Source organism: Enoplosus armatus, chromosome 20 (assembly GCF_043641665.1).
Source record: "Enoplosus armatus isolate fEnoArm2 chromosome 20, fEnoArm2.hap1, whole genome shotgun sequence".
In the NCBI taxonomy this organism is placed as follows: domain Eukaryota; kingdom Metazoa; phylum Chordata; class Actinopteri; order Centrarchiformes; family Enoplosidae; genus Enoplosus; species Enoplosus armatus.
The window spans coordinates 16,511,856-16,581,186 of NC_092199.1; the positions used below are offsets into that span (position 1 = coordinate 16,511,856).

The 69,331-nt window shown below is 45.8% G+C and overlaps 4 protein-coding genes and 3 non-coding genes across 10 annotated transcripts; 5 read left to right on the forward strand and 2 right to left on the reverse strand.

The window, feature by feature from the left end:
* The first annotated feature begins 429 nt into the window (after positions 1-429).
* Positions 430-8,344, forward strand: LOC139303538 (cerebellar degeneration-related protein 2-like). 2 transcript variants are annotated; one of them, XM_070927386.1, is made up of 7 exons: positions 430-508; positions 5,596-5,708; positions 6,328-6,476; positions 6,567-6,731; positions 6,840-7,047; positions 7,372-7,563; positions 7,618-8,344. In XM_070927386.1, the coding sequence occupies exons 1-7, from the start codon at positions 430-432 to the stop codon at positions 8,137-8,139; spliced, it is 1,428 nt and encodes a 475-aa protein (XP_070783487.1). In that variant the 3' UTR covers positions 8,140-8,344. The 2 variants fall into 2 exon arrangements, with proteins under 2 accessions (XP_070783487.1, XP_070783486.1); XM_070927385.1 differs by having other exon boundaries at positions 7,372-8,344.
* Positions 8,345-11,553: 3,209 nt separating this feature from the next.
* trnar-ucg (transfer RNA arginine (anticodon UCG)) lies at positions 11,554-11,626 on the forward strand. Its single transcript has one exon. It is a non-coding gene; the product is annotated as a tRNA-Arg (tRNA).
* A 319-nt stretch (positions 11,627-11,945) lies between these two features.
* On the forward strand, positions 11,946-12,017 carry trnam-cau (transfer RNA methionine (anticodon CAU)). The gene has a single exon. It is a non-coding gene; the product is annotated as a tRNA-Met (tRNA).
* A 771-nt stretch (positions 12,018-12,788) lies between these two features.
* Positions 12,789-14,515, reverse strand: mrpl58 (mitochondrial ribosomal protein L58). Its single transcript, XM_070927528.1, has 6 exons — positions 14,354-14,515; positions 13,877-13,901; positions 13,723-13,782; positions 13,539-13,621; positions 13,051-13,220; positions 12,789-12,937 (listed from the first exon to the last, which is right to left on the reverse strand). The coding sequence occupies exons 1-6, from the start codon at positions 14,513-14,515 to the stop codon at positions 12,853-12,855; spliced, it is 585 nt and encodes a 194-aa protein (XP_070783629.1). The 3' UTR covers positions 12,789-12,852.
* A 333-nt stretch (positions 14,516-14,848) lies between these two features.
* trnaq-cug (transfer RNA glutamine (anticodon CUG)) lies at positions 14,849-14,920 on the reverse strand. The gene has a single exon. It is a non-coding gene; the product is annotated as a tRNA-Gln (tRNA).
* Positions 14,921-16,087: 1,167 nt separating this feature from the next.
* On the forward strand, positions 16,088-22,933 carry daglb (diacylglycerol lipase, beta). Its single transcript, XM_070926947.1, has 15 exons — positions 16,088-16,182; positions 16,287-16,438; positions 16,668-16,842; positions 16,936-17,203; positions 17,405-17,527; positions 17,604-17,731; positions 18,364-18,490; positions 18,600-18,683; positions 19,269-19,346; positions 19,481-19,561; positions 19,662-19,789; positions 20,084-20,152; positions 20,547-20,619; positions 20,712-20,965; positions 21,197-22,933. Exons 1-15 carry the CDS (start codon positions 16,088-16,090, stop codon positions 21,390-21,392), a joined length of 2,031 nt encoding a protein of 676 aa, XP_070783048.1. The 3' UTR covers positions 21,393-22,933.
* A 643-nt stretch (positions 22,934-23,576) lies between these two features.
* spag9b (sperm associated antigen 9b) lies at positions 23,577-53,209 on the forward strand. Of its 3 annotated transcripts, none has more exons than XM_070927631.1 (30): positions 23,577-23,943; positions 30,748-30,868; positions 33,207-33,277; positions 34,294-34,397; positions 38,489-38,636; positions 40,113-40,166; positions 40,988-41,474; positions 41,527-41,623; positions 41,890-42,014; positions 42,714-42,771; positions 42,942-43,094; positions 43,203-43,260; positions 43,518-43,648; positions 44,131-44,187; positions 46,588-46,767; positions 47,474-47,603; positions 47,710-47,799; positions 48,080-48,241; positions 48,392-48,563; positions 48,674-48,883; positions 49,152-49,308; positions 49,509-49,637; positions 49,745-49,825; positions 49,904-49,971; positions 50,080-50,228; positions 50,613-50,784; positions 50,889-51,002; positions 51,228-51,407; positions 51,602-51,733; positions 53,091-53,209. In XM_070927631.1, exons 1-30 carry the CDS (start codon positions 23,644-23,646, stop codon positions 53,207-53,209), a joined length of 4,209 nt encoding a protein of 1,402 aa, XP_070783732.1. In that variant the 5' UTR covers positions 23,577-23,643. The 3 variants fall into 3 exon arrangements, with proteins under 3 accessions (XP_070783732.1, XP_070783734.1, XP_070783733.1); XM_070927633.1 differs by lacking the exon at positions 40,113-40,166 and having other exon boundaries at positions 40,982-41,021; positions 41,244-41,426; XM_070927632.1 differs by lacking the exon at positions 40,113-40,166 and having other exon boundaries at positions 40,982-41,418; positions 41,489-41,623.
* The last annotated feature ends 16,122 nt before the right edge of the window (positions 53,210-69,331 follow it).

Sequence of the window (69,331 nt, forward strand, 5' to 3'; positions counted from 1 at the left end):
CTTGAACGAAACCTAGTCGAATGGCAACAAAACTGTACTCCCGCATTTTACGAGCAGCACGTGAAGGCACCGTGAGCGTGCCGCTCGGGACAGGGAGAAAGGAAGTGCTGTTGTTGCAACTTCGCTGCCACGTCTGTAGGAGCGGCGGCGGCGGCGGCGGGTCTGAGGACCGGGATGGGCCGGTGGTGCTGGGCGGTGGGGGGATGAGAGGGAGAGGTGGGAGTGACCGAGGAAGCACAGAGGAGAGGAAGGAAAGAGGAAACACGTAGAGCCACAACACAGCACTCCCTGAGTGTGCGCAGCTCCCGCAAGAAGGAGCGAGCCGCCGCTTTCTGGAGGATCCAGCCCGCTGGAGCGCTATTGTTCAGACAGAAGAAGGGGGGGGCTTGTTATTTCTTCGTTTTTTTGTCTTCCCTCGGGGGGTCACCCATGCTGAGCTCAGGGAGAATGGAGGAATTCGTGACCGAAGAGGAGGAGCCGTGGTACGACCAGCAGGACCTGGAGCAGGGTAAGACCAGACACCGTCCGATGCCTCCCTCCCTGCCCGCAGCATCCCCGGCTGTCAGCCGGTCAGCTGGCCTCCACCTAACAAAGGCTCTCTGTCGGGGAGAAAGACAAGCCTTTCCTAAATTACCAATGCGATCAGTCGAACACCGAAGTGGTTTCGAAGGAGCAGGCTGAGCTGCTTTGACAACAATGCGTTGAAAACATGCCAAGCAGGGCCTTGTGGAGATAGTCAGCATCAGTAGCTTATGGAAGATTTAACATCACTAAGTACATTATATTCCAAAAAAAAGGACGACGTATAAAGCATGTTTTGATATTTTGCGGTGCTGGAACCATTAGTCGATTAATTGAACGGTCGACTTTGACCACCGATGATTTGTTTAAGTCATTTATCAGTCAAAATGCAGAGAGTTTCCTGGCTCCAGCTTCTCAAATGCGAGATTATTTTTTGCTGCTTTTGATCTGTTTTATGTTATTGTACATTGAATATCCTTTGGTTTTGGACGCTGTGGGCTCTGGGGGGGCGCGATGGACATTTCCCTCCTATGTTTTAGAAAGAAGTGTCACAAACTCACAACACGAGAGCCTGATTATTACGCAAGTAGTAGGGCTCTGTGCACTACAACAACAACAACGCATTGGTGTCATTTCCAAGCCGTCTTCCCATCCTTTTAGGCTGACGTGAGGCCTGGATCCCCAAGATAAGCAGTGATATTAAAGCGGTCTGGTGGTATGGTTGCCTTTTGATGACTAAAAAATGGTCAAGGGGTCAAGGTTCATCTGTGGTGCTGATTCTAACTGTGAACTCACTATTGTTTTCATCATTGTCTGACCATGAATATGATGAATATGAAATGGAGCCACAATGTGAAGACGAGCAAAAGCAGCAAATCCATGCCAGAAGCTCGGCGAAGGACAAAACCCTGCAAAAACAAGCCGGCAGGAGGGTTTCGCTCGCTCCCTCTTGGTCTAGTTAACCTAATTCGGAGTCGGCTGATTAAGCCCCAGTCTCTCCATTAAGGCCTCCGTGCTCTACACACAGTCAGGAGTGACTCTTATCTGATACGCGAGAGACTTAAAGGGAGAACCAGTCTACTGAGCGCTCAGCGACCCTTATAAAAAGGTTGCCCGATGTGTTTTTATGAGGGCCGGCTTTTTATGTTCCTGTTCCTGTCCAGTCTGTCGCATGCAGGAAACTACATTTTGGATGAGGCCCCTTTTTATATTGCTATGCCCACTGAACATCTGCAAAAACAATTATGTGAAGATGCATTGTAGGGCTTTGTAGAATCCTCGCCGTTCTCTGCACCACTTATTTCATTTCCTGTCTTTCTCCGTTTCTCAATCAGCTTGTGGCAAGTAGCTATAATGGCAGGCTACATTTCCAGGGTGGCGGGGTGAGATGGTGCTGATGCTGTGATTTCGCTTGGCTAGAGACAAACATGCACACGCAGGCGGACACCCGCCCATCATTTGTTTTAGGCAACTTCTTTCCTGTCGCACAAAGTGTCGCACACACACGAGGGGACCGGAGGATAAAAATAGGCCTTCAGTAGTCTTTGTGCTTTTTTTTTTTTTGGGGAACGCCGAGGAAGAAAGAGCAGCACAGAGGACAAAACATTCAGAAGTCAAAATGGCTGGTGCCTTAAAGTGTGTGTTTGATGGAGCGCAGAGGGCGCCGGACCTCTCAGAGCAGCGGCGTGCGTCAGAGCGCTGACTGCCGGAGCTCGTCTTTTTCAGGCAACATTTCAGGACGCCATGAATCCTTCAGAGAGAGAGAGAGAGAGACACACACACACACACACACACACACACACCACTGTCGTTGTATTACAGTAGCTTGTTGTCATGAGTCTGACCTATAAGTGCTGTGGGAGAAAAGGGTTCTTTTTGCGAGGTTTCATCCAGGGGAAACATTAGGGGGGGGGGAACGAAAAGAGCACGTAACATATTTTAACTCGAAATGATGCAGAGCTGAAACACTCAGTCGATTGCGCGATTAGTCGGTCGACAGAGAAATAATCGGCAGCTATTCTGATCATCGTTTCAAGCAAACATAGTGTACCATTCTCTGTTTCCCGCTTTTTTTGTGTCTTTAAACTTTTGGTCAAACAAAACGAGACATCTGAAGACGCCGTCTCAGGCCCCCGGGAAGTTGTCACGGACGAGACGATGACTGGCAGCTTCAGTCGACAGTGAAAGTAACCGTCAGCGTCTCCCTGCTCCTGCTTTGTGCGGCGTGGAATGCTAAGAGATGTAGCTGCAGCTCACATGTCACAAGTCTTAGAGCAGAAGAACGGGCGCCATGCGGACGTGTCACTGGGATGCGTCTTTGTTTGGGCCTCTTTGTGTGCTGGCCAGAGCCTCCGCTGGCCCAAGTCCAAGAGGACGGAGGCATGCGTGGCTCTACCAGCTGAGGCTGGAGGCTCTGTTGGCTTGACTTACATCTGATTAGAGGCTTCCTCGGCTGTTTAAACGCTCCTGTTACTAGCTTAATGAGTGTTTGTGCCACCTAAATACGGAGCATTCAAGAGCAAAGGGCTCGTTGTGGACCATAAATATCGCGCTAAATGCTGCCGCTTTGGCGTATCGTGCATTAGGGCAGTGTGTGGACAGAAAGGCAGCCTGCTACAGCACTAAATAATTCATTTCTGGCCACCAAATGTTCCCAGGACCTGCTCTGCTGCAGGAAACAGACGAAGAGGAGAAGTCTTGTTTTCCACATTCCAATGAATCTCGCGGGAGACGTGCACCTTCCCAAACAACGCTGCCTGTGGAAGAGATCACCGCGTGCGAGCATATTAATGAATAAGACACATATGCACTGGCAGATTGCGTGGAAAAGCTTTATGGAATTTGAGTCCTGACCTTGCTCTTGTGTTTACTGCGTGGGAAAAGTGCAGGCCAGTTCTTTAGAACGCACAAACACAGCTGGGTTGCAACTGGTTTCCTGGAGCATGTGTGCGGGGGGAAAGGTATCTGTCATACGTGATGTGATTATGCTGGAGTTTCCGGGCCTCGTTGGTGTCTGCGGCGAGCATCGAAACGCTTCTGTTGTTTGCAAGCGCATCGAACGGCTCTCTTCTCCCCCTCTCCCACTTTCACTCTTCCTCCTCCTCCTGTTAATCTCTTGCCGCTGAGGCTCTTGGCTGCGGAGAGCTCACGCCCCCCCTCGTCTGGCAGCCAATGAGACGTCGACATCTGAATGTTTGGGTTTGGGTTTTAGATTTGTCAGATTGGCTCAAGGCTGGATAGGATTTAGTTTATTGATGAGAAGAATGCTGGCCGGGCTGACATCACACTGATCCTGATGTTGGTTAGTCAGAATAAACAAGTTGGTTTATGTTGAAGAGAGTGTAGTTTTTGTGAGATGGGGGTCGAAAGCTCTGGAAACGAGCTAGTAAGTTGACCGTGAGTTAAGATTTAAGATTCTCGTTGGTACCTGAGCTGCTGCTGATGCCAGGGCCCCCGCAGGAATTCATTAAGCTATCAGCACAGAGGGAAGTGTGTGAATTGGTCCACATGGAGCTGTTGGCAACTGCATGTTTAGCTTGCTGCTCATTAGTCTAATTGAAGGAGGTGAGGACAGCACTGCCAGGTAGAGGAAGAGGAGCGCGGTCTCAAAACGTGACTGTAAAAATAGAGCCTGACTGATGTTGGATTTTTAAGGCTAATACCAATTTTGGAATTTGAGGGATGAAAAAAAAATCTCATTACAATATATGGGTCAGTACTGATTTTTAATATAAACTCTTTCTTGCGTTCATTGAACCTGCATTCATTGATTTGGCCACTTCCAGCGAGTCCAATATTCGCCCTGTTCTGGTCTCCACCATCTTATTTTTTTTTTCTTATTTAATTTACAATTATATAATAACTGCGTTAAGTCTTTAACTTTAATGTCAAATACACACACTCATGTCAGAGCCAGGGATCGAACCGGCGACCTTTCCGTCTTTGGTCTTTTACCTCTGGACCATGGTTTGATATATTTGCTTGACACGTGACAATTTACTGATTATCAAGATTGTTTATGATCAGTTCTGTTGTGAAATCCAACAATGACTGGCTTGGTAGAATCACAATCTGAAAATCCCAATTTCTCTGGCTGTGGACCCGCGTTACAATGCGGTAACTACCGCAGTAAATTGCGGGGGGGGGGGGGGTGTTGCAGTGACACAGGTTAGGAGCTGGCATCCGTCCCAGCGATCACTATTCAATAGACGAAGCCAGGGCTGCACAAGAGACGACTTCCTTTGCTGCTCGGCATAGTCCTTAGAGAGGTCGCAAACCACAAATCTTGCTGACTCAGGCCCAACTACGTAGGCCGTCAATACCGCTGAGTCAGAGCGCCGTTTGAATAAAGAACGATGACAGTGACTCACCTTACTTTGGAGGCCCAATAGCAGTCTTGGAGCACAAATGAAACAGTAGAGCGTGGTGCAGTAAAAGTAAAGCAATGGCCGGTGTGTGTTTGACCGAGAGTAGAGATTCCCTGTCGACATTATTGAACACGTAAAATGTAAATGTCCCTGCCTCAGTCGAAGCTGCGTCCCAGCATCTTGAATTTCAGCCCTATTTCTGTCCTAACCTTGGAGGAGAGGTGTCTCTCCAGAATTGTCTTGGCACCAATCTCTGACCTTCATATTCAGTCAGCGGAGAGAGGCAAGGAGCTGCGGGGGTGTGGGGGGGTGGGGGGTGCTATCTCTCTGTCCTCCTGCTCTCCTCTCTCTATAATTGAACTGGTCCGGGGCAGACCGGGACGACACGATGGACCCTTTGATCATTCTGTTCCAGGCCCTGTCATAACCTCGCCTGAAATAGAACAAAGCGCTCCATTAATCGCGACGGCATGTAATCTAAATGGTCCGTCTTCGTGCGTGAGATTAAATTCCCCCCTTCTCCCCTCTCCCCTCTTCCCTCTACCACCATGTCCTTTGGACATGCTCTTCACCCATCCCTGGTCTCCCCCCATCAGCTTCCTCCTCCCCCCTACCCTCTTTGTTTGCTCGCCACTTTCTCCACCTCGCTTTCTGCACTCGCGACTTATTTGTTCAGCTCTCGCTCAATTTCCTGTCCGATTTCCAGACCTCCACCTGGCGGCGGAGCTGGGGAAGACCCTGCTGGAGAGGAACAAGGAGCTGGAGGACTCGCTGCAGCAGATGTACATCACTAATGAGGAGCAAGTGCAGGAGATTGAGGTATGAAAGCAGTTGGAGGTTGGGAAGCACGGAGAAGGGCTTTATTATTATTATTATTTATAATGATTTAGTTTGAGATTTTCTATCTCGATCTCAAACTAATTTCTCCCTCAGTAACATTAACTGAAGGCCCATTAATTGAATTCAGTACAGTTGATAGAAAAGTGACAGTGAGTGAGTGACAGTACTTTATATCCATCATCTGGTGATGTTTTCTATGGAGGAATAAGACGACCGTGCAAATTATTGCTTGATTAAATGGTTCATTTACTAATCTGTGTTTGCTTTGATTATAAATAAGACAAATGAGAACTTTGGAAGGAGGTTTAAAGTCGTTTTTGACATTAGAGACGGCAGCTGACGAAACGGTCTCACCTCAAATCTCCAGTGTCCATTTAGTGGGGGTGCTTACGATCATATGACATGGTCTTGTGAAAGAAAATATTCAGGAAAAACTTCTGCCGATGAAGATCATGGGATATGATCGAAAGCTCCAGAACAAAGTAGATCCGGAGGTGGGATTGTTTTGTCAGAGAGAAGGGTTTAGAAATGACTGAATAATGAATGATGTGCTTGTGCAAACAAGCATGTATTGTATACATATTTGTTTGTCCCGCAGTACCTGTCGAAGCAGCTGGACGTTCTCCGGGACATGAACGAGCAGCACGCCAAAGTGTACGAGCAGCTGGACGGGACAGCCAGAGAGCTGGAGCGCACCAACCACACGCTGGTGATGGACAGCAAGGCCTCGCAGCAGAAGATAGAGAGGTGAGTGGGACTGAAAGCTACCTTTTTCCGTTTTTCCCCATTCCTCCATCTCTTTACCCCCTAAAACATGTTCCCTTCCCCCTGCACCAGGTTAACAGGGACCATCGAGGCTTTGCAGAACCAGGTGGAGTCCCTCTCAGGGCAGGTGGAGCAGCTTCGCTCCATGGAGCAGCTCCGAGTTAGGAGGGAGAAGAGGGAACGGCGCAAGACCATCCACTCCTTCCCCTGCCTGAGGGAGCTTTGCACAGCACCCAGGTATTTTATAATTTTTTTTTAGATTTTCAGATAATCAACCTCATCTGTACTCCTAGTGGGTATAAAAAAAAAAAAGCTGTACCATGCGTTCGTGTGTCATGTTGTCAGGTACGAGGACGAGTTTGTCGTGGGCAGGGCTGAGAGCTTCACCGTGGACGTGAAGCGCCAGCCGTTCGAAGAGGAGAACCAGCATCTGAGGGAGGCGGTGTCGGCCCTGCGGGCGGCGGTCCGGACGGAGCGGGGGCGTAGAGAGGGGGTGGAGAGGGAGTGCAACCTCCTGCTTGCAGAGTTCTCGCGGCTGCAGACGCGGGTCCAGGTAGGGTGCAGAGATTACCACAGCCTGTGGTTCACGTGCTGTTAACATACACCAAAATACTGCAAATTACTGGACGGATACCGCACTAGATACTGATTGGTTAAGACAAAGTAGTCCCTTCTCCCAAGTCAGACTGAATAACAAGGTGAAGCCATTTGTCAAGCAAAATGAATATTATTTGAGTCCAGGTTCTCTCATGTGAGGACTTGCTATATATCAATAGTGAAAATACAGTACATGCAGTGATAGTGATGCTGGACTCTGCATATGGATTCAGATCAGAAGAACCTGTGGATCTCATTGTGAAGCTGTCTTTGCTCCTAGGATGCCGAGAGCTGCCAGGGGCGGGTGCGGGAGTTGGAGGTGGAGCTGCAGGAGCTGCAGCAGCTACGCCGCGCTCGCAATTTCCTGCTGAGCAGCGAGGATGACGGCGTGGCTCTCACCCAGACCGTCCTCAACAGCACCCCGGAGACGGACACCTTCCTGGAGGTGGAGGCCGGGGAGATGGGCGGGGGTGTGAGGGAAGAGAGCGAGGGCGGGGGAGGCGTGGGAGGGCAGGCCCTCCCCGAGTCCAGCCCCGTGAGGAAAAGCTGCAGCGACACGGCGCTCAACGCCATCGTGGCCCGCGACGCGTCCGGTCGCAGGAGGGGCAGCTACGCCCTGCACGCCAACAGCGTGAGGAAGAGGGGCATGTCCATCCTTAGGGAGGTGGACGAGCAGTACCACGCCTTACTGGAGAAATACGAGGAGCTGCTGGGGAAGTGCAGGCGCCACGAGGAGAGCCTGTGTCACGCTGGGGTGCAGACGTCCAGACCGGTCTCCCGAGACCCGTCCATGAAAGACTGCGCCATGGGCCCCACCCCGGCGCCTCCCCCTACCCCCACCCAGTCGCCCTCCACCCCCGAGGCCATTGAGAGCATCAGCAAGCAGGTGGAGGCGGTGGATAAGAGGCTGGGGCAGAACACTCCAGAGTACAAGGCCCTTTTTAAAGAGATCTTCTCTCGCATCCAGAAGACCAAGATGGACATCAAAGCTACCAAAGCTGCCAAGACGAGCAAATCTGGCAAATCTGGCAAGTCTAGTAAACAGTAACGGTGCGCCGATTTGGCTCTAGAGAGGACGATTATGTGCTATTATACATTAGTGTCAAGGGCTGGGGTACACATTCTTACAGAGGGTGCGGCTTCGAAAAGCCCCAGTGTTCCTCCTCAATATCTAGTGGCTTCACTGTCTTGCTACTACTTCAGGCGTATACCACAATAACACCAGAATAGCCACATGCCTCTCATGAGCCTCACGAGTGCACTAAATATTAAAGCTTCACAGTAAAAAAAAAAAGTGGAAATCTAAAAATCTAATATTAACGTGAACGTTTATTATAATGGACTCTGCTAACGTGTGTGTAGTTGCGGTAAGAAAGACAAAGATTGATCTCAGGCCGGGGTGCTGTCCTTCTCAAGAATGACCTCGAGGTGCTAATAACTCTCCTCCCGTCAACATATCTCGCTACACAAATGAACACTGTTACAAATTGAAATAAGCCTTTTAGCCTGGACGTCACGGCAACTCTCTTGCACCGTCCTTTGTGTGTGACCTTACTGCTTTTTTTTTTTTTTTTTTAAAGTTTGCAGTGCCTCGCCCTGTTATCTAGAGATTTCCAGGAGTAGCTTTCTTCCTGACAGTTCGATAAAAAGATTGATGCCACTCTCATGCCCGCACGATAAACAGGAGGCTGTACAGCCAGCAGCAGCCGTTTAGCTTAGCATAAAGGCTGGAAACAGGGGAAACAGCTAGCCTGGCTCTGTTGACAATGACAAGCCTACGTGGCAGAGTATGTCTTCTCAGCTACTATTTCTTGTTCTCAAGCTGTTGTTTTTACACTTTGTTTTTTGAATGGGTTAGCTAAACAAGATATAACGTTAACGTAACGTTAATTAGCGAGCTATAGAGGGGTATTTTGCTAGCTTTGGACGGAACCAGGCTAGCCGTTTGCCCCGTTTTCAGTCTTTAGCTAAGCTAGCTAACTGGCCGCTGGCTGTAGCTTGATATTTAGCACACAGACACGAGAGTGGTACCAACATTCCCACCTGTAGGCAAGAAGAAGTGTGTTTCCTAAAATGTTAAACTTGTGTTTATTACTTTAACTCATGTGCTTATGTTCCCTGGAGATCAAGTGAAAATAAAAAAAGGGATGCTAACTGTTAAACTTCAGGAAAAGAACCCAGACTGGAAACTTAAATGATAAACCTTCTCCCTCCACTGTGCTAAAAGTCACCTCAGCTCTCTTTATGAGGACTAAAGTGTGTCTTCAACTGGACTACATCAGCCCATTGGGGCAAAATGAAAATGGCTCAGAGATACAGGACACACTGTTCCATCTATAGTAATGAGTGGGGTCTACAGTGTGGGCGATAGTTTAGTTAAACCTGTTGTGTGTCGAATGTGTAGGCGTGATGATCCCAGTAAATGCTAAAGAGCTGCTGTCTTGCAAAAGACAATCTCTGCAGATTGTTACTGTCACTATTCCCTCACTATAAATACCTTGAAGGCTGTGTGAAGCTGAGATGTCTAATGGTGGTTTTGCACAGTTAAAGCAGTTTCTGTTTGTTGGGGGAACACTTGTTTCTACATCTGGCAGGCCGGGCAACGACAACATAGTAAAAAGACTGTTGCTGATTCTTGATTCTTGTTGTTGAGATGGTAGAAAAAGGCCATTGAATGAAGACAGCATGAACATTGAAAACATATCCTTTTTAAAGAAACTGGTCCTGTGGTGGAACCTGATATTAAAATGGAGGAGGAGGAGCTTTTTTTTTTACACAAGTGTTGGGACTACTTTCCTTTAATTACAGCTCGACACACTCTATAGCAGAACTGTAACCAATATAAGGCTTCAAACCAGGGCTTTGTCTAACACCTAGCAGTCTTACCAAACTATAAAACTAACCTGCAAACATATTGCACCCTTTTTTTTGACAATATACAATACCTATGCCTTTTTTTCTGGGTAACCTCCTATGTATAAACCTTTGTTATATAATGAATGTTATTGCAGCTCATTTTATATCGGATTCTTCAGCAAGGTTGAAGACACAGCCAAGCCCGAAACCTTTCACGCGTGGCACAGCCGACACCCGTGGGACCCCTACACCGGTGTCGGTGAAATGAGTGAAGGGTTCTAGTGGAGGTTCCTTTACTCTTGCAGCAGGTCAGTTCTGTTGGACTGAACTGTGAAGTGTGTTTGAGGTCAGCGCTCGTGTCCTTCAGAATGATTCAAGCGCATGGATGGAGGAGTATGTGTAAGCATAGACAAAACAATGCCAAACCACAGCCTGTTTTTTTTTTAAAGGCTCATGAGGTTTCTGTACTGTAATGTCTTGCCTATTGCACTTGAAAATGTTTGACGCCTCATCTTTTTGTTTTTGCATATTTAGGATAGCTGATATGAAATTGTATCTGTGTATTTATTTGTGCGTGAATGTTTCTTAATACTTTTTTTTTTTACTTTTTCAGTGCCTATATGTGAATGTCACTAACAAATTGTCCAAATAAACATTTAATTTGCTTTACTGATATTACCCAGTTTAAATGTGTGCATTATTAGTTAATAAGATATTGGCATTAAAGTTTACTCTGCTCTGGTATTAGCTCACATCATTACTGAACTAAGACCCACTTTACCCTGTTAATAAAGCATTGATACAATGCATCCTGTGTTGCTGTTTTTACTGAGTGGGGACATGGAAGAAATTAAAGAACACTGTGCAGGGCAGCAAACACCCCTGTTAACTGGCCATCTCTGTGTGTTTACTTCACTTTCTAGTACAAATAACATTCATACTGTGCCAATGAAATGACAGCACAGTTGGAGACATCCCAGAAATGAGCGCAAAAATAATAATAAATGATACATAATCATATGTAAATACATTTGTAAGAAACAATTAGACCGGATCCAAAGAAACCACCATACAACAATGAATGTTAACGACTTTATAACTGTTTTTGCCCACACCCACAACCGTTTCAGTATTTCTAAGTGACGCTGGAGCAGAAGTGTCTCATGGGAAGAAGGTGGAGGCGTGTGTTGGACTCCGGTATTTTCCAATTGGGCTAGTCTGCATCCTTGAGGCCAAATTCTCTCTTGTAGAAGACATTGCTGCCTGTTTAGGCTTTGTATAACTGCGCAAAGCACGCGAGACAAGGTTGTTCCATCTGTGTTTCAGTCGTGCTTGACTTTGAAAAGAGGGGAGTCTGCAGGGGTAAATCAGCATGTATAGGACTGTCTCGAGCGTGGCTAAGTTAAAGAGCAACTTGGACATGTTGCTAGCTAGTGTTAGCTACTGGGCATTTACGACTTGTATGGAGAGGTTCAGGTTAATGCAAAGTTAGCGCGTCTACCGATGTGCATTAAATGTATCTTGCAGTAACTTGCCTCACTTCATGTAATAATATGATGTATATTGCAATAATTTGTAGATTACATGGCTTCTATCCCGTCAATTCGACCGCGTGGCCTAATGGATAAGGCGTCTGACTTCGGATCAGAAGATTGAGGGTTCGAGTCCCTTCGTGGTCGTGTTTTGCGCTCGATACAGCAGGCAGTTCATATTTTTTTTAATCTGTTTGTATTTGGTCCCTTAGCTAGACGACGTCGAACCACGTTGTACCCATGAATCAATGAAGCTAACGTTAAGTCACAATAATAATAGCCACTCAGTTACAGAAACAGTAGATGCAAGTAACTTCGGCTCATGTAGCGTCATGGTGCGCGTTTAAAGTGTAGAATGTATTTAATATATATATATATGTGTGTATAATTCTAAAATAACACAAAAAAAAAAAGATATAAATAAAAATCATTTTTTTTTTATTTCATTTTTGTATATTCATTCGTAAGCAGAGTGGCGCAGCGGAAGCGTGCTGGGCCCATAACCCAGAGGTCGATGGATCGAAACCATCCTCTGCTATTTTTTTTCCACCCCTCACACACTGCTGTGTACGTGATGCGGTCGTCTCGTCACCTTTTCCATAAGCTACCAAAACCATAACCTAAAAAGTTGTTCATTGACCTTTGCCTTCAGCCCAAGATTAAAACTACAGGGGACGTCATGCCCAATTTTAACTTCAAAAGGAGATTTCAAAAATATATATTTTGTGGTCATCTCCTTGTACTGCTGGTACGGCTTAACTAGACATCCCTGCAGATTTTCAAACGACATTTACCTGACTCTTGATAAATTCCCAAATTGACCATCATAACGTTATACTGGAAAATATGTACAACTAAACAGAGCTGAAATATATTGACATTTAGATGGACTAAGTTATGTCCAACAACATAAATCTACTCAGATAGGGGGGGTCTGTAGTCTCATGTAGTATTATGCAATATCTTCGACCCCAAACAGACTGACAAGGCCTACCATCAATTTCCATGTACATTGGTGAGAGACCAAGTATACGAATGACCTCATATTGTATGTGTGTATTATTGAGCCCATACTTTGCCTCCCATCTGGGTGAAATAGCACATTTTTAGGGAGTCCCACGTTTTTCATTTCTGACATTGCTCATTGCCACAGAATATCGTGTAACACTGGTCAACAGCAGCAGTGGTTAAATTTTAAACATCCTGCACTGGTGTGTATATGTCTGGTATTTAGAAAGAAAAATGTTGCTACTTTTATTTTATTTTATTTTTTTACAAAAACATAAAGACAAAATAATAAACACTGGATATATAAATGATATGCAATTATTGACAATACAATCATGGGAGGTAGAAGCATAACAGTCAGTCAGTTAGTCAAAATCCACTCGTCTGCTCTTCTTGGTATCTGAATGGATCTTCTTCTTTTTGAGTCGCTCCTGGTTCCTCTTCTCTAACCTGCACAACATATTATTTCACATCAAAGAAAATCATAAGACACGTTCACAATCAAGGCGGATAGGAAAAGAATATGTGAAACGACAGGGTGCTCTACTACTGCCTGGTAATACCTGGCTGCCCTTACGGCCACGTCCTCTTCTGTTGGTTCATGTGGCATCTCGCTGGCATCACTTATGATGGCGGAAATCTTCTGTATGCAATCAGAAAGGTTTCTCTGCTGACTCCTGCTCAGCTCTGAGGTCACTATCAGCTCCCCGGCCTTGTTGATGCGGTTTTTGTGCTGTGCCGCGAAGCAGAAAATTAAAAGGATTTTTACACTTTAAAAATCAGCCAATCCAGAGGTCATTCAAATCCTAACTGTATTGCTTTTCTTATATTAACACAATGATCCCTGAGGAGGAAATAATACAAGAGAAACCTTGATGGGAATACAAAGCACATCACTTTTATTTGAGAACTACAGTATTTTCTATGAGCTGTTTTCCATACATGCGCTTCACGTCAAAGGTGATGCAGGAACACAACCATGTACAGGAGTGTTCAATTGTGATCAACAATTCAGCTTTAGTCCTGATTCCCAGCGCATCTGAAAACGCACCTTTTCAAAGATTTTCTTGCGAACATCCTCGGGGATCCAGTCAGCTGTTTTCACATGGAATCGGACCTCTGCTTTTGTGCTGACTGTGGATTGAGATGTGACAGAACAGATTCAAGCTGCCAGGAGTGGCTTGGGCACAACTACTTATTTATTTATTTTTAAATAAAGTTCAACTTTGTTCAACCTTTATTGACATGCTGACCACCAGGACCACTGCTTCTGCTGTAAGATACTGTCAGGCGTTCTAAGAGCCAGGAGGAGAGGAAATATATTGTTAAAAAAAACACACAAAAGGAGAACAATAAATACTGCTTTAGTAAACATAATTGTATATTTACCCACTGGAATGTGCACTGGGGCGTCCTGAAAGAGTAAAAATAAAATGAATCTGTTGCTTTACTGGAGGATATAGGTCCATTGAACTGTTAAAGACATCATTAGACCATGATACAGCACATTTACACTGTTTTATGAATTTTGGTTTGTTGAGTTGTTCGCATCTCAGTTGTCATCTCTTCTCTCTTTCATGGAGGGGGTGCCACAGCAAACTCCACTCACAGGTCTGGCCACATCGCCCCAACAATGACCTCTGGAGGGGAAAGCTGTGTACTGGTGTTCACCCTTGAATTTGTGTTGCCGCTGGGATGTAAAATGTGGCACTGGCAATAAACGGGGTGCTCACTTGGTTTAGTCACAATATTCTAGTGTTGACACCTGGTTGAAATACAGTGTGTAAGTTATGCAATATATCTCAGACAGCCCCACTCATCGGATGGCTCCAAATGGCTGCATTTTGATAGCGTTATTTAACTGACCTGTACGGTGTCTGTCGCTCGGGTCCCGTAACCAACACTAAGCCATAACATGTTGTTAATGTTCCTTGTTAAAGCACTCCGTAGTTTTACATGCTGTGGAGTAACGTTTACTCCTGCACTGCGACAAAGTAAATAAGTGCGTCGCGCTATGTGTGCCGCCATGTTGGAGTGACGTCGTTACGGTGTTATGACAGTTTTCGCTACCCGCTCAGGATGAACCACCTGAAGCTCATTGTTTAGTAGCTACTCAGGTGAGATATGTGTAAGAAGCAGACATACAACCTCTATAAATAGGATTAAAAGTAGGGTAGCGCATTCTGTCAGGTAGGAAATATCCATCAGAATGGACTACTACCTCCAGAAATGGGGTTAACAATAGCGTGTAAATGTAGCCGCTGCAGCTAAGCTACTAAGCGACACTTGCAATTCCGTGTTTGCACTGGAATGTTAATTGCCTTGAGTTCATGGAGGATGATGACAAAAGAAAATAAATTTAGGTTCCACCGAGATTTGAACTCGGATCGCTGGATTCAGAGTCCAGAGTGCTAACCATTACACCATGGAACCACATGTGACGGTCACTGGAAACTACGAATATGAATAAACCTCTGCGGAAACTGATGACAGCAAGGTAACAGAAAACACTCGAAATGTAAACAAACCTGCGATGTAGATTCGTGTCATTTTATGCGCAATACCATGAAGACATTGTTGGCACATGTAATGACAGGTATTTCCTGAATAAAAATGACCATAGTGGTTTCTGGCTAACGTGCAAAGATTGCAACCAGTGCACTACTTATCACGAATATTGCAATATTTCCTGTTCTCACTTATTTTAGTTATTAGCTTTGAGGAATTAGAGGATTGAGTACTCTGGCAATTGTAGCAGAAACAACATATTGATGACTGAGGGGCGAGGATGAGAGGAGCACAGTATAGTACACAAAAGTCGTTTTTAAAACTATTTGGCATAGGGGGTGCAATAATCAAGTGCCAGCGGAAGAAAAAAAAAAGCGGAACTGCTCTACGATGGTCTCTGTATCTGTAGTGCACCACCAGCGGACGGACACTGCTGGATTTCGAGCAAAAGAAAACAAACCAGCCTTGTACATAATGCTAGGCTTTATGTCACTTAACCTTATGAGATAAATGGTTACCGATAGTTGTCAAGCAAGGTGTTGGTATATTAACGTTACTAGCTAAACATTAGTAGTGTTTGTCACACGGGATTAGCTATCATGTTCTCGGAATAGCTATAGAGTATTTTTAGCTAGATAGCTAGCTAATGTTAGAAGCTAGTCGCGCAATGGTATAGATTCTGCTAGCAACCGTTAAACGCATTAGCGACATTATCTAATGTTAGTCAAGCTACGTGTTGACAGGTCGCAAGCTGCAACATTGTTTATGACATCACCTAACTTACGCTATATTAGGTGACGTTAGCGGATACACACGCGTAGGTTAGGTTATCTCCCAGAATACTAACGTTAAGTTAGCTAGCTTAACGTACACTGTCAGACAGAAACCATTTGGGCTAACTGAGCAACGTAGGTAACGTTAAAGTAGAATGTGACAACAATGGGTAAAGGTCGTTGCCAGCTAGTGTAGCTGCTGCTTTGGCAGTGAGGTCATGACTTGAGGCGTCCATTGTTCAAGAGAGTCCTATCCACTGTATAGTGGTGAGAAGGTTAGTTTCCGTCGGTGAGATATTCCGGCTTGTTTACCTGCAAAATGCCTGGAATAGTGGTGTTTGGTCGGCGGTGGGGGATCGCCAGTGACGACCTCGTTTTCCCCGGCTCCTTTGAACTGTTCGTCCGTGTAATTTGGTATGTTGTCTACCTTCATGGATGTCCATGATTCAGCGAGGACTTGTGGCACGCTAGGCGTAATGCTAACATCCATTGACTCTGCTGCTATTTTTCCTCCTTAGGTGGATTGGCACCATGATCCTGTTCACTTACCACAAGGGTCGTTTTGACTGTAATGGGAGAGGGGTTCTTCACAGCTACCTGGTTGGGCTGTTGGTAGTGCTGGCGCTCATCATCCTCTCACTATGTGCCATTGTCTACGTCAGTGCCCGAGGTAAATCAGTTGTGGTTTATCAGGTCTCCTACCTTTTGCTGGGGCTGGAGTTTGCCCACAGCAGCAAACTACTTGAAGTTCACAGTCACTGTAATTTTCATGAGTTATCCCTTTTAAAATGAGTGTTTCAGGGCTTTGCTAAAACGAAACACAGATGGGACAAATTCAGGTGCAAAGATCAGGATTGCATTTTTTTGTTGTTTACACGGATATCTATGTTGTTTCGCAGGTACCATTACAAACCAGGGCCCACGGCGCTCCATCCCTGCACTGGTGTACCTGCGCGCTCTCCTGTACATCCCTGAGCTGGTGTGGGCCTGTCTGGGTGCCGTCTGGGTGTCTGATGACAGCCAAGGCTGCGACCCTGCCACTGTAGGTGCTGTCATCGCAGCAGTGGTTGCCAGGTAGGTTGTTTAGGCCATCGCTTCATCATTTTGTGTAATTTGTCGAAGAGGTGCGCTTTGATCCGGCGTCTTTCTCTCTCTGCGCCACAACAGCTGGATCATCCTGCTGTTCACGGGTCTGGGGGTGGTGTTTGTCTTTGACCCGCTGGGCAACCCCCGCCCTCGGCCCGCTGCCATGGAGCCGCTGGGAGTAAGAGACATGGAGAGCAGCGAGGGCACCCAGTTCCTCTCCACAGCTCGCTCCCTGGCTGTCAAGGTGTGGGAGAGCAGGCTGCGGCTCCTGTGCTGTTGCCTGCCGCAGGATGAAAGCCACCGAGCAGCATTCTCCAGCATCGCGCAGCTCGTCAGCGGATTCTTCTCTGTAAGGGGATCCCCCTCTCTTTTTGTCTGCGTTGTCCTTTACATCTGCACTCAGTCAGATTAGATGATAGAATACGTCAAGGAAGACTGAAAGCAATTTTATAGTGTTAATTCTAAAATGACTGTCTAGTGGTGTGATACTGCCACAAATCTCACTAAGATTCTTTCTGGTATGGTGTGTGTGTGCGTGTGTGTGTTGCAGGACACAGACCTCGTAGCCAGTGACATAGCAGCTGGTTTGGCTCTGCTGCACCAGGAGCAGGATAAGATGGAGCAAAGCCGAGACCCAGACGTCACAGTCTCTCACAGCCCTTCCTCTCCCATTGTAAGTACTGGAGTCTGTCGGCCATGCAGCTACAGTGAGACCTCTGAACAAATTGTGTGTCTTTTGCTGTTCGCAGGGAGAAGATCTGGAGACCGAGTTGGAGAAGGCAGCTCACTGTATGAAGTTTGCTGCAGCAGCTTACGGCTGGCCGATGTACGTTTACTCCAACCCCCTTACTGGGCCCTGCAAACTCAGTGGAGACTGGTAAGTTGATGTTGGGATATTTCCTTCCAATGGGGAACAAAGCATTTCACAGAGTATCCAAAATCATCCTTGTGATGGGAGATTGCTTGGCCTAAAGTTATTATATAAAAAAATATTTTTATTTAACTCTAGGGAACATTCATAATGATTTATTCATTAAAAAATGACACTGAATGTATGTATTGAGAACGCTTGGATGTTTTTGTGCTTTACTAAAAAGGCTGTGTACGTTTACACACGTGTGGTTTTTACAATAATAGAGCAGAACTGAAAAATCCCAGGAAAGGAATTCTAACACGCCATACAAAATCAATTTGTTACAATGATCTACAAGCCATATCTAACTGCAAAACATTTTAAATCTATAATGCAATTTGGTCGCAGGTCCTGCCAGCACTGCCTGCCAAGCCGCATGTTCCCATCTAATCTAGAAAATCAAGTTACACGTATTAAAGAACTGAACTCTCACTCATCCTACATTTAGGATTATTGTTATTAGTATTATTGTTGGCGGCATCGCTGTCTTTGGACTTTGGATATCATGCAGCCACAGATAAATGTTAACAGCTGGTACAGGCTGCGCATATGTTCGGGAAACTCAAATCAAAACCTTGTGTGTTTTTTGTCACCAGCTGCAGGAGTCGCTCGGCCGAGTACGACATCGTTGGGGGAGACCACCTCGGCTGTCACTTTTCGTCCATCCTTCACAGCACCGGTTTGCAGTACCGAGACTTCATCTACGTCAGCTTCCACAACCAGGTAGGGGGGGATGCTCCCGCGCGTGTGTAGTTTCCCCCTCAGTGTCGGGGATTCAAAATGGTTTGTCCATATTCTGTGGAGCATGTAAGCAAAGCCGGGTTTCTTGCAGATCTATGAGATCCCCTTCTTTGTGGCTCTGGATCACAAGAGGGAGGCCGTCCTGGTGGCTGTCAGAGGAACACTGTCACTGAGGGTGAGTCTTTTTTATTTTTATGTATTCTGTGTTGTTTTTGTTGTAAGTGTATTTTTTTTTTTAATTTTTTTTTTTTTTATTCACAAATGTATACACACTTGCAGTGAATCTGACACTTGTTGTCCACATATGTACATGTGATTTCTTTCGTCATCAGTCCCTCTGTACTGTGCCTTTTGTAATGCTTGCTGCTGTCCTCCTATTTCCTCTTAATGTTCAGAATCACTTCCCCATTTGTGTGGCTGCCATGGTAACTGATAGAAGAGTGTTGAAGGAGCCTGATAAATATAGGTGCTGGCTGGTGTACATCTGCCACTCCTCAAAAGAGATTAAAGTAGCGCCCGTATATATAAAAAGAAATGGGAAGTGAGAGTGTGCCGAGTAAGTGAGGGGTGTGTGTGAGAGTGTCAACGCATGTCTGCACACATACAAACAGTGAAGGTGAAAGAAAGGTGGCTGAAAATTATTGTCTTTCTGCTTCTGTTTATCCACCCCCCCCCCCAAATACTCTTTAACTTATGCCTTTGACATGGGGTAATCAGTCTCCCAGTTTATTGTGTATTTCACACAGTGTCTGTCCCGCAGGATGTCCTGACAGACCTGTCTGCCGAATGCGAGAACCTGCCTATAGAAGGAGTGTCTGGGGCCTGCTACGCTCACAAGGTGACTGTCCCATTTTAACCCCAGTCTTTGCAGATGTTCACACCGGTCTCGGGCAAGAAGGTTTTTTTTTTTTTTTTTTGTATCTAAGGTGTGTGTTTTCCAAGAGATGAGTGCATCTGTGTCTCCGACTGCAGGGAATGTGCCAGGCGGCGGGTTATATCTACAAGAAGCTGGTCAATGATGGCATCCTGAACCAGGCTTTCTCCATCGCACCGGTAAGAAGCCCTGAACCACCAGATATCGTCGCACACAGGTGTTAGATCATGAATAGTTCTCTTGAGTATGCAGTGTGTTTCCATGTCCCTCTGTTTGTAGGAGTATAAACTGGTCATCACTGGTCACAGTCTGGGTGCTGGCACAGCTTCACTGCTGGCTATCCTCTTGCGCAATTCTTACCCTACCCTGCAGTGCTACTCCTTCTCTCCACCAGGGGGACTCCTGAGGTAAGACAGGAACACTTGTGCAAGTGCAAACAGCTGATGGTGTGTTTACAAGTGTTGCCGCAAATGCAAAATGCTGCTGAGCCGCCGAATCATTATGTACAGTTAAAAAAAGAAAAAAGGAATAGATCATACAAATTCAAATGTTTGAGTTATTGCATCCAAAACCAAAGTGTTACTTTGAGACATAATGTATTTGGACTTATGAGAACATGTAACGTTCTCATACCGACTGTCCTGTGTCAATTATTGGACACAGCTTCCATTGTAACAGTGTATTTTTTTTTCCATACACAGTAAATCTTTAGCTGATTACTCCAAGGACTTTGTGGTCTCGGTTGTGCTGGGAAAGGATCTAGTTCCCAGGTAAGGTTTTACTGTGTATTCTTCACAGCCATTAGAACATATTGTTTAGCTAACAAGTCATAATAAATAAATATTGTTATGTGGACGCTGGTTAGGTCATTGTTGCAGTTTGGTTAATTGGTGACATTATTCACTGTGGATCACTGAGGGTCAATATATGTGTGTGTGTGTTAGCTGCACTGCAGACTCTTCAGAGGGCCAATATGAATGTGCTGTGGTGCAAAGACTATTATAGCCTCCTGTGTGATGGAGTCTATATTTGGCTCTGCCCTGTTATTACCGGCACAGAGGAGGAGAAAATGAGTGCAACTCACACGCTCCTTTCGCCTCTGTTCTTTTTAAGTTGTGCTTTCCCTTTGCAGTATTCCCACTCCACATCATTCTCTCTGTACAGATTAAGCATTCCCAATATGGAGGATCTGAAGAGAAGGATCCTTAAAATAGTTTCCAACTGCAATAAGCCCAAGGTAAGAGCCATTCAGTTTTACACCATGACGCCATCTTTCAGCATCTTGAGTCGTGCAAACGGTAATTTCAGACCCTTTTCTGTGTGCTCCAGTACCGCATCCTGCTGCAGGGATGCTGGTACGAGCTCTTCGGGGGAGACCCCGATGACTTCCCCACCGAGATGGACGACAGGAGGGAGGAGGAGCTCAGCCAGCCGCTGCTGGGGGAGGAGTCGCTGATGATTCGCCACTCGTCGTCCTATCAGAGCCTGGCGTCGGATGACTCGCCTGCCCACACAGCTGCACACTTGCCTCTCTTCCTGCCGGGGCGCATTCTGCATATCACGGAAGATGGGCCGTCACGGAGGTCTGTCTGTCCTGCCGCTATTCATTGTCTTTACACATATAAGTATTGCAGTACATTACAATCTTGACGGTTTCTGGCAGCTGGTGTGTGTAGATCTACATGTTGCACACCCTGAATACCAGATGTGAGTCAGTGCCAGGTGGAAGAAAAAAATAAAGGCCTCAGGTTTTTTGAAATGACAATTGTGAGCTGGATTTGACCCAAACTACTTCTTTCCGTCTTCGTCCTCAGATCCTGTTTTTCCCAGGTCCGGTACCGCGCAGACTGGTCTAACGAAATGGCGTTCAGGAGTGTTTTGATCAGTCCCAGGATGCTTGCGGATCACATGCCGGATGCTGTGCTCCGCGCACTCAACAGCCTGACCAGTGACAGGCCCTTCTCCCTCTGCCCGTCGTCCCTGAACAGCAGCCAGCACAATACTATCTGAAATGCACCATAGAGACTGACTCCTTATGTCTGTGCTCCCAGACTCGACAGTATTTTAAGCCTACTCCTGTTTGTACGTAAGCCATGTGATTCTCCCCACGCTTGATCCAGGACTGTTTCAAATACTTCACGCTCTTCATTTACACCTGAAGCCCGTTTTCTAATGCAGACTTTTGGAAACTGGATTGTAATGGTAATGGGAGACCATAGGGATTGGCCTGTTGTGATCTCCACGATTCGTTAACATGCTGGAGCACAAGTACTTTGTTTAATTGCACTTTTTAATTATTTAATTCAAACAGTTTCCACTTTGAGTTATGAGCAACTTCAATGCCATGATCTTTGAATGTGCGTTGTGTACGATATTTGACAGTGCTACTGTTAATGACAGTGTTCGACGTTTTTTGTTTGTGCGAGTGCTGCACGGCTGGTAGAGACCGAATTTGTGCCGATGTTGTCTTCCTTCTGTGTGGGGAGGACTGAACGGCAGTCTGATCCAGAATGTGAGGATACAGGGGTAACTTTTACCCCAAAATGTGGACTGAAGCATTGCGTCTTCATTGTGTAGCAACTGTGGTTAGTCCGTCTTGTGTTTCGTGTCTTAAGACATCAGGGTGAACAGTGCCTATGCATTACAGAAAAACAAACAAAAAAAAAAAAACAAGTCAACAGAATTGCTTTACAGGAAAAAGACAGTGAATGAGTGCAGTGTGTTTACAGTAAGTTTTGTTCTGCATTTTCTACAATGCAGGTTGAATAGCGCATGGTGTTCAGCAAAAAAAAAAAAAGATAAGAGGTAGAAAGAGTGTACTCATACATTTTGTGGGAACCTGTTTACTTGCCATGGATATTACTTTTTTTTCTCCAGGTAATGTATAATAAAGTTTGAATCAACTGATGCCTGCATAACTATTTCACATCCTCAATAGAATGCATTGGACTTGATGCAAATAAAAGCTTTTGTGAAGCACACTGTTCATCCTTTGATTATTATTTTTTTTTTTTCCAAACAGAAGGAATACAAGCAGTTCCTAACATCAGCAACAGCAACCTGTTGAACTGAATGAACCATAACTAAACTTTATGATCTATATATGGAAATTGTATGAGGAAAATTTGATTAATCCCTTCACTACAGCCATATGAGTCAATGGGAGGGGGGTGTAAATAATTGTGAAATGTGCCCAATGAAAAGATCACTGAGGATTGGTTACTGTTTTTACTCCCCATCCCTCATCAGCCCTGTTTAGCATGTGACGTAAGCGCGACGTCCCGTCACCGACACATGACATCTTCAAGTGATCCTCGTAAGCTCCCGTTTCTGAGCTCGGGCATGGTAAATTCCAGTGCAGACAGTCGATACAATATCAAAGTTGGCAATATGTTGACAACAATATATTTCTACCTTTGGCTGTGAACTTATGTAAAAATAAATAAATAAAATGGTAAGTCTACACCACTGCTTTGTGCTGCAGCTTTAGAATTAAAGGGAGGAAATGTGCTGTAAACCGGTGACTGACATTATGTGGCGAGGTAACTAAATCTGACAAATAAAAAGTGGAACATGAAAATATATTAGAAACGTCTGTAAATGAAGGTATAGCTACAAAGAAAGTGTTTCTGTTAATCAGTTGTTGAAACGGTTTGTTCTCCGCCCCCCAAACGTCACATAACAGCAGCTATATATGAGCAACAGGACAGAATTATTCTTTCAGCCTCAACAGTATGAACTAATGAGCCGGTAGCGTTCTTTTCTGAGCACCGTAGCCTTCAACCGTTTTTACAACATTGCAGCGCTTTTAATGTCTGTGTGCACCTTTTGCACATTTTACAAAATTGCGTAGGTTATATTCTCTATATCGGGTAAATACTGCCACAACTTGAGGTTCTTTCTGCAGTGTTTACTACTTACTATGTCGTTTCACTGCCTTCATCCCCGTCTGTCCGACAGCACATGAAGGCAGCAGGAGCTCATCTGTTGGACAGGGAAACTAATCAGGAGCCAAGTAAAGACTTTTCAGTACTGCTAGCTACTAGGCTAGCAAGCTTTAAAGTCAGCCGTCCAGACGACTAAGGAATACAGCCTTTGTTACGAAGTACAGTGTCTCTTCTGTACAACACACAACAGTCGAGCTATGTTTTAGGAACACCTTTTGTTGTTGCGCTGAAAGTAGCAAGGCGGACAGCCCCTGGCCAACTGAAGCTTGCGGCTAGCTCATTAACGTTAGCTGGGAAAGAAGTGGCAAGAAAAAATGGAGCTGGACGACGTAGTCCTGTATCAGGACGACTCGGGCAACTCTGCCATGATGTCCGAGAGGGTCTCAGGTCTGGCCAGTTCAATATACCGCGAGTTTGAACGGCTAATCGAAAAATACGACGAGGACGTAGTGAAGGATCTGATGCCGCTGGTCGTCGCCGTGCTGGAGAACTTGGACTCGGTGTTCGCTGTCAACCAGGAGCACGAAGTGGAGCTGGAGCTGCTGAAGGAGGACAACGAGCAACTCGTTACCCAGTACGAACGAGAGAAGGCGCTGAGAAAGCACGCAGAAGAGGTGGGTTTCACCACACAACTGCCAAACTAATTTATGACCCGGATTACAGATTACAGGCTCGTATTATGCGCTTTAGTATGAAGAGATTAAATGCCGAACCCAATTGGAAAATCTGTCAATTCCCTGTTGCGATGCGTATCAGCTACACACCATAGCTCATTAACCATGAATTAGTACTTTTTATGAATTAGGTAAACCATTATTTCATTCGGCATACTTACAGTCCCCCTCAAAGTACATTTTGAAGACTAATTACACTTTCTAAACTGGGTGTTAATAGTTGCCACCGTCCACTATCGCGCATTTTGGCGGAGGGAAATTGAGGGAATAACAGGCGAACCTTCTCTGTAAATTAAAAGGTTGTTAAAGGGATCCCAGCTTGGTGGGTTGGCTTCGTTTCCTTAATCGACGAGACTCCCGAGTTTTTAGCCGTACTTTGGCGGCAGGTTTATGTCACCATGGTTGCCGGCGACTCTTTGGGACCCACAGTTTGCCTTGTAAAACCTCAATTTTCAGTGAAGCCGCAGACAGATGCAAACCCGTCAGTGAATTGTTTGTCAGGCGGCTGCTTTCTGCCGCCTCCGCGACCTAAATGAAAGTCAGTGATTACATTCCGCTTCGCGACTAATGGAAGCCTCGCCGCCCTCTCATTTGATTCAACCCCAAATGACACACCTGTTGCCGTGCTCTTCATTACTTCAGCACTGCGGCGCAGTCTGTGTCCACCAGATGCTGTGGTGCCACACCAGCACACTGGGTCTCAAGTGCAACCTGTGCGTTTACATCGTTATCAGGTAGTCCTAGTTTTTGCTTTGCTTGCACCCTATGGAAATGGGGGTGATGTATAAAAATTGCTACTATTTGCACAGTGGTCATCCGGTATTGAATCTTGAATGCACAAACACTGAGCCTGTAATCTGGCCTATTAAACCACAAACTCATAACTCTCAGCTTTGCTCCTGTACGCACGTGTGTGCACGCCCCCCCCCCCAGTCACTACCTATTGTTAGGTATGAGTGAGTGTGTCATGAGCTGCCCTCTCAACCCAACGTAACAGGATCACTAAAAGCAGACCACAGTAACAATGATGATAATGAAAGTGGTTGCAAGATGTCTGTGATACAAAGCAATAATATCTGTGTGTTAGTGTGTGTATATATAAGGAGAAAACGAAAATGTCTACACCGGTGTCACATTCACGTTGTCAAAATGATGTCACAAAGGTGCCTTGAAAGAAGACAGAAGTTCAGTGACAAGAATCATTTGGTCAGAAACAAACAAACTGGCCATTGTGTATATATTGTTCTTAACAAAACTATTTGCAATAGGAACCATACTTAGGTCCCTACCATCCAGGTGGTGGTGGTCCCTGCACTTTACCAGGGCTGCACATATCTGTAACAATTTGTTTCATGGAAAACGAAGCTGAATATGAATTGCTGTATGATGTTTTAATGTGGCTCTTCAGTTTGTTTTAGACATGTGCATGCTTTTGTTTTGAAAGTACTACGTTGAGTGACTCTCTGCGTAGTCACAGTTCCAAAAATCATTCGGCTACAGTTGTAGTCCGAGGTTTAAAATCTTGAGTCCCCGAGAAAGCTGCAGTTTGAGTGCTACGTGAATAATGCATTGTGTCATGCTCAGCAGCAGCAAGATCTTGACTGCACGGTTGGTTCTTTTCAGCCTGTGAGCGGCACTGTGCACGGGACTCGCTGTTCAAGAACTACTTTAACTTCTTTAGAGGAAAACACACGACATAGAAGCTGAGCTAATTGTTTCCAGGACATAACAACTAAAACTGCAGCTTGAAAACGGACTAATCGTCAATGAATTTCATTCAGGTGTGTTTGTGTACTTTTTAAAAGCTCAAACTCGCAGTATTCCTCCTCGTAATCCTCACCGGTCCTCATGTTTGGGCATTATACACACAAGCAACCCCTCACTGAATTCTCTTAAACCCCCCCCCCCCGAATGACTGCAGGGGTTTGCACTTAATCTGCTTTATTATTTTTTCCAGCCTCGGCGTATTTAATCCCAGCAACATTAGTGTCGGCCAACATAGACTGGAAAAAGCGCTTTAAGTGTTAAAGACCAAGCCTTACTGCAACACAAAAAGAGTATTTCATTTCTTCATTTATTTATGCGAGTGGTGATGTGCAAATCACACTACAATGTGTGCAGGTTCTCGCCACTCCTCAGTGTTTTTTTGTTGTTGTTGTTTTCAGAGTCGTTGACATTTGACTTGACAGTTAAATGTTGAATGACGAGCGCCACAGGCCACAAAGCAGTGTGTTAATAATGTATGTCGTGTCCTAACATGTTGCTTAAGCTTTCCGATAGACCTGTGCGGATGGGATTTCTCCGTTGGTATGTTATGGGCTTACATGCATGTTGTTCCCTCTGGCCGCTGTATGTGAAATACCCCCCCCCCCCACCACCACAACTAGCTCTCCACTCAGCCGGATGAGCGGTTTGCTTTCATATCGGTGTGTAATGTTCTTCGCCCTGTGACTCGTCTCTATAGGAGGGGTCAGCTTCTGCACATGAACTTGAACGAACAATCACAATTCAGGATGTGGCATATGTGGCTGCATAGATTCCCGACCTTGTCAGGATGGGGTTAAGCCGTCATATTCAGACTTGGCCCAGATATTAGGGCTGTTTTATGGTGCTGATATTAACACAATGCTTTTTTGATACACAAGTTTGCTGATTTATATCAGGAAATATCAAAGAAGAAATAAGCTGCTGAATGTTTGCATTTTATTTTGATAACGCTTTAAATAGATCTATAAAAGTCAAAACTTTCAGAATAAAGTTTATTGAAGCAGACATGACAAGTATACAGCGAGTCACCGTATGTAGGGTGAGTTTAATTCAATGAAAACATCAGAAATCTTACAGGTGTTTCATATTTTAGCAGCTTTTTTTTGTTGGTACATTCAGCTCAATATGAAATGCATTTTTCCAAAGTCATGTAAATCGAGGAGAAGTTTGATCCGCAGTGCTATACACTCCTTGCTGATAGAGCAGTATGCTGTTGAAGTTTGACTTTCCACAGGGGCCGCTCTTTGTCCTTGTCAGAAACTTCACACCAGAGGACTTTGTCATTCCATTATCCCTCAGTCACTCGGACCGATGTGACCAAGTTGACACCAGTTGCACTTCACATGGTTAAAACTGTCAAACAATGGAAGAAATTCATAAAACAACTCCCTGTTCCACAACACCAATGGAGGCACATGAGTAGGCACATACTCGGTTACTAAGCGGCTCATTTGGGGGGTGACAAGTCACTCCAGAAGCAAAGAAGTAGATTAATCTTACCAAACAAACACATTGTACGAGCCAGGTCCTGCTTTTTCGCTGCCCCAAGCCCAGAGGAATACGGCCTCCTCAGTAGTCCGTCTCGGCAGAGCAGAGGAAAAGGCAAGGCAGGAAATTCTTGGGGAAAAACAGCACTTCCCTCAGTTCTTTTGTCCAGCCAGGGTGGTCTGCCGACCTGCAAAAGGACCACAGCCTAAATGCCAGCTGATTGGTCATCATGGATCAAGATAGAGGGTTGGTATGTGGACGGTCAGCTCACCGCCTTGGTCCAGAATGAAATACCTCAGTAACTATTGGGTGGACTGCCATGGCATTCATGGTCTCCAGTGGGTGAATCCTCCAGACTTTGCTGAGCCCCTGGCTTTTAAAACTCGAGCACCACCGTGATGTTGACATTTGTGGGTTGTTGTTTTTTTTTTAGTGAAGTATTTATTGCCATGAAATTTGGTACAGATATTCATGGGTGCCCACAGGACGAACCCTCATGATTTGGGTGATCCCCTGTAGCGCCACCAGCAGGTCACTTATCCAGTGAAATATCTCAACATCTGCTGGATGAATCGGCACAGCGCTTTGCTCAGGCAGTTCCCAGATGGTGAATCCTATAATGACTAGGTGACATCCACATGATTAACACTGTCTTTATAATGGTCAGTTCGATGATGACCGCAGCCTTACACGCCCCTGTTTTCCAAAATGTCCCGCAGCCAAAAGCACTAAAAGGAGTTGATTTCACTCTCTGTCAATTGAGTACCAATACAGTGAAGCCCTGTCTGTGCGGGTGTGCACGCACTTGTGCCGCAGCCACATGTGTGTGTGTGTGTGTGTGTGTGTGTGTGTGTGTGTGTGTGTGTGTTGGGGTGGGGGGGACAAAGGGAGCTTTATGCATGTAGCGTAGGGGGAAGAGTGCACGTTAAAACGCCGGAACACTCCATTCTCTGGAGCGCTGTCATATGCAGAAGCCTCCTTCCTGGGTCATATGATGAGCAGCAGGGTGAGAGAGAGGAAGATGTTGTGAGTTTGTTGTTCTAATGAATGTGTTGACGCAGTGGGGGTGGGGGGGTCGGCACGTGTCATCCTTAGTTTGTTCGTCTTCTATAGTGTTGAAGCGTAAATCTGAGGAGAATCCTGCATTTTCTTCAAATCCTTCTCCTTTCAGCAGTTTCAAATGATCAGAACTAAGACCAGTAACTATTTAGCCCCCTCTATTTAGCCCCCCCCCCCCAATATGAACCCCCTCCCCATCTGTAGTCTAGCCCAGTGCTATGTTAATGCTCTTAGTAGATTTACACGGGAAATGCTGCTTTACGACCAATACCACAGTTCTTAAGATGCTCCCTGGGCTTTCCGGACCCCACTGGGCCCTCAAGCCCCGAATAACCCCCCCACCCCCTCGTGTAGGCGCATGCAGCTGTTCATAGAAACAAGGCCAGATATATTTACTTGTTTGTATTTGTTGGAGGTCCCTCGGTAAAGAGGACATTCAAAGATGATTAACGGCAAATCAAGTGCTCCACACTGAAATAGTTTTGAGGGCCTAAAGGCAGAGAAAAACATCTCAGCCCATCAATGCACGAATTGTGTGTCAGAAAGAATAAAAACAGGCTTTGTTTCCAGAGCGAGCTCCCGAAAGCATCTTGAAGAACCACCTTTTGTTAGACACCTCCGGTCTCAATGTTTTATACGTGCGTGTAAAGAAGAGGCTGCTTGTAAACAGGGCGCCCAGGTGATCCCTATCTCCTTGCAGATGACATCCACCCCTCCCCAATCCCCCCCCACACCCCCTACTCCAGCCCAGGGCTTATCCACAGTGAGTGCCCACATCACAAGACTGCATGGTTACAGGCAAGGCAAAGTCTGGGTCTGTCACCAGACACCTGATCAGCTGAGGTATCAATAGATCAATAGATGGGCTCCCAGTAACGCAACCGACCAACCAAGAGAGAAATATCTCAACAACATCCCCTCAGGATGAATTGTATTAATTTTGGTGATCCCCCCCGACCTTTTGTCTCATGCCATCATCAGGTCAAAATTTGTCCAGTGATCGTTTTTTTCGGGGGTTTCAGTGCTAATTAGCTAATGTTAGCATGTTAACATGCTAAACGAAGACAGTGAATATGGTTAAAATCATCTCGGCTAGACGCCAGCAGGTTAGCGTCGTCATCGTGAGCCTGCTTAGCATTCAGCTCACAGCATTGCTGCGTCTAAGCACACTGCTAGCGTGGCTGTAGACTCTTAGTCTCGGTCACTATTTTCTAACATTTTATGGACCAAATGATGAGTCAATTAACAGAGAACATCATGACGCTATGCTAAAAGTCAGCTAATAATAAAAGTGTTCATTTCGTCACATGTTGGGAATGCGGCAGTATGCGGTGCATATCTGCGCGCTTAATTCTCCCTTTGAGTAGGGTTTCATAACTATTTTCAACTTTTTTGCCCCCGTATATACTGCTGCAACTGTAGTTTGATTCACACACCTGGTTTTTTCTTCATACTGTTTTCTTTTGTGTGTGTGCTTCGCCAATGTTTTCATGTTATGTTAAAATCCGCATTTACTTTTGTTCAGGCTTTTTCTCCACTTAATGTTGTTATGTGTCCCTTCAGAGACCCCACTTGCCGCCAGAGCTTCAACTAAAGTTTCATCCAATCTGATCTATTCACCAGCAAAGTGTCAGTTGCCACCAGGGAGCGGTGGTTGGCCCAGCATATAAATGGATTAGATTTGGGCTGATTGGTCGGGTGACGGTTTGGGAAGCCGAGTCGAAGCCCCAAGTTTCTGGGTCTTTGACCCTGACCACTGATATCCAATTGCCCTGCAGGTGTCCGTAAAGTAACAGATTATGAATATTATTCTGATCATCATAGGCTTTTCTTTGTGCATGTTGGTGCTCAGAGTGCCCCCAGTTTCTCCTGATAAGAAAAGATCCCCTGAGAGAAGGACTGAGGTCGGAGATAACGGCTGCCATGAAGATTGAAAAGACAACCTTGTTGCGGGTATCGACTGTTACTAACTTGCCCAGGAAAGTGTGTGTGTGTGTGTGTGTGTGTGTGTGTGTGTGTGTGTGTGTGTGTGTGTGTGTGTGTGTGTGTGTGTGTGTGTGTGTGTGTGTGTGTGTGTGTGTGTGTGTGTGTGTGTGTGTGTGTGTGTGTGTGTGTGTACGCACGCAAACACACACGAGTGCACACACAGAGGCTGTAGCCATTTTTGGGTGAGGACGCTGGCGCTGTGCACCTGTTGTGCAGAGAGGTTTAGATGACTTTCACAATAGGCAGAAGACAGATTCTGTATGCTCTAGTTTCCATTCGTTTCAACGCTGTTAGCATGAGCAGATTGTTATCACACACACACTTAAGTCCACAACATCTCCGTAAACAAGTCATCTCATCAGTCCCTCGCTGGGAGTTTGACTAGTTTGTGCTTTGATGATGAACACTCTGCTCTCTCCCTCTATTTCCTGTCTCTATCTGCAGAGGTACATTGCCTTAGAAGACTCCCAGGACGGCGAGAAGAAGGATCTCCAGTGTCGCCTGGCGACGTTGGAGTCGCACACACGTCAGCTCGAGCTGAAGACTAAAAACTACGCAGATCAGAGTAAGTCCATTGCTCTGTACATCTGACACAGGTTTTTACTGTACTGGCTCTGTTACTGGAAAGTCTAACGCACACACGCACACACACACAGCCTACCCAGATACCCTGTGAGCAGCATCGACAGTTCGCAGGTCTTGTGACTGCCTGTTCGCCTGATGTGCCCGAGGGCAGATGGACTCCCATGTCCCTACTGAATTAAGGCCACTATTAACACACGACGAGTGTTTGCCTGCCAAGTCTGCTAAACGAGCTGTAGTAGAATAAAGAAAAGCTACACGCCTAAAGCACTGATGTCAAAAGTGGGAAAGACCTTGTAAATGTAAAGGACAGTGTAGCCTCTGAGGTAGTGGTAGTCCTTTCCAGGCCATCAAAAGCAACCCTCATGATGTGTGCATGACTGCACTGTGTGTGTGTGTGTGTGTGTGTGTGTGTGTGTGTGTGTGTGTGTGTGTGTGTGTGTGTGTGTGTGTGTGTGTGTGTGTGTGTGTGTGTGTGTGTGTGTGTGTGTGTGAGACTGCTTGTTTGTTCCACCGCAGGGCCGTAACCTACGCCTCGCTCATGTTAAGGGAAAATTTGAGAGCTCTCAGCAAATTTCTTTGATTTCTTCCCATGTGACACTTCCCCCTTTTTTTTTTTTTTCTGTTTCATTTGTCTGTCATCATGTTTGTGGACCGAATTGGCAACAGTGTGACCTGGATCACTGATCTGAGTTTGATCATGACAGTGGAACACACACACACACACACACACACACACACACACACACACACACACACACACACACACACACACAGTTTAACTATATAAACCCAAAGACACTTTGAATGCAAACACACTGTCTCCCCCACATTTCTGTTTACTAATGTCATTATTTCATTACTTTCTCTCTTCATTTTGAATGTAATTCTGCCTTTTATTGGATGGCTTACAACAGAGAATGACACAATTGAGAAGGATGGGCAGGGTGGTGAAAAGCGGCTCAAACAATTAGTCGATTATTTGGTTTCGTCAATTGACAGAAAAATAATCAGCAACTTCATTTATCATTTATCAAGCCAAAATAGTTTCCCAGGTTTCAGTTTCTCCAATGATTCATTGATTTATCGAAATCTAATCTAATCTCAAGAACACCCCCAGGTCAGTTTTTTTTTGCCATCCATGTTGCCGAATTGTGAATAGCAAATGTAAAAATTGAACGTGATCAACAGAAATAAGTATGAAGTTGTTTTTTTTTACTTGGATATTGGTGAGACATTCCCCCCTACATTCAGACTTTTCATGTTTACGCCGCACACCTCCTGTATCTGACCTGGGTTATATCTGCCCCCCCACACACTCTGCAACCACACTAAAGCACAGTTTCCTCCATTCTGTGCAGCTGCTGTCTGAACCGTTGCTCCTCATCGATTGTGTAGGTGTCAACATTTTTTTTTCTTCCCCCCCTCTAAATTCTATACTTGAGCCTGAGCCCTGTTGAACACCTGCTAAAGAGGCCATTTTGGACTTCAAATCTGCGCTGCGAAGCATGAAGCGCCAGCAATGTTACCGAGAATTAGTTGCGTCAACTCTCAGTTTTGCTAGGGGACGTTTTTAGTGCCTTTTTGGTGAGAGGGCATGTAGCTCGGCTGACATCTGAAAACACACACGCCAAGAAGGCTGTTTTGACTACAAACTAATGCCACCTTGGAGACACAAAGAATGGATTACCATTGTTGCTGCCTGGATTTGACTGAAGCTGATGGTTGCTCTATAGATAAGTGTATGGATTGTTTACAACATGTTTTTTCCTTTTGGTTAGATAGTAAACATGAAAAGCGCGTAACTTTTGTAAAAAGAAGAAGTTTTAAAGGAGAATTTTTTTTTTCTTGGACTTTTATCATCACACACATCACATATGTAGCAGTGTCATGAACCTTTTAGAGTGCTGCCGTGTCATTTTGCCTAGATCTAGATCATCATTACGTCACCATGGCTGTCAAAATCGAATCAGCTGTTGATGGAGTTGAGTTTGATTTGAAATTTTAAAATGGTTTAAAACGCTGACGATTTAGAGTTTGATCTCATGGCCAAGTAGAAATAATCCCTCCTCAGCTTTCTGCTCGGTGTAGCTCAGGAGGGCTTTTGTTGATGCATGGTGGCCCTCTTCTGGCTCTGACGTGCTATTGCAGCAACTACTCCCCCACCACATTTAAATGGTACAAAACGTGAGGTGAATGCACTTTTATTTCTCACCAGGCGGAGCCGTCTGATCCACGTTTTGTCAAAGAAATGAGTTGTTGTTAGTAAATCTTGCTGCCGTCACGCGTCCTTTGAGTAAATGTTTCTCCTTTTCATGCAGTTAGCAGGTTGGAGGAGAGGGAGGCAGAGCTGAGGAAGGAGTATAATGCCCTTCATCAGAGGCACACCGAGGTAAGCTGGTCATCTGTGCATGTGTTTACACAGTAATGCATACATACAGTGACTGCATATGCACTATTGTTTTTGACTATGACTTATGATAACTTTAGACTTTGCATAAAATACAAATTGATAAATGGAAAGCTGAGACCTCCTCCTACAGGTGGATACAGAAGCAAGCTAAAAGCAAGGAACACGCTGGAAGTGGTCTCAGAATCAGGCACGGGCCTTGGTCGGGAAAGAACCCCCCCGCAAAAACCACTCTGACCTACTGAGTTCTGTGGCCAAATTGCGAGATGTTGCAGCACCGTTATGCCGTATAGCGGCCAGAAGGAAGTCATGATCCCAGTTTCTCACCCGTTAACTGTGATTGTGGCCCCATAATGCTAAAGAGCTAATGAATTGATGATAGTCATTTGTTGCTCTCAACACACATTATTTGCAGAAAAATGATATATAATACAGAGGGGGTTTGGTCGAGACAGAAACAAACGTGTCTTTCCCCGTTTTGAATTCAAGATGAAGTCCAGTAAAGTGACAATAAAACACTGACCTGTGAGTGATGGGAAAAAACTGTAAAACGGAGCGGGCCGGTTGAAGATGATCAAAACGTGAATGACATTCCCGCCGAGCCTTTGGTCCGCCTCGGCCTGTTATTCATGATGCATCACCAACAGATGCCCCAGCGTCCAGACAAGCCTCTCGAGCCTCAGCGGCCAACCGCTGATCTGAGTACTGTTGAATAGAGGGGATGGAAGTCCGATAGAAGCTGTCACCAACACACTGTTGGTACACGTGTGTCATTTATTGTGAGTGTGACTGTCACAGCTGTGCCTGGACACAATATACCTCATATTTGAGTGACATTTAGTTTCTGAATCCCTTTTTAGAAGTACCGGCAGCTTATGAAACATGTAAACTTCTCGCTAATTCCGCCCCCCTCTCTCTCTGTGTGTGTGTGTGTGTGTGTGTGTGTGTGTGTGTGTGTGTGTGTGTGTGTGTGTGTGTGTGTGTCCTGTACCTTCCAGATGATCCACAGCTACATGGAGCACCTGGAGCGAACTAAACACCAGCATGCAGTGACGACAGCGGAGCCCTCAGACGTAGGCACAGGCCCATCAGTCAGAACGCGGTGAGACGAGCCAGCCAACGGCAGCTTTCTCTCTCACTTGCATGCTGTTCGTTCTAAATTCAACTTAAGTCACCGTGTTCATTTGTCAGTCCTATGAACACTGAACATGCTAATCTTAGAAAATACTGACAAGATATTGAGGGTCACTTCATGAAATAAACGAAACTCAAATATGCAAATATCTCACCCAGTCACGACAGATGAATTCACAGCTCCATAGAAAGTGGATTTGGATTTGGAGTTGGACGCTCGCAGTGTTTTTATGTGTTCGCCTACCAGGTCTGCGACACTGTGTTGGAGCGGTTTTAAGCACTGCAAGCTCTACTCCAACCGCGCGCACATTATCTTGCCTTTCAGGCAAGAGGCAGAAATAGGTCAGAGAACCTGTCTCAGAAGAGAGATCGAGCAAAGAAAGAATGAACGGATGCTGTGGATGTGGTGTAAATCAGGGCTGGTTGTTGTTGTTGTTGTTGAGTAATCTACTTTGATAGGATGATGAGCTTTTGCGGCCGATTGCCCACTTGCAGAGCGGGCTGCCTGCTGTGGGGAGCCGAGAGGTCAGTAGGACCGTCTTCCTAAACACTAGCCCAGATATCACACATCTTTCTCCTCAGGGTCTCCCATCTCTGCCATCTTTGAGAAGGGCCTCCTTGGCAGATGTACAGCTGTGTCATATCATTTGGCATATTGAACATATATAACATATTGAATTTTGCACAGACATCCATGGTCCACAGAGGATGTGCCCCAAAGGCTGCGGTGATCCCCTGACTTTTCATCTCGCACCACCGTCAGGTTGGATGGTTTTTGGTTAAGAGTGAAAAGTCTCGACATCTATTGGATGTATTGCCGTGAAACTACATTAATATTCACGTTAGTAAATTCTTATAACTTTGGTTGTCCTTTGACTTTCCCTCTTGTGTCATCAGGTCAACATTTGGAAATTGTCCAATACTGGTCATTTAATAAAAGTATTCAATCACTTGCCATATCCATTCAACTTGTTATGCAACTCACAGAAGCAGTTGGCTGCACCTGTGGAGAAGTACGTGTGTGATATGATACGTTCTCAAACTTTTTTTATGTGTGTGAGTACATACTTTCATTCATTGTGATTTACTGTTATAAAACATGGAAAAAGTCCAATTGTTGTGAATAGTATTTAATAGAAAGGCACTGAGTGTACCATGGACTGTGTCTGTGCATTCAGGCAGCCCCCCATATTCCCTAGCCCTTCACTATCCCTCCAGTTAATGCGGACACACTGCCAGCCTCCCTCCCTCCCTCCCTCCCTCCGTCTCACACAGACACACACTTTTTAATCAGTCTCCCCATTTTGCAGCCAATAAGCTGCAGCCTGAGAAGAGGCATATGGAACGAGCTGCCTCAGCATCCAAAAGAGAGGGGGAGATGGAGAGAGAGAGAGGGGGGGGGGCTGTGTGTGGGGGGGGTCAGAGTGAGAGAGGGAGAGCGTTAGAGTGTTCTAGACTGCACAGCGGCAGCCGCGTTGCATCTCGGCAGAGGAGAGGAGGTGTAAAGGAGGGAGGAAAACAGAATCACCTGCCAGAGGAAGACGCTGGAGGAGAGGAGCTGCTGCTGCTGCTGCTGCTCTGCTCTAATCAGTCTCTGCTGCTGAAGCCCCCGGGATTACTGTTGTTGTGACTGCTGCTGGCAGATCGCTCTGCCTTTGACCCGCTCCCACTCTCTGTCTGCCTCACAATAGAGCTGCAGCATACAGCAGCTTCCGCCGCTGACTCCCCGCTACAAGGATACGGCATCTTTTAACCTCAGCTGTAGATGTACTTACAGTGGTTGCTGTCCAATCAGAGGTCTGCCACCTCATCTGCTTTCATCGTCCGTGTCCCCCAACCTTCTGGTCCCCGTTGAGGCACTGGGCCATGATCAGGGGGGGGCCATGAGCCCCGGGTGTATGCTGCTGTTTGTTTTTGGCTTCGTAGGGGGAGCGGTGGTCATCAACTCTGCTGTACTGGTCTCTCTGTCAGTGCTGCTGCTGGTTCACTACTCTGTCTCTACCGGCGGCTTACCTGCCCTGCCTTCCTTACCCTCCCTACCCAGACCAAGCAGGTATAATGTGTGTGTGTGTGTGTGTGTGTGTGTGTGTGTGTGTGTGTGTGTTATCTTAATGTATGTTATCTTCATTTATCTCCCCTGCTGTACTCTTGTTTTTCTAGCCGCTGCTAATTTGTAGCCATGCAGTCGCAGCGTTGCTGCCATGTGGGTGTGTTATAGTCAGACAGTATGAGACCGCACACTAAAAGTAGGTCAAGAGAGAGAGAAAAAATGGCAGAGTCATACCAGGATGAAACACCACCTTTTTAGATATCTCCATATCACCAGAGTTCGTAGCTGTTTATGATTTACTCTCATCATTTAGTTTCCAAGGTGAAACCGTAATGGAGGACTGATGGTGAGCATGTGATTTTTTATTTTTTTTTTTCCCACCTCACCCCTCAGTTCAAATAACAAAAGGCAGCATTGGTCACTATCAGTGGCCTGCGTGTGACCTCTTCCTCTGGATATGGTGCTCCATTGTTTTTGGGCTGCTGCTTTTCATCCCTGCCTGCCGGCTGTTCTTTTCAGCCATTGTTCTGCTCGCACTGTACAATATATATATATATATTTTTTCATACCTCGTCACTGGAGTGAAAATAGCCACTGGTGCGTACCTGGTCTGCTGCAGCTGAGGGTGCAGTGTATTTACTTCACTGTGTTCCTATGTGTTACTGGGTATTATTGGTCTTTCAGGCACTTAGAGTTGTTGTGAAATGGAGTGAGCTAGAGGTAGTAACAGATAGTTGTTCTTGCTGAAGTGTCCCTGAAGTCTCTTAGATGACCTCCTTCTAATAACACTCACGGCAGAATACGTCTCCATCGCAGAGCCAGATAGGCCAGAAATGGATTTGTGTTATTGCCTGGGCTAATAGGTGGGATGCAGTGGGGTTAATGAAGTGACCCGCTTCATTTCTCTGCCCACCACTTCAGTGTTGAACTGTCTCTAGGGGGTCTTTGGTCTCTGTGAAGTCTTGACTCAGACTTGGTCATTTGTTTTTGTCTGATTACGTTATGCTTAACTGCCTCCACTGCACTGACGGCCAAATTAAAAGGCAGACCTGCCCGTTTCATTTGATTTAAATGTATGATCTCATGGAAGTGAGTACCGTAGCTGCTGCACAGAACTTGATTCATCACTTCAGACTGTAGCCTGCTCTACCAAGTGTCGCTTTCTCTCTAAAGGAACCTCATCGCTTTGATACAGTGTCAAATACATCGCATACCAAGCACTTTTTATTGCCCAGTATAAATCACATGTCCTTGCGGCACACTGACGTCGAGACTGCTTTCCTTGCTGAAGGTCTTTTTTACTACCAAAGGAATTCTTGGGGATGGCAACATCAGCCCATCTGTCGGCTGGGCAGCCCAGCACTTTGGTCTAGACGGAAATATGTCACACTTATGGAATGGCTTGCTACAGAGTTCGGTGCAAACATCCATCGTACCCAGAGGATGAACCCCAATGACTTTGTTCGCCCCCTTTAGAGCCGCCAGCAGGTCAAAGTTTTCACTTCTCCGAGCTTTAGTGATCCCTTGACTTTTCCTCTAGCGGGATCGTGAAGTTGACGTTCGTGGTTTTAAGTGAAACTTCTTTCATGAGTTAAAATGTCCTTACCGCTATCGGATGGACTGCCAGGACATTTCGCACACACATTCATGTTCCCCTCAGGATAAATTGTAATAACTTTAATAAACCCCTAACTTACCCCTAATCATCATCAGATTAAATTTGTCCAAAATGTTAGCTAAATAGCTGTGTTTAGTACTGACTAGCAAATGTTAGCATGCTGAAACTCTAAACTAAGATGGTGAACATGCTAAACATTACACCTGCTAAACATCAGCGACGTTAGCATTTAGCTCAAAGCACTGCTGTGCTGCTAGCATGTCTATAGAGTTTTGTTTTCTCTATAGTCCTAATTACGTAAGAATGACTTGACCACCAGGCCATTACTTTCTTTAGGAACTGCTCTTTTCCCTCATGAATCATCCTCCCTTCCGTTTGTCTCCCTGTCCAGGAAGGAGCGTCCCATCTCCATGGGCATATTCCAACTTCCTGGGACTGATGGCATGACCCCTGACCTCCAGAGGGAACCTGTGGACACCCCGTCCGAGCCATGGAGATTCAACAACCTTAGCCATCCCCAGTCCGACACCAGCCTCAAGGTATGACAGGCAGTCTTGATGAATGTAAAAGAAAGACGAGTAATAAAGTGTAAAGTTGCTGTCTGAAGTTGGCTTGTGGAGCTTCCCACGGATCGGACTGGTGACATCATCCCAAGTTCGGTTGAAAGAGGTTGTGGAAACAAAATGTAAACACTCAATGCCAGCAAACACCAAAGAGAGTACGTTTCTATTCAGAGAGAAAGGATTGTTCAGCGTGTCCGGAATTTTTAGCAGCTTGTGAGCTTGTATTTGTGTGTGTGTGTGTGTGTGTGTGTGTGTGTGTGTGTGTGTGTGTGTGTGTGTGTGTGTGTGTGTGTGTGTGTGTGTGTGTGTGTGTGTGTGTGTGTGTGTGTGTGTGTGTGAGAGACGGGGTGGCTTGGAGCCCAGCAAGCAAAGGAAGTGGTACCATTCGGGAGCCTGCCTTTAACCTCAAGGGAGGGTGGAAAGGACAGAGTGTCTTCACATTGTTGCTGTTGGAAACCATGCTGCAAGCAAGGCCCCATCATGAATATTAATGGGTGCCTAATAACTATTCATTTGCCGTTATTAGACTAGTATGGGGTCAGACGGAACTTGTAAGACTTAGGAAGTGGTTTATTTTGACCCACGTCATCAGGACTCGTGTTGCATTGTTTCGTAACTGGCAGCCAAAAGTCATATAGGCGTCGCAGTACTTCTGCACCCACAGTCTTAGCAGGCACCCCCAGTGCAGATACACAGCAGTGCCTTTGTGTTTTGTCCCCTGACTTGACATTTTCCAAAGATTTACACTTAATGATCCCTTCCCTCTCCCCCGTGTGAAGGGGCGTGTGTGAGTTTTTTTTTTTGGAGGGTTAGGGAAGAGTCATCACCAGCAGAGTAGCAGCAGAGGGAAGTCCCCCCACCGCACCCCCCATTGGTTGCTACAGTGCTACTATAGCAACAATAGAGTGACGGCAGCATGCAGACAGGAGATGTGGAAGGAAACACTGCTATCGGTGCAGAGAGAGACATCGGGGTGGGAACATATTTGAAAGGAACAGACAGTATCGAGAAAGCTTAATTCAGTGTCTGCAGAAGCTTTAAAGTCTCCCCTTCGTCCGTTTTCAAGGTGACTGAGGGATCCGTACAGATGCTTTTGTTGTCGTCCTGATTGATTCTTTTCCATCAGGCACTGTGCTATTTATAGGACTGAAGCCACCGGCATTAACGGATGAAAACAATACAGGTTAGAAATCCCGTGTGCCGCAAAGGGGCCGCTAAGAGCTGATGAAACCTTGGTGTCGGATTGGTACTGTAAATCCAGTTCATTTCCATTCATTTACACAGACAGCCTTTGCCAACCAGGTCACCTTGTGCACCAGAAGAAGCCGTAAATACTGCTGCTACTACTACACGGGTCACTCACCCGTGGAGTTCAGGCTTTTCCCACAGCTTTGTCTTATTTTCTTAGACACATTCAGATTTGTGCTTACATTTTTTTTTGATATCCTTCAGTCTGAGGAACTGTTCTCCCCAATCAGAATGGAAGGTGACAGTTCCCAGGAGAATGTGCCCAATCAGGGGGCTGATCAGAACCAGGTAGACCTGTCTGTCACTCATGGACAAACTAACCACGGCATCTATCAAGCATATCTAGTTTAGTAGTTGCGTTGCAGACTTTGCTGTAGTGTGATAAAACACAATGATGCTAACATACTGGCAACACAAAAACTGCATGATACTGACCTGTTCCCTTTTTTTTAATATCCTCAGCTGGCCTCAAAAAGGACCGTTTTGAAAGCGACAGAACAAATAGTTTTTCCAAAGAGCAGACTTTTTGCTTAGTTAGGAACAGCACATGTGTAATTGATGACATCAAAAAGGCTGCGTTCCATTTAGTTGAGCTAGTGGCTCACTGGGACAGTTGCCGCGACTGAGCCAACAATATGTTTTTCGTGCTATGACAAGTCAAAATGTCTGCAATGAAAAAGGTTCAGGTTCGTATCCTGGATGGAGTTTCCTGGTTGCACGTTGTGGTCTTGGTTAGCGTTTGAGTTGGTTTTAGCTGCATGGCAAAGTGCACACGGTTTGGCACATCTGTTTTGCTTACTTTTCTTTAAAGAACAAAGTAGATTTATGTGCTCATGTAGTTTTTTGAAAGAGTCTTTTAAAGTTTGAAGAATCACAACTCAAGGGCCACTTACAAGCTTTCTTTGGTCATGGTTGAAAGTGTTTTTTCTTTATCTTTTTTTTTAGTTTACTTACGCTTCTGTTTTATTGTGTTTTGCTGCATTTACAGCTTAAATTGCATAATGTGGAACAAATAAACATGTAATGTGTCTCATGAAGATCATAGTTTTATCCTCCTCTTCCTCCATCTTCAGGATGAGTTGGCCAATTCGAACCGCGGGGGCTCCAAGTCCAGTGCTCCAACCAACCAGGGAAGTGTTGGAACTCCTGTGTCTTTACAAGGTGGAGGATCCAAATCCAACACCCCCATGTCCGCTCAGGGTGGTACCTCGAAATCAAACACCCCCACGTCTACATACAGTGCTAACTCTCAGTCCACTGCATCGCTACCTCCTCATGAAGGAGTGTCCACAGGAACGAGTCCTGTGTCCAGTGTCGGGGGTGGGTCTGCCTCTGCCACACCCCTGTCTACCGCGGCTTCCAATGTCGCAATGGAGTCTGTGGACACGCCCCTGCAGGAGCAGCAACTTTCAGACGGGCTCAACAAGAACCTGGACAGGAACAGTGGAAAACCAGAGGGCAGCAAGAACATTGCAGCGGTGCAAGAAGGGCAGCTTGGACAAGATGGTCAGTACTGCAGTTCAAACACCTCGTCTGCCATGTTAACATCAACCGCCTGCTGTTTGAGTGTACCGGATTGCTCATTCTCTTTGTTCTGTATCTCTGCCGGTTGTACAAGATGATGGAGCAGACAACCTGGAGAAGTCTGAGGTGCAGGCCATAATAGAGTCCACCCCTGAGCTGGACATGGACCTCGATGGCTGCAGAGGAACAAGGTAGAGGACCGATGGGTCGACATTTCATTGCCATTACCCTAAAATTAGCTAAATGTTAAAGGAGGCTGGTGTTATATATATATATATATATATATATATATGTCTGTATGTTTCTTTATCTCAACAAACCAGTGAAAAGACCAAAACCAACAAAGCATTAAGGTGTCAGTATGTTTCAAGCGATGTTCTTGCCTCATGCCTCCTCCATCATGATAACCCTTGCTCTCTCCCTCTCTCTTGCCCCCCCACCTTACCTGTCCGTCCAGCACACCATCCAAAGGTGGCATAGAGAACCTAGCGTTTGACCGAAACACAGACTCTCTGTTTGAGGAGCTGTCGTCTGCAGGGAACGACCTGATAGGAGACGTGGACGAGGGAGCCGACCTGCTGGGTAAGAAGCCCTTCTCTCTCTCTCTCTCTCTTTCTCTCTCTCTCTCTTGCTCTCTCTCTCTTTCTCTCTCTCTCTCTCTCTCTCTCTCTCTTGCTCTCTCTCTCTTTCTCTCTCTCTCTTTCTCTCTCTCTCTTTCTCTCTCTCTCTCTCGCTCTCTCTCTCTTTCTCTCGCTCTCTCTCTCTCTCTCTCTCTCTCTCTCATATGACTTGATACCCGATAATCTCGTCATAGTCTCTATTTTTACAAACTATTTTCTCCCCCCTGCCGTATTCTCTGAATTGTCTTTTCTTCGGCTGTCGGGCTTTATCCTCCTTACAGATGAGTTTTCTGGTGTGTATCAATAACCCCCCCCCCCCCCCCCCCCCCCCCCGTTACTGTTACCACTTCATTAATCTCAACATTTGTGTCCGTGGTTGTGTGTTCCCTCTGTGACTTTCTCATGGGATGTACAGAATAGAGTGATACCGTAGACTAGAGATGTTCAAATGGGACCATTTAACTTCCTTAAATCTCATGAGCCTCTCCCTGATTTGCATCATCTCTTGCATGACTCTCAGACTACAACTTTCTAGGTAAGAGCAGTAGTTAGTTAGTGTGTAGGTAGATGTAAGAAATACGTTTTTGTATTGATTTTCAACAATGCTTATATCGTTCCCTTTCACGTTGGAGCACATGATGAGATGACACATTCATTTCAGGTATGGGTCGGGAGGTCGAACATCTTATCCACGAGAACACCCAGCTGCTGGAGACCAAGTTAGTGCCCATTATAACTGTTTCTGCAGTTAAAATCCTTTTCTAAGAGGAGTTCCTATTTTTTTTTTTTTATATATTTTTTGTCCTACAGGACAGTGCTGCCACCTTGTGTTTTAATGTGGATATTGCATAGGATGTATGTTTTTATACGCATGCGTATTTGTTTCCAGAAATGCTTTGAATGTAGTGAAGAATGACCTGATAGCACAAGTGGACGAACTGTCTTGTGAGAAGGAGGGCCTGCGAGGTGAGCTGGACGCTGTCACTCAGGCCAAGACCAAACTGGAGGAGAAGAACAAAGAACTGGAGGAAGAGCTCAAGAAGTTAGTCGTCTTGGACTGGCCACCTGTCTGCGTATTGTTTTTGTTTTTTTTTGAGTATTATAACTGTGTAAAGATGGCTGCTAAAGACTTTTGTGTGCTGGCTTACAGGGTTCGAACAGAGCTTGAGGACGCCAAACAGAAGGTCAAGAATGACAACGAGGATGACGTGAGTTCTTGATATTTGTTTGTGTGAGTTTTGTAAGTTAATGGAACGCTACCTAAATGTTGAAGCCATCTCTCTGTATCTGTAAATGTGACCATATCCGTGCCAGTTAGTTCCTTTTCTATAAAGCCTTTAGCCTTTTCCCTTTTAGCTTCACGGCCGTTGTGTCGATCAGTCGAGTTTAAAAGGCCAGTACGGGCGCGTGTCTTGTGTAATCCGCACGAGCAGTGGGTCAGTGGTCTGGTGTTGTGCTCCCGTAGAGCGATGTGCCGACAGCGCAGAGGAAGCGCTTCACCAGGGTGGAGATGGCCCGAGTCCTGATGGAGAGGAACCAGTATAAGGAGAGACTGATGGAGCTGCAGGAGGCCGTCAGATGGACAGAGATGATCCGGTAAGGGGGGGGGGGGGGGTTGCGTCGTACATAATGAAACATTTGTCTTGTTTGTACATCAGTAGAATCAAACAAAACAAGCTTGTTGTTTAGGTCAATTCAGTTAGAGAGAAAAGTAAATGTGGCCAGTTTTCTATAGAAAAATGTAGCACTTTAACTGATTATTACAGTAGTGGTATACTGAGCATTACTCCGTGATATGCTCATGTAATCATGACATTCAAAAGTGGCGTTATATAGCAGCTACTCACTATAGATGGCCAATAATGAGACAAAGTGCTGGTAAGTAAGCGTTTCTTCTTCCACAAAACCATCTGTGGAAAGTGTAAATAGTACCCCCCCCCCCCCCCCGTACACAATGCTGTACTATGCAAACAAAACTGGCTCCGTATGGTTTGATGTCTCAAGTGGAAATGAAGGAACTGACTGTAAAACCCCGTCGAAAGCATTCAATTTAATTCAGAGTGTCTTGTCTCTCTCAGGGCTTCAAAGGAGAACCCAGCTCTTCCAGAGAAGAAGAAATCCAGCCTCTGGCAGTTGTAAGCGCCTCCTTTTTTTTCCTTTTTTTCCACTTGAGCTCTTAAATACCAGCCACTGTGTTATTTATGCGTTTCATTTTGCTTTTTCTTTTGTATTTCACATTGTGTTGGTTGTGTTCTCCAGGATGTAGGTAAATCTTTGACATGTTAACGGTGTCTGTCTCGGCTGGCTTCTGATGTTGACGACAAACTCTCAACAGGGGAGAGCCAGCCGGGGGGGTGGGGGGTGGGGGGTGGGGAGGCTACTCTGATCTCAGATCTGAGGTGCTTTGCTGTCACAGATGTCTTTTCTTTTTGTAATTCTTTTATTAAAAATTCAAAGGTAACGGACATCAAGCGTGACAGAGGCTTTTGAGAGAACTGAGATGGGGACAATGCGCTTGTTTGCTGGCAGAGGGATTTCTGTGGTGTGATCCCGGCTCTCCTTGTTGTTGAGCGTCATAAGGAATGAGTTTGGTTTGGTTTGGCTTGATTTGATTTGAGGGACGGACATTGTTCGGGGCAGGTTTTTTTGGCAACGGGATCGGGACAAGTGAGTGTGTGTGTGTGTGTGTGTGTATAAGAGAAGCAAAATCTGATAAATTCACCATCTCTCCTGCTCTGTTTCTGTGTGTCCCTCCTATATTCTGCCTGATGTCGTGATGTCTGTGTGCAGGAGGTGTGTTGAGGGGGGTAATATGGGTGGGGTGTGTTAAATAGACTTAGCAGAGCCTATTTCTCTAAGTTAGACTTACAGTATCTGCTATGCAGGTATTCTTTAGAAACACGCTGAGCGTGTGTTGCTATATACACTGCCCGTCCAAAAGTCGCACACTCTAATATTTCGTTGGACCGCCTTTAGCTTTGAGTACGGCACACATTCGCCATGGCATCGTTTCAATAAGCTTCTGCAATGTCACAATATTTATTTCCGTCCAGAGTTGCACTAATTTTCCGCCAAGATCTTGTATTGATGATGGGAGAGTCGGACCGCTGCGCAAAGTCTTCTCCAGCACATCCCAAAGATTCTCAATGGGGCTGAGGTCTGGACTCTGTGGTGGCCAATCCATGTGTGAAAATGATGTCTGATGCTCCCTGAACCACTCATTCACAATGTGAGCCCGATGAATCCTGGCATTGTCATCTTGGAATATGCCCGTGCCATCAGGGAAGAAAAAACTCCATTGATGGAAAGACATGGTCATTCAGTATATTCAGGTAGTCAGCTGACCTCATTCTTTGGGCACATAACGTTGCTGAACCTAGACCTGACCAACTGCAGCAACCCCAGATCATAACACTGCCCCCACAGGCTTGTACGGTAGGCCCTAGGCATGATGGGGGCATTACTTCATCCGCCTCTCTTCTTACCCTGATGCGCCAATCTTTATGCTCCCTAGCAAATTGAAGCCTTTTTTTCCGATTAGCCTCACTGATCAGTGGTTTTCTTAGGGCTACACAGCTGTTTAGTCCCAATCCCTTGAGCTCCCTTCGCATTGTGCGTGTGGAAATGCTCTTACTTTCACTATTAAACATAGCCGTGAGTTCTACTGTTGATTTCTTACGATATGATTTCACCAAACATTTAAGTGATCTCCGATCACGATCATCCAAGAGTTTGTTCCGACCACATTTCTTCCTCGAAGATGATGGTTCACCACTATCCTTCCAGCTTTTAATAATGCGTTGGATGGTTCTTAACCCGATTTTAGTAGTTTCAGCAATCTCCTTAGTTGTTTTCTTTGCTTGATGTAGGCCAATAATTTGACCCTTCTGGAACAGATTAACATCCTTTCCACGACCACAGGATATGTCTGCCGACATGGTTGTTTAAGAAATGAGAAGCTACTCACCGCATCAGCTAGGGTTAAGTAAGTTGCTGCCAGCTGAAACATATTCATCACTGCAGTAATTATCCAATGGGAGGCTCTTACCTATTTGCTTAGTTAAATCCAGGTGGTGACTTTTTATTTTTGGACGGGCAGTGGATAAACCGTCAGGTATCATGTGATAGATTCTGTGTAGAGTTGGGGGGGGCAAATGAACAGTGTTACTGTCCAGGCCTGTTTTGCTCTGTGTTGTTGACTAACATCCTAGTCGGTGCACAATATTAACCCCGCACTCCCTCCACTGTTCTGGGAGGACAGCTGCTCTGATGCTTTGCTGTTCAATGGGGTCTTGACCACTTTAACAGGGGCGTGCATATCACTGCCTGACCTGTTGCCTGTGTGAAAGCTGGCATGGTGTGTTGGCATGGGAAAGTTACCTTTTTTTAAATTACCCTTAAATGTTGAAACCTGCGTCCCCACCCCCCGCTGGAGCTACTGCTTGTGTCTACCCCCTCTATACGTTTTGTCTGTGTGCTTTTTTCCCCCCCTCTTTCTCTCTTTCCTTCCCACTTCCCCGCCCTTACACCTCCAGTTTCAGCCGTTTGTTCAGCTCGTCGGGCGGGGCGGCCAAGAAGCCGGCGGCGGAGGCCCCGGTGAACGTCAAGTACAACGCGCCCACCTCTCAGATTCAGCCGTCCGTCAAAAAGAGGAGCAGCACCCTGCAGCAGCTGCCCAGCGACAAGAGCAAAGCCTTCGATTTCCTCAATGAGGAGTAAGTCAGCCGGTTACTCTACTGATCCCTTTTTGGCACACGGACTCAAAAGCATCAAACATCTTTAAAAAAAAAAATCTGTTTTTTTGTTTTTATTTCACTCAAGCATACAGTTCTGTTTTACACATTTGAAAGGCTTCCAAAGTTTGGAATCAGACTGCCGGACTGTCTTGGGGTCAAAGTGCAGTAACGTGTTTTTAGCATTAGCTGTCTTTTTTAGCACTTTGTGAAACATAGTGACCACACAGTAATATCTCCATAACATAATGGTTTAAAATGTCTTTTTATTATTGCACTTCTATCTGTTTGTTCCAGTTTATATATATATATATATATATATATGATATGATATATATGAGGTCTGGTTATTTCTCTGGGTTCTTTTTTTTGGACACTGGACAACAAAAATAAACATATTAGAAGCATTAAAGTGCAGCATGACGTGCTGTCAGTCACCGAAATTTGTGAGTTTGCCCCTCGTGGGCCCACGTAGCACTGATGATGATGATGATGATGATGATGCAGGATGACCTCGTCAACACCGTATAACTTAATGTTAGAGTTGTTGTTGTTTTTTGGTTCAATTTGGTTCCATTTTCAATAAATTGCTTGCAGTTTAAATGATCATTTATTTTTCTAGAAACCGTCCAAGAAAAGACCTTTATCTCTATTTCATCTCTCTGTTTCATGTCGTTCTGCCCCGCAGAGTGGCAGCCGACAACGTGGTCTCCAGACGAGAGCAGAAGAGGGCTCAGTACCAGCAGGTCAAAGCCCACGTCCAGAAGGAGGACGGCCGAGTGCAGGCGTACGGCTGGAGTCTGCCTAAGAAATATAAAGTGAGGACGCGACGTCTCCTGCTCCAGTTGCCATAGATTGTCTGTTCCCAGTGTGACGTAAGCGTTTGCCAGAAACAAACTGTAATGCCGTGGTTTTGATTTTCAGGCCAATGGTGGTCCGGCAGAGAGTAAGATGAAGAATCTTCCTGTTCCTGTCTTCCTCAGACCACTGGATGAGAAAGATGCTTCTATGAAGGTATTTCCTCCATCTTGTCAGCTTTCATCCTCAACATTATTATCATGAATGATTCTTTTTAGATGGCTTTCAACCAATATGGGAAGACTCATGTTGGTATGTCTTGACTGAAGCCCCGTATGAGCCAGATACACCATCAGACCATAATAACAATTGCGCTGCATGTATTTACGGCTCCTTTGCTTTGTTGCACATTTCTCCATAGCCTTCATGTATTTCAGATGTAATGTCATGCGCGTTATAGTAACTGTGTGTGTGTGTGTGTGTGTTCGTGCTTCAGCTGTGGTGTGCTGCTGGTGTGAACCTCTCCGGGGGGAAAACCAGAGACGGAGGTTCGATCGTAGGCGCCAGTGTGTTTTACAGTGACGTGCCCGGACCAGAGAGCCCTAAAAGGAGAATAGGCTCTCAGAGCAGCCTGGATAAACTGGATCAAGAACTCAAGGTACACACACACACACACACACACACACACACACACACACACACACACTGGTTCCACTTGTTTCAGTGCAATTTTTTCATCGTCCCATCCCACATGGCGATAAAAGTAGGAGTATAAATAATTCAAATCACACTTGTTTTGTTGTTGCAGGAGCAGCAGAAGGAGCTGCGGCAGCAGGATGAGTTGTCGTCGCTGGTCTGGATCTGCACCAGCACCCAGTCCACCACTAAAGCCGTTGTCATTGACGGCAACCAGCCTGGAAACATTCTGGAGAGCTTCTTTGTTTGCAACTCCCACGTCCTCTGCATCGCCAGTGTACCAGGTCAGCCAAGTCCTCAGTGAAGCAGAGAGGATTTTATTACCGACACCGTTTAACAGCAGCAGTGAGGAGAGGTTTTCTCATTCGTCTGTGTGTGTGTTTTTTTAATTTAGGTGCAAGAGAGACGGACTACCCAGCCGGCGAGGAAGTGGCTCCCAACTCTGAGACCGGACCGACAGGGGACGACGGCTCCCAATCAACCAACAGCAGCACAGCAGAAGGCGACGGCGTGCTCGGAGGCATCACCGTCGTTGGCTGTGAAGCCGAGGGAGCGACCGCTGTTCCTCAGAGGGCGGGCAGCCCGGGGAAAGACGGAGAAGCCGGTATGAGATGTCAACCATTATCTTGTTGATCTAATTTTCCTCCTGTCTCGCTTTTTCATGTTGCTGTGAGATGGAGAGAGAGAGCACGCTGTTTTTAAATCTTTAAACAAGCTCGCAGCAGAGTTAGGAGTGAGGAGTCCTACGTTTGGAAAGTTCTAGGCCTAAAAGTAGGACCAAACATGCGTCACTTTTGGCCAGTTTACACCCTAAATATGACCCAACGCGCATGAGGTTTGCCCCGTTTGCTAAGAGCCGATCCTCCCCACAGAATCCAGACCAGCCGAGGAAGCCACCGAGGCGACGGAGGCCAGCGCGGAGCCCGCGGACCAAAGAGAGAGCCTGGGGGGAGTCTACACCGAGCACGTCTTCACCGATCCGCTGGGAGCTCGGCAGACGGTGGAGGCTCCTGCCAACTATTCTCAGAGGTAACATCAGGAGGCCCCGTTACCCAACGCAACGTCGCTCCACTCCAGCCTGTCCAACAAACCCAAATATACAAAATATATATATCCAGTGCTACCACTGTCCAATATTGATTAAACTGACTCCCTTTTTGTTTTGTTTATTGTGATAGAATTCTTTAATTCTAATAACTCTAATACCTCGTGTTGCCTCTGCTCACCAGGGAGAGTGATCTGTTGAAAGACGGCGTGAGCTCAAGCCTCAGTGCAGAGGAGCAGGACCTGATGAGGGAGGAGGCTCAGAAAATGACCAGTGTCCTGCCCACCATGTGGCTGGGTGCACAGAACGGATGGTGAGGTTTTTTTTTTTTCGGTTTTTTATGCACGCGTTTTCACTTTTTGTGCATGGCCGGAATTCGAGAAAGCTGCTGATTTTTGACAAAACGTTTCCTGGTTCCAGCGTGTACGTCCACTCGTCCGTGGCTCAGTGGAAGAAGTGCCTCCATTCCATAAAGCTGAAGGACTCTGTGCTCGGCATAGTGTAAGTACGCTGGGATGTTGTTGCTTTTTTTTGTTGTTTTTTTAATGCGTAACTAGCCGGGTTTTTCTCCCCCCGCAGGCATGTGAAAGGGCGCGTGCTGGTCGGCCTCTCCGACGGCACTTTAGCCATCTTCCACAGAGGAGTAGGTGAGGCGACGGCGACTTTAAAGCTCTTTGTAAAAGAAACAAGTAATATTTACCTGATGTGGGATTCATCTGTAAATATAACCACGGGTCTTGACTGTTTTGTGTCAGACGGACAGTGGGACCTGACCAACTACCACCTTTTGGACTTGGGGAGGCCACACCACTCCATCCGCTGCATGACAGTAGTGCATGACAAGGTGTGGTGTGGCTACAGGAACAAGATCTATGTGGTGCAGCCCAAAGCCATGAAGATAGAGGTATGATGAGATTTATCCATCAGACATTCATGTTCATGCCAATTAAGTTTTTACTCCATTTAATCCCTCACCGGCTGCTAGCTCGCCAGGCCTGCCACCCAGAGGGGGCACCGCTTATCTACTTGTAACACATGACATGCATCGACACAGATGATTGGCAGAGAGAGAAAGAGTCGGAGAGGGAGAATTGTCTTATTCATTTGAAAAATAATCCAATTCGAGCCTGAAGCTTCACGGATATATATATATATTTTTTTAAAACGGGCCAGAACTTCAATGAACTTTTCCCCACACATCAAAAGTTGCTTCAAGTTAGCTTCACGGCGTGAGAGTAAATTTGCCCTCTGCGTTATTCCCCGTTTTTTTTTTAAACTATTTTTGCAGAAGTCTTTCGACGCCCACCCTCGCAAGGACAGCCAGGTACGTCAGCTGGCCTGGGACGGCGACGGCATCTGGGTGTCCATCAGACTGGACTCCACTCTCAGGCTGTTCCACGCTCACACCTTCCAGCACCTCCAGGACGTCGACATCGAGCCCTACGTCAGCAAGATGCTGGGTCAGTTCACTCTCGACGAAAAACGTGCGCGCGACACGGAAGACACTTTTGTTCGATGTGTTCTTTAAATTCTTTTTTTGTTGTTGTTTTTTTTTTTGTTGAAGGTACGGGGAAACTGGGCTTCTCGTTTGTGAGGATCACGGCTCTCATGGTGTCGTGTAACCGCCTGTGGATCGGCACAGGAAATGGAGTCATCATCTCCATCCCTTTGACGGAGAGTGAGTTCAGGATGTATCTATCTCATTACATTTAGGCACATTTTTCTCCCATGCATCTCCATGTCCACCTGCTTCTTATTAAAGGGACGCTCACTACAAGCAACTAATGCTCAGTATTAATACTGAATATTTGTTTTTGTTATTATAGCGGCCATTATGCATTATAAACAGACTTGCTTCCTCCCATTTCTGTGTGTGTCTCTCTCTCTCACACGTCCACCGCAGCGGCCAACAAGGTAACCAAGGCGGCAAGTAACCAACCAGGAAGTGTCGTTCGCGTCTACGGCGACGACAGCGGCGACAAAGTGACGGCCGGGACGTTTGTCCCATACTGCTCCATGGCTCACGCTCAGCTCTGTTTCCATGGTCACAGAGACGCCGTCAAGTTCTTCACCGCTGTCCCGGGTAAACAAACCAGGCTGCATGTTAATAACTTCGCCTTCTACGTGTGTATGAACGTGGCTTCTCATGTAATTGAATGCAGAATTAAAAACTAGCGAGCCAGAGAGCTGAGATGTCATGTAAACCCAGCACACTCATAACCAGGGAAAAAAAACCCGGTTTGGGGTTGTTTACAGTTTGTGGCTGTGTGCTCTCAGGCCACGCGGTTCCTTCTGTGTCCTGTGGAGGAGAGGCAGCAGGTGACAAGGCGACAGACGCCGCAACTCAGGAAGGAACCAAGTCCATGCTGGTGATGAGTGGAGGGGAGGGCTACATCGACTTCAGGATGGGTGAGTTTGTTACATGTGACGGATAAAAACATACAGATCGCTGCAGATATAGAGACAAGTGTGATGTCTAGCTGTATGTTGAAGAGGTTCTTAGGTGTTACAACCGATACCCCCACCCAACGCGGATATCACATTGAGTGACGGCTGTCCTACGACCTAATCTTTAGGTTTTCGAACGGACTCCCAAAATCTACACGCAAGACCGCCTTAGCCTGCCGAGGGAGCCTGGTTACGTTCCGGGAATATCATAACAATGAGGCCTATATAGTTGACTATGTGCCAACGACCGGATATTAGCAGGAATATCTGTGTGTGATAGGTGTTTGAAGATTGGTGGTACCCCAGTAAGACCCTGAAGGAAAAGATCAATACTGAGGGAGGTCCACACGGAAGGGTGGCAGACACTCGCCTGGTTTCACACTGGGCCGCCTCAAATGCCCAAATCCCTAATACACAATTTAGAGATAAATTTAGGAAATCCCTCCCTGTGTCCCAACTATTTAGAAACTTTAACAGTAATCTCCAAACAATCCAAAGCAGCAGCAAAACATCAGACAACTGAGTTGAACCTATTTAACATGTCCTTCCATGTTAAACATCATAATATATACATAGCAGCTTTCTTAGAATTCATCAATCAAAGTCAAATTATTATCTACTGTCAGCATATCTCAAGGAGAGGAGTCTTCTTACCTGAGGGAGGCTACCTAGATGATCTCAGAGAGGAGCAACACAGGACTTTGGTCAGAGTGTACAAAGTACAACCCAATTTTATTGGAGTTTTAACAAAAAGAATAAATGGATACAAAAATGTTCAAAAAGGAAGAAAATATAACAATTTGGTAACAAAGTCTCACAAACAACCAAGGCAAAAACCTAAGCAGTCAGTCAGAGTCGCACACCCACTCAAACTCCTCTGTCTTCCCTTTTTGTACCCTTTACCCCCCTCCAAGGGGTCAGGGGTTCAAAACGTTTATTTTCTGAGAAGCATATCGCTAAACACCATATGACCATTAACCACATTTTGCGAATACCTCATCTTCCCTGCTTTGCAAGAGTGTGATTTCACACTTTGTAGGGTGTCAGGCAGATGCATGAACCTAAACTGGTCTTCACGCCACCTAGACGTCGGTTTAACAGAATGTATAAGAACAGGCTGTCCTGTCACAGGACGTCTGTTCCCTTTTCGGAGAATAGGCAGGTTTAACGTACTTCCTGTCCTTAAAGCTGAACTTAGTTTGAACTTTTCAACTGAGTTTGAAGTATCACTCAGAAAACAAAAAAAGGGGGTGAGGGCATGACTCGGACACAGCATAGGTGGAACACTCAACAATGTCCCCCCTTTTTTTTTTTTTAGGTGACGAGGGCGGCGAGGCGGAGGACAGCGAGGAGCCCCCCATGAAGCTGCAGCCCCTCCTGGCTAAAGCCGAGCGCAGCCACCTCATCGTGTGGCAGGTCCTGGCCAGCGAGGACTGAACTCTGACCTCGGAACCCCTGAGGAATGTTTTGCCTTTTTCTCTCAAACCCGCTGCTGTGGAGGGGGAGTTCCAGCGGTCGACCCCCCTCCCCTGCAAGGCATGAGTTCAATCAGCACTTTGTTTTTCTTCCGCAGACCTGAACAATACGAGTGAAGCAAACAGAAACTGCTGGACTGGAGCAGTGCAAACAGTTTCACACAGACTGCATGTTATTGTTTTATTATTAGCTGTTTTCTCTTATTTTATGGATTTGGTTTTCAATCTGGTATAATGCCTATAAACCCTTTCTTTTGAACTTTTTGTTTTATATTTGCTCAGCAAATACAATGAATTCTCCTCCAGACATTTCCACGTTCCCTTCACCAAGTCCACATTTGTGTGCTCATGCTGGACTCCACTTGTTGACTTGCTGACACTCAGTTGGTCGAAACATACAATAATCACCCGCGAGCGCCCCCCCACCCCTCCCCCGTTCCCCCGTCCTATTAAGAATGTAAGACTGGGGGCAATCATGTGTGGGAGCCAATCATGCGGGCTTCTTGATGAATATCAAATCCTCTTCCATGATGTTTTTTCGTTTTTCATCCTTTGAGAACTTGGCTTTTGATTGTATGCAAGACCAATTTAATTGATCGCCAGTTGTCTCCAGGTCCGGAAGTCGAAGTCAAATGCAAATACATCAGATTCATGCAGAGGGTGGCCCCCGTATCTATCTAAATATTAAAGACGTGATAGTGGAAGGCCCAGTTTATTCCTCTCATGTGTAATGCCATGACACCAGTCACAGAGCTAAGCATCTGATTTTCTGAAAAAAATATCCCAGGGTTTTTCTTTAATAACATTTACCTCAAATACTCTTCTAACCATCTGAATGAAAGAAATATCTTGCTGTGTCTTCTGCATGATTAAAAAAAAAAGAAGATGATGTTTAACTCTTTTCTGGTTCTGGAAATGCCTTCAGAGCAGTGCTGTGTTGTTGCATCACCTCCTTTTTTAACCTCGCTAGCCTTGTGTTCAGTGCTAATTAGCAGATGTTAGCATGCTAACAGGCTAATCTAAGACGGTGAACATGTTAAACAGTATACCTGCTAAACATCAACATGCTAGCATTGCCGTTGGGAGCATGTTGGCACGCTAACATTAGCATTCAGCTTGAAGTGCAGCCTCACAGAGCTGCTAGCACAGATATTAGCATGGATATAGACTGTTCAGTCTTGTCCAAAGATCTCTGGGTAATCGGATTAACCTCTGTGACTTGAATGTTATGATGACACATTAGAGGCACAAACCGGAGCCTGACTAACTCCGTGACTGACTGAAACTCCATTCACAAAACCCCGAATTATGGAAAAGCAGCAGCTGTTGTTACAATCTTACCTACAGCTACGCACTGTAAATCCTCCCTCCCTTTTTTGAGTTGGCTTTGGTTGCGATGCTGAAAGATTCCCAGACCGCAGGCTTGTATTTAATCCAATATTACGTGAGGTGTGGACTCCTCTGCTCTCGGCCTAGCCACAAGCTCGTAGACACTTTAAAGATATGCCTTAGGTATCAAGGGTGGAAAGGACTAACTTAACAGGCTTTTCGCGTGTGACAAAGTATTTATTTTTTTTCCTCTTGAAAGAATGTTCCGTTTGCTACCAAAGGATTAAAGAATTAAAGAGCGATAGCTTTGCCACATGCTGAAACAATGCTCGTGCCTCATCTAACCCGGCACCTTTCGAGCAGCATGTTTGCCTCCGTGTAGATAACATGCCAGTTTTTGTAACAGAAATCCTGGTGTATAGATGAGATATATTTTTAGACTTTTTATATTAGGAAAACAAAATATTTTCATGGTGTGAGAGAAGAGGAATGTGTTGGACCTGTTGCTATGAGAGGATGAAACAAGCTGCCCCCCCCCCATCCTTATCTTGACATTTAGAGGTCAAATTTGTTTTGGTTTGTGTGGCGCTGCTCTGCCCCCTTTTTGTGCGAGATCATGATGTTTATTCGAAGTCCTCAGTGAACTCTCCCCCTGACGGCAAACTAATTATGTCAGAAAACGTTTCATGTCTACTTTTATGAATTTTTTTTTTTCTTTTTTTTTTTTCTCAACGTCTTTTAGACTGTACTCTCTTGAGTACAGCGCACAAAGATGTCCATTTGGGTGTAACATGAGACTGTTTCCTGGCCTCTGTACCAGTACACTGCACTGGTACGTTCTTTGTTTTGTCCTCTTTGTATGGAACTGTGTGTGTGTGTGTGTGTGTGTGTGTGTGTGTGTGTGTGTGTGTGTGTGTGTGTGTGTGTGTGTGTGTGTGTGTGTGTGTGTGTGTGTGTGTGTGTGTGTGTGTGTGTGTGTGTGTGTGTGTGTCTTCTCTCCAGGAGAGGAGAGAAATGTTATTGCAGTTTAGCCATTTCAGTATTTATTTACAATGATTGAGCCTTTGCAATTCAGAATGTATCTTTGTACATTGGATATGAATATATATGATTATATATGTATGAAACATGAAAATGGCTCGGGATTATTGTTTTGACAACAGCCAGTTGCTGTTGAAATTATATGAATTTGTTTTGTGTGTGTAAGGGGGGGGGGGCTTACCAAGCTATGCACTATGTTTCTGGGGGGGGGGGGGGGGTTCTTCAGACCTTGTTTTTCTTAAGTAGAAACCCTGCAGACCCTGACACAATCAGTTTTCAACTCCAACACAGGAAAAGAATCATCCCAGGTCCCAGGTCTCCGTCACCCCCCCCCCCCTCACCTCCATGCTGCCTGTCATTAACTTGGCAGGGATTTCTTTTATTTTTCCTCTCCTCCAAGTCAGCAGTACACACACACGCCACCTTGTACTTCTGCAGCATCTCTAGCCTTACTTCTCTTTTTTTTAACCGTCAATTAAAGCAACGTTTGTGGGCTAAGTTTTGTCTGCTTGTAATGTTTGTTTTTCTTCATCAGAAGTGATTCCGTGCTCTTTAGAGCTGACGTTTTGTGTCGAACAAACAGTCTCGGACCCACCAAAGGGCCCGTTACCAGTTAAACCAGGCTTACTTCACTAAACCAGACTCATTTTCCCTTCCGTAAAATAGTGTTGGATAAGTCTGACTTAAGTAACCATGGAAACGTATCCCTCCAGGCTAGCCTGGTCTTGGTTCAGGCTAGTTCTCAGGCTTCAGCTTAGGCTGAACCAGGGTTCCAATCAATCTGACAGACTGAAGCACAGAGCTCTGCCCTGAAGGGTCCTCAAATATATCTGAGTTTGACATTTTGAAGGAATCAAAGTATCTGGCATTCAAACTATATAGTTTTACCGTATGGAGGCTGACGTGTCACAAATCCACCTGAAAGTTAAATGCGAATGATCTCATTTTGTTGCTGTAAAATACAAGGACCTGATACTTCAGAGTTGTTTAACGTCACTAAGATTGTATGCGTCTTCAACACACACCATACAAAGAACGTTTGATGCCAAGAGTTCAGTTCAGCTCTGCTTTTGTGAAGCGGTTTTAATCCTGGTTCAGTTCACCAGGCCTTTCACAGCGCGCCTTGCTTCTCTGAAACCTCCCTCGGCTCTGTAAACTTGCCTCAGCACTGTTTTTCTTGTTTTGTTTTTTTTGTCTTTTTGCTGGGGCAAATGTCGTCTCATGTTTCTATGATTTCCCATCTTTTGCGCAGGACCAGAGGGCATCAGACCCACAACACCAGGAAAACCCACACCCTTTTCTTGCACGCGACGCTAGGTGGCGTCCTCGAGCTGCGCTGTAACACTCTCTCCTCCCAGTGACTTTATTCAAAGGGCACAAGCGCCCCTCCCCTGCCTGTGATTGGCTCCACCGCCGTTCTATTCAAGGCCTGGGTCTCAGCCCTGGTTGAATGAGGCTGAGCCGGGCGCTTAGCGGCCTGAGAGGCTGAAGGAGAGGCTTTAATCTCTTCGCGGGCTCTTGGGAGAACACCTGGCTGTCATGGATCACAGTCGCGACAGTGGAGCAGCAGGTTAAGTAACACAGAATGATGCAGCATGCCGGCTGACTGTCCAAAGTAATATCTCATTTATTTTTTATTTATTTTTTTTTTTTTTTTAATCCACACACAAACACATCACTCAGTAATGTCAGGTAGTTTGCTACGAGCTAACATTAGCCTCCACAAGCTACTGGTCACGCCAGACCAAATAAGACTGCAGTTGCGAGACCCGTAACTTTTCACTCCTGAGAGGAAGAAGTTATTTCACCTCTTAGAAATAATTTTGTCAAACAACTGTAAACAAATGTGCTACTGCCAAACTCTCCAGAATAAAAGCATCCGTGCTTTTGGGGACTCTGCTGAGAACACCGAGGCCGTGCTCTCTTTCCACTCTTAACTTCCATTCTTTCACACTCTGCACTGCTGCGCGTGTGCTCGTGATAAAAGTCCCAAACATTTCTACACCAGGGGGAGGGGGGGGATCTATTCTGCCAGTTTGCATAACCTAACAGCACCGTTTTGGCGTCTGCAGTTACGTAAGATAGCCAGATGGTGGCTTCAGGGTTGAATGGAGGGGAGCGGGGGTGGGGGGGGGTTTATCCAGGTCCCACCACAACCCTAACCTCTTGGTCCTGTGGAGGGAAACTGCTGCCCAGGATGCTCCAGCTTACCTGACCTACTAATACCACTGCAAATCTCTGTTTACAGTAAGAGCAAGATGTTCTGAGGTAAAAAGCCTGCAAAGAACATGCTGTAAGATGAGGCTCTGTGTGTGTGTGTGTGTGTGTGTGTGTGTGTGTGTGTGTGTGTGTGTGTGTGTGTGTGTGTGTGTGTGTGTGTGTGTGTGTGTGTGTGTGTGTGTGTGTGTGTGTGTGTGTGTGTGTGTGTGTGTGTGTGTGTGTTCTTGTATACTTCACAGAGGGTCACACGGGTGTAATAAGGTGGATGCTGCTGACTTTGCTGAATGCCACATTTCTCACCACAAGACGGCGAAATCCACCCGTTCTCAAGATGGACTTACGGTGGTGCATCCGTTCAGCATGAATCATGTGCGACTCAAATGTGCAGACACACACACACACACACACACCGGGAGAGAAACAACACACATCTTTTTGTGAGTGTGTTGGTATGCAGCCCCGTCGCCTGCGTCACGTGTCGCAGGCCCTCGTCTGCTCTGTCATCTCAGCTGGCTTGACACAGTCTTCCCTGGTGCAGGGTAAACAAACAGCTGGAGTCCCCTCACACACACACACACACACACACACACACACACACCATCTATTTCTGTCCCCTCATCGTTGCTCATTGCTCCTCTCACTCTCTGCTCTGCCCTTCCTCTTTGTCATCTCACGCCCTCCCCTCTGTTTTCTTTTTTCTTCCTTATATGATGTGAGGACTCCCCTCCTTTGACAATCATCTCTGTCACCAAAGGGGATGTTTCTGTGTGTGTGTGTGACTCTCAGATCGCTTAGAACTGAGTTGACAGTGTGTGTGTGTGTGTGTGTGTGTGTGTGTGTGTGTGTGTGTGTGTGTGTGTGTGTGTGTGTGTGTGTGTGTGTGTGTGTGTGTGTGTGTGTGTGTGTGTGTGTGTGTGTGTGTGTGAAGCTTCAGCACACCTCCTTGTTTCGCCTTCATTAACCTCCAATATTAAACAAATCGTTTTTGTTTGGGTTTTTTTAGATTATTTCTGACTGCATATTGTCTGCTCTCCACCCTGACACTTCAGATCTGCTTCTTCTGGCCTACACACACACACACACACACACACACACACACACACACACACACACACACACACACTGAACAGTGCATATCTACACAGAGACACTGATTACACACACTAATTTCTCTTTTTAACTGCCTGAGGCCAAAACAAAAGGGGAGAACGTGTTCCATTTTTCACATCTACTGCTTCCTTCCGTCCTTTTCCCCCTGTCATGGTGTTCCTGCAGCATTTCGTTTTGGTGTGCGGCTTTGAACTTCAGCTGTTAAAGAGTTCTTCAGTGCAAGTGGATCACATTTGCCACGTTACACCAGTATGCGTGATGGCATGGCTGACAGTGTGTGGCAATTTCATTTCACATCCCTTTTGATTTGAAAAGAAACGGTTTCGTGCCTCTAAAGGTGGCTCTTTTTTCTTTGAATCCCTATAAAACTGAGGTGTGAAACGACACCTTTTAGAGGTTCTGTTGAGCAGATTTTCTTTTTTTGTTACCTTTGGACACACAGCCAGGCTACAAACACGTCCTCTACGATGGTGTTAAACAGTACAAGCGATACATTCTGTAACTGTCCTTTAATTTCTAATCATTTTGGAATAACCCATCTTGGCAAATGTATATTGTATTTTATTCCCCAGGGGTCCCCTCAAAGGGCTACATAAACAGACAAAGGGGGTTTATTATGACACAACCTGGCAACCCTACTCTACCTTACTCTAATTAATGTTTTATTAACCATTAAGCCATTAGTTACATCTTACAAACAGTGTTGTGCTATATGTGTTTTAGAGGTCATTATATTTACTGCACGTCCATATGTCATATTACCACACAGTTCGCTAACAAACAGCTAGCTTAGCATAGCAAAAAAAGAAGCACGTATGAAAACATTATGTTTTGGTTTTGTACATTTCAAAGATTTTGATAATTTACCTTTTTTTGTGTGTGTGTGAAAAGAACGTATATGGAAATGATTATTCAAAGTAGACAAACGTGTTAAGGGGGTGGGGGGGTAAGGAGTCGGGGGTCAGCTGAAGAGGGCTAGGGGTTTAGGGTGCCAGTATCTGGGGATGGACTGCTAAGTGGCCTCCGAAGGCCCCCTCTCCAGTGTGTCAGTGATGGAGTCTGCCCCCCCCCCCCCCCCCACCCCGACCGGTGCCATAAACACTGTCAGGATGAATGAGCCTTAGCCTCTGCTCTCCGCTGCTGCTCATCTGACAGCCCATCTGCCCGTCTCTCTTCTTCTTCGTCTTCGTCTTCGTCTTCTTCTTCTTCGTCTTCGTCTTCGTCTTCGTCTTCGTCTTCTTCTTCCAAAAAGTGAAGGTACATACTGTGTGAGCTGGAGAGATGAGATGACGGGGGTAGAAAAAAGGTGAGAAAGGGAAGGAGATGTATTTTGAGAAGCAGAGCCGGAGGGTGAGATGAGTCACCCCAGCCCTCCCAAACGCACTGGGCTCAATGGGGTCTCACACAGCCTGCAGACACACACACACACACACACACACACACACACACACACACACACACACACACACACACACACACACACACACACACACACACTCCGTCCTTGCCCTCTTGGTCTGCTCTACACTCCAGCTTTCATCCACGCACGGGTGCACACACTCCAACGCACAAGAGCAGCACTCAACCTGTCAACTGCACAAAGTGCTATTGTGGTGTCCCCCCCCCCCACACACACACCCCAAGTCGTCATTCCCAGTGTGACCAAATGTAATCTAATGATACGCCACATGACCATGAAGCACAAAATATTACATCTGCCCAACACCCTTTGATTAGCAAAAAATTGAGCCCCCCCCCCCCCCCATAGCTTTCATTTTCAGCAACATTAAACCGTGAATATCATTTCTATGGAAGTCTAATCCTCTGGGAGGGTTTCTGGACTGCAAGTTATGTAACACACGCAGAAGACAAGCACTTCCCTTTTCCCCCCAACATAAGTCTATCACAGACAGCGACATCGCATCACATGCGGTGCTGCGCGGAGGAAGCCGCCGAGGTGCAGGCGATAGATGCACACAGCGGAGGCAGCAGGCTGGTCAGAGGCAGCGCGGCGACCCACGACGGATGCCTTTCATAGTGCCTGGCTTTTGAAGCAGTTATGGTTCAGGGTAAAAAATAAATAAATAAATAAATAATAAAATCTGCGCTTAGATTGGTATTCGGTGCCTTCAAGGCCTCTCCGAGGCTGCTGTGTGGTCTGTGTGGCCCTTGCCCTCACACCGAGGCGTGGCTGCGGCCTGCAGGGAGCACTGCTGCGTTGGAAGTTGGGATAGAAGGGAAGAAAACAAGCCCTCTCTCTACCTCAGCCCTGCAGAGCCTGGAGACACACTCCTGTGTGTGTGTGTGTGTGTGTGTGTACCTGGCCTTCCTGTCTGGCCCTCCATCCTCCTGCCCACCGCTTCAACTTGTCCTTGTTGAGTCTCCTCCTTTAGTGGGTCAGAGAACATTGTGGTATATATTTGATCCATTAGTTAAACCTCGGGACTTAACTCACTTTGGTACCTCCATGTGGCGGAGGCCTGCGTGCTTTGTCAAACACGAAGTTCTGTTACTTTTGGAATGGACCCTGGTAGGTACCACGGGAGCTCCGAGAGATCAGGATTACTTAACCGCAGTCTCGAGGTCAAAAACACGATGCGTTTTGTTTGTTTGTGGCTAAATCTCCTGCGTGTGTCTTTAGAGAAAGATATTTGAAAGGCTGTATGAGGTGCGTCACGTCTTCCACAAATGTTTGCTGTAAAATGGCCAAACGGAGTAGATGCTTCAACATGGAACTGGGTTTGATGTTTTTTTTCAGGGAGCTGAGCGAGAAATATGCTCAGGGTGAGGCTGTGAGGTTAGTCGAAGTGAACAGCCCTTGACTTTACAGCGAAACACGTTCTTATAACACTGCAAATAACCATAGAGTGGAGTCTTGTGGATACCACACGATGCATGTGGAGTTCGGACAATAGGCTGTAATTTCAGAGTGTTCATTTGTATGTTTGCCTGCTGAGTCACAGCGATGACTCACTAAACTGATTCGCCGATGTTGAGAGAGTTTCAACGCCAATCCCCTTATTTTAAAGCAACACTGGGCCTCCAGTTTACAGAGAATATAGCTACCGCTCATTACACCCGAGAACAGTACTAAAATTAGGTCAAACAGCAGCCCCCCCCACCCCCGGTTCCCAGCTGCAGGCAGAGTGACCAAAAAAAAAAAAAAAAGCTCATATCTAGATCCACCGTACGCCACTTGACCAGCACCACCACCACGCGTTGCCGTAACAGGCAGGGTTAGCTTTCCATAATGACTGGCACACGTGGAGGACGCTCGTGATAGGAATTGCGCCTGTTGAGAGGTTCATGAGGCTCTGAGGATGTAACTGCAATGACGTACTGTTTCTGTCGGATCAGCTGTGCTTGACTCGGTTGGACTGCTCCGAGCTCTGCTGGCGGTGATGGCTAAAGGCCCGAAGCCCAGGGTCTGATGTTTTGAGTCCCGTTCAAGGCCTCCAGATCCGGACTCTGGAGATGAAGCAACGGGAGCTGCCGGTCTCAGGTTCGCCGTGACCCAGTTCTGTCCGCATGTTGCCTGGGAAGTGTCGGGGGAGGACAGGAGGTGGACGGGCGACATAAGAGACTGGGTGAGGAGAAAGGACGTTTGAGTGGACTCTAGAGCTTAGTAGAGTTCAACAAATACAAGTTTTACTAACTACAACACATAAAAAGTAATATATTATAAATGACTTGTTCCTCCTTTCCAAAGAACTGTATTCAGGTAGTATTTTTGCAGCGGTTAGTGTATTACTGGCTGCCAGCTGCTGCTGTCATGCTTTCACAAATGAGGATAACAGTTTCCTCTCCTGAAAAGGACCAGGGAGCCGGTGTCAGAGTCCAATGCACTTTCTGTAAATAAAAACTTTTTTTTTTTTTTCCACCTGGAGACTCTTAAGTATTTAGACATTACACACCTAAACCAGACAAAACCAACCATGGGATGGGGATAATCATCAAGTTTCATTCTTTACTCTCACATTTAGCCGTAGAAATGGACCCCAAAGTTTTTGTTGACAGAAATGGTTAAAATCCTACCTTTCTAAAAAAAAAAAAAAAGAAAAGAATAAACTAGAATTCCACAAGGCTCTGTCCTCGGCCCACTTCCCTTCACTTTATCTGTATATCATTTAACCAGAATCACGTCACTGCTGTCGCTGCACTTACAGCTCATCGGTTTCGGGATGCAAAATAGCTCCATCCTAAGTTTGACGTTAAAATGGTGAGCCAGGTTTAGACTCATTAGAGGCTGCAAATTAGTTTGATGCATTCAATGATCTTTTCACATTCAAGTTATTGTGTAACTTCTTGGTCACGATCAGCTTCTTTTTCTAGACTCTTAAGGTGATACTGACACAAAATTTTGGATATCTCACCACTGCCATATTCTTAAGACACTTAATATTTTAAGCACTAGTGTTAAACTCATCCATAATGCCTTGATAACCAGCCTATGCCTTTATACTTGTCCCTATAAAAATGTACAATAAATGACTTTAATAGGAACAGCGTTTCATACTGCAGCTTTGCGTGGGTGTGTTATAAACAAATTAACGCTTTCATATAGTGAATATAGAAATATAGGGCACTTCAGTTTCAAATTTTGCACTTTACCAAAATATGACCCATGCATGTGCACCCACCGGGCAGCTGGTCCGCCTTGCGTGGAGCCTCTCCCTGTCTGTCTGCAGACCATTGGCCCGGATCCCCGCTTCATTTGCATGATAAGGGAGAAGTGCATGATGGTCCTGAGATTGTTGCTGTGACGACGCAGAGGAGACATATGGCTCTTTCAGAGAATCCTTGGGGTGTCAGGATAGGTGGAAGCTCTCGCTGTGTGTGTGTGTGTGTGTGTGTGTGTGTGTGTGTGTGTCTGTACAAGGTTGGAAAAAAAAAGGGGGAGCGAGAGGAGATGTTTTGGTCTTTTTATGTAGCCGAGCTTGCTGACGCGCATTAGAAATGTTTGTGTGTGTGTGTGTGTGTGTGCGTGTGTGTGCGTGTGTGTGCACCCCCCAACACACACACACAACCGATCTGTATTGGCAAACAGCTGCCCTGAAATTCATGATTAAGATGCTTCACTCTGAAAAGAAAAAGCTCACACAATAGAGGAGGAAGGCTGCAGAAAATGAAATGTCTGTGCACAAAAACACAGTCAGGGTGATTCTGTGTGGGAGGGAAAGTTGCCCACACTTCATTTGTGCAAGATTTTTGAAATGACTGAGGCGCCGTTGTTTGCTGCATTTGGCAACAAGAACAATGACTTTCCTATACATCTAAAACAGCACTGTCATTGCGCGCCTCTCGCTACTCCGCCTTAACAAAACCCATATCATGAAAGCGCCTCTTTTTGTTTTTTTTTCCCCCGCCGTCATACAAACGCATGCTTGCTGTTGTTGTTTTTCAAAGTCCACCGAGGGCAAAAAAAAAAAAAAACACGAAAAAAACAAACAATGCAGGGCCTTTATTTGTGCGCAAGAACACGTGCCCGCCCTCAGACTTAGAGAGCAGCTGGCAGCACCATCAAACATTCATGAGAGAGATGGAAAGACTGTGAAGGACAGTGTAGGCCCAGGGATACAGAAAGAGAGGCGGAGACGGAGGGTGTGAGCTCACAAAGGTTAATGGGACTTATCTGCATTAACTCTGAGCTGCTGCTGTTGTTTTTTGGGTTGTTTTTTTTTACGGGGCATTGTTTGTGTGTGTGTGTGTGTGTGTGTGTGTGTGTGTGTGTGTGTGTGTGTGTGTGTGTGTGTGTGGTGAGGTGGGTCGAGGTGAGCTTCAATCGTGTTTCTGTCACCGGCGATGCTTGTGTTCGGGCCAGTCTGCAGCTGCTGCTCGGTTCAATATAACTGAGAGGTACCGGCCAGCTTCACAGTGCTGCACGGCAGCCGGCAGCGTGCTTTTCATGCTTTCATCGGCCTGTTCACAAGTGTCTGTTGATGGGGGGGGATCATGCCCCTAAAACACAAGGAAGAGCACCTGTAATGCTGCACATTGCCATGCGCATGTAAATGAGCGGTAGCAGTTTCCACTGAGTCTAATGTACTCGACCCCAGCCGCACCTCCCGTCATACACACTCAGGATTGGTTTTCCAATTTGAGGGCGGACGGGCGAACGCGAAGAGTTGGAGGAATCGCAGCAGACTGACGGATGACCCGACTTGACGTGAGCCGAGAAGTCAAGCGGTGAATTCCTCAGAAGGCTGTGATTGACACTGAGAAAGGAAAATAAAAGCCGCTCCCTCTGCGCGACCGTCTCTTCGATTGCCAGGGTCTTATAAATTATTTTGATGGTTTGATCAAGGTTACGCACAACAAGCAGAGATGAGCCAGCGCTGGTTTTCTCTCTTGAGGAGACTCAGACTCTGTAAGAAAAGATGCTTTACAGGCTTTTGGTGTTTTTTTTTTTTTTTTTTTGGTGGTTGTCACAGTGTTGCAATGCTGTGAATTCTATGACAAACACACCCCCTGCTGTGAGAATAAACATCAAGGGTCCCTTTCTTTGCTACCTCCAAAGTATAAAAGAGGGTAGATTTACGTTGGCTTTGTATTTGACTTCCTTTGGCTCAGGGTGACAAGGTAAACTATATGCTATATGCTATGCTATAGGTAAAATAAAAACCTGTGAGACAGCCAGTTCAATTAGTGTTACTACTAAACAAATGTACCTTTTATCTTTAGTCTTTTATAAAGGCACTAGTTACTGACGTTTGCATATTAACATTAGCATGGTGTCAAATAGATTGAGAAAAGTCCAAGTTAGTGCTAAACTTACTGTCTCTAACGTTAGCCTGATTATTAGCTTGTTGCTAACAAGTAAGAGTTGCTATATAGTTAACAGCTTCTGTTTTTTTTTTTTTACATTGTTGTATATTATCAGTTTTAAAGGCATTTGTTTAGGCACACACAAAGAAAATGTACGAAATAATAACAACACGAAAGGTGTATTTTCAGTTTCCTGACTTTGACAAACGTTGACCTGTTTAGCCTCGTATATGTTTAGCTAATTCATTCACTCCTAGCGAAAACACAAACAGCGGTCCGCTAGTGCGACTTAATGTCCTGTTCAGAGAGCTAACAGGTGTGAAATAGCGTTTCTACTGCGCAAATACTGTATAACACATTGCCTTTATCGCTGCCCTTTTAACGTTACATTCGAACATTCGCCAGGTGTGAAATAAATAGAGTCGGGTCCAATTAATGCTTGTTGCTAACAAGTATCAGCACGTTTTACTTTGTCCAACAAGCTAAGGTCACCTGCGCTAACATGAACCAGTTTGGCCTTTCAAGCTACAAGAAACAACATGTGGCCAACTTTTAGGATTGGCCCTTGGCTCACTTTACAAAATAAACGACATTAATAAGAATAGGTTTTACATTTTTAATGTCTGTCTTAAAACAATATTCAGGTACCTATATGTATATGAACCTCTCCTTTAACACCACTTGAATTCTCTACATCTTGTTAAACAACATGTTAAAGGAAGTGGCGTACCTTCCCTCCTGGGGACCCAGAGGGCGTGCATTTGCAGAGAAGATGAGAACACCCCCCCCCCCTCTCAATTTTAAGGGAGGATTAATAATTATCCCTAATTGATTTTTCCTCAAGCGCTGCATTTGTGCTCACTTTCAATTTTTTTATCAGCAAACTCAAGTTTTACTGTCACATATTTTCTGACAGCTGCTCCCTTTCAGAGTTCGAGTTCACATATTGTAAATATTCTGGCCAGTGTGTATTTTGACTCAGATGAAAGTCCTCAGAGTGGGGGGGGGGGGGTTACAGCAACCTTGCAGTATTTCACACCGCTCTGTGCAGCATTTCTCTCTCACCTGCAGACTCTCCTCACATGAATGTGTTTCTTGTGTGGGGGGGGGGTTGCTAGTTGACTATGAAACCCACACTGTTTTAGCTGTGGTGTGCTGGCCAGACTTTGATCAAGAGTGCCTTGAAATAAAACCTGTGCCCTTGAATCCACAGGCCCAGAGAAGGGGGATTGAGGTCAGCTTGTGTGTGTGTGTGTGTGTGTGTGTGTGTGTGTGTGTGTGTGTGTGTGTGTGCTTGTCCACAGCAGAGAGAAGAACATCTTAGAAAGTTAGAGTGATTAGCCGCGTTAGTGTCTGTGCTAATACTGGCCCATATCTGCCATTGATCCTCATCAGCCCATATGTTCCCAGAAAGGGAAGTGCCAAAGCACTTACGTACACTGACCAGGTTAAAGCTGTGTGTATTTACAGTAATGCACTGCTATTTACAGCGGGGATGCTACTTCATCTGGCCAGCCATGTATGGCACAGTACAGTAATAGGCCTAACGCTAATACCGGCCCTTGTTTTGATGAGCGCACAGCAGCACCGTGTACTGTACTTTCTCTCCCCGCTCTCCGTGCTGCTGGCCCTGTGACAAGGGCGTCTCTAATGGAGGTGTTCGGAAGGCGATGATGATGATGACAAATGTTCTTACAAATCAGCTGTGACTGGGAACAGGGTGTAGCATGGCCTGTGTTATTACAAAAAATAAAGTGCCCGTATGTGTGTGTGTGTGTGTGTGTGTGTGTGTGTGTGTGTCTGTGTGTGTGTCTGTGTGTTTGTGTGTGTATGAGCCGTGGTTTTCATATTAGTCCAGATGGTCAAGAGAGGCCTAGTTGAGCCCTATCTGTTCTGGCTGGCTGTGAAGCCGAGAGGTTTCTCTCTCTCTCTCTCTCTCTCTCTCTCCCTCTCTCTCTCTCTCCATCTGCTCGTGCTCAGTGGAGTCTCCAGCCTGCTGCAGTAGCGGGGCAGTTATTAGCCGGCTGGGTCTCAGGGACGACAGTAATTAAGAGATGAGATGGACTCGCGCCGTCCTCCAGGAGACTGCTGCAGCATGCCCCCCCCCCCCCCCCCCCCACACACACACACACACACCCTTCCCTCCCCTCCCCTCCAGCAATGGGGACCCGCCTGGCCTCCAACAATCATTCTGTTTATACAGCAGGTCAGAGAAAACAGGGCAAACCAGACAGACGGGCCTCCATTCCACCACAGTATCCTCGCTCTCCTTGGATGTCAACCACAGTTCATGTCGCTCACATCCAAACCATCGTCTGTTTCACAGTAAACCTGTACTCACGCGCATACACCAGAACGCCCACAGCCGGACCATGATGAAACGTTAAACTTCGCCGTTTCATTAGATCTTCCACGCACACGACCAAATCTGCATCAAAGAATAGCTTTGGGTTGTTTTCGAAGCGTCCGTGAAGTGGTTCCCTCCCGCCGTGTTCCGTGCAAAAGCGCATTCTTAAGTTTGGCCGACGCTAACAATGAGGCCTCCGTGGTGGTGTTGTCGTGCACCCTCGTCCTGGTGGTGGCGTGCAGGCAAACTGGAGGTGTGTTCCAATCAGCAAACATACCGCACAGGAAACAAGAGCCACAGAAACGCAAGTCACGCTGCAACTTTGGAAGATACATGATTTGGCTAACTGCTAGTGGTATGTTAGCTTCTGCTAAACCTACAAGTGAATTCGCGTCAGGGAGGCATCACCTCAGGGCCTGCGTGGACACAGCAACCCATAACTTTGTCAGACGTGCGTAATTATGTAAATATTGTATGAGGACCCCTACACTCTACGCACGTACTGTTTGGCAAATAATGGTAAAAGCTCATCTTATACATGTAGACAGGTATGTTTTTTCATTAAACTGAAATCTAATTCATGTAATAAATGTTTTATTCATTAGTGCCAGCCATCAGGTCATCAGCAGTCCAGATGGCACCCAGTGCTAAATGAACTTTATGTAAGGGCTGCAATCAAGGCCGGCTTAACCTGCTATGTGGGCCCCCGTTGAGTCCCCGTTTCTGCCACTCTCTGTGTAATGAACACAAGGGGGACCTGGAGTCTTCGAGCCCTTGATAAATCAAAATCAAATTTGTTGCTGTGTACTTTTCCGTCAGCTTTATAAATCTTAAAATAACAGGATTATGTAAAGATGCGTGGATACAGTTAATCTATTAACATTACTGTTTAATCTATATATTATTTAATCACCCTAAATTCATCATGATTCACTGCGATTTCTTTCTTTTTTGGCTTCATGTAATGCCGCTAACCTTCCGGTGTTGTTTTTGCCATTACCTGCCTGTAGTAAATATCAGCCAATACCCCCACCTGGATGTCACGTGACACCATTTCGCCGTTTTGATTTGCTGTTGCATGAAAAGTTCAAAGTTGATAAGCTGATACTTCTCGACATTGAGTCAGTGCAACATTTAATAAGATTTCGTTCCAAGATCAGCAACATTACAGGGAACCGGTATGGGGGAGCGTAAAGGTCTCGGCTTTAATGGCCTGAAGTATTCCCATGGGAACAATCACGACAGAGCAAAGCGTTAGAAAAGAAAGATGAA

Bases quoted from the DNA above. Each gene is read 5' to 3' on its own strand.
- LOC139303538 (XM_070927385.1), top strand. From the start codon at position 430: ATGCTGAGCTCAGGGAGAATGGAGGAATTCGTGACCGAAGAGGAGGAG. The intron at 5,709-6,327 runs GTATGAAAGCAG...TTTGTCCCGCAG, and splicing joins AGCAAGTGCAGGAGATTGAG to TACCTGTCGAAGCAGCTGGA. The intron at 6,732-6,839 runs GTATTTTATAAT...TCATGTTGTCAG, and splicing joins GAGCTTTGCACAGCACCCAG to GTACGAGGACGAGTTTGTCG.
- mrpl58 (XM_070927528.1), bottom strand. From the start codon at position 14,515: ATGGCGGCACACATAGCGCGACGCACTTATTTACTTTGTCGCAGTGCA. The intron at 13,902-14,353 runs GTCAGTTAAATA...TTACTCTTTCAG, and splicing joins GAGCGACAGACACCGTACAG to GACGCCCCAGTGCACATTCC. The intron at 13,221-13,538 runs GTGCGTTTTCAG...TTCGCGGCACAG, and splicing joins GCAAGAAAATCTTTGAAAAG to CACAAAAACCGCATCAACAA.
- daglb (XM_070926947.1), top strand. From the start codon at position 16,088: ATGCCTGGAATAGTGGTGTTTGGTCGGCGGTGGGGGATCGCCAGTGAC. The intron at 17,204-17,404 runs GTAAGGGGATCC...TGTGTGTTGCAG, and splicing joins TCGTCAGCGGATTCTTCTCT to GACACAGACCTCGTAGCCAG. The intron at 17,732-18,363 runs GTAAGTTGATGT...TTTTGTCACCAG, and splicing joins TGCAAACTCAGTGGAGACTG to CTGCAGGAGTCGCTCGGCCG.
- spag9b (XM_070927631.1), top strand. From the start codon at position 23,644: ATGGAGCTGGACGACGTAGTCCTGTATCAGGACGACTCGGGCAACTCT. The intron at 43,095-43,202 runs GTTAGTCGTCTT...GCTGGCTTACAG, and splicing joins CTGGAGGAAGAGCTCAAGAA to GGTTCGAACAGAGCTTGAGG. The intron at 46,768-47,473 runs GTAAGTCAGCCG...TCTGCCCCGCAG, and splicing joins TTCGATTTCCTCAATGAGGA to AGTGGCAGCCGACAACGTGG.